Source organism: Delphinus delphis, chromosome 15 (genome assembly GCF_949987515.2).
Source record: "Delphinus delphis chromosome 15, mDelDel1.2, whole genome shotgun sequence".
In the NCBI taxonomy this organism is placed as follows: domain Eukaryota; kingdom Metazoa; phylum Chordata; class Mammalia; order Artiodactyla; family Delphinidae; genus Delphinus; species Delphinus delphis.
The window spans coordinates 16,339,923-16,409,966 of record NC_082697.1 but is presented as its reverse complement, the minus strand read 5'-3'; the positions used below and the strand labels follow the sequence as shown (position 1 = coordinate 16,409,966).

The window sequence follows — 70,044 nt, the reverse complement described above, 5'->3', positions numbered from 1 at the left end:
GGAAGTGAGGATTGCTCTTCCACAAATATTTATTAAGCACCTACTAGTACCAACACTATCTGGGTGCTGGGGATAGTGTAGGAAACAAAGCAAAAATGGCTCTCATGGAGTGTACAATCTGGTGGAGGGGACAGGAAAGCAAATTAAAAATGGGTTAAAATAGGGAATTCCCTAGCAGTCCAGTGGTTAGGACTCCGCATTTTCACTGCCAAGGGCGCAGGTTCAATCGCTGGCTGAGGAACTAAGATCCCACACGCTGCGCAGCGCGTCCAGAAAAAAAAAATGATTAAAATAATTTAAATAGATGTTGTGAAAGAAGCAAGTGAAGGGCTGTGAAAAATAAATTTAGGGGGACTTTCTTTAGATATGGTGGTCCAGGAGGAGTTCCCCAAAGACGTGAGATATGAGCTAAGACCTGGAGGATGAGAAGCCAGCCACGGAAAGAGAGGGGAGAAGGAGGAAGAACAGGAGAGACTAGCAGGGCAGGTGATGGGGGTCTGAGGAGGAAAAGTGGTGGATACATTCTAGTCATCAAAAGGAGGTCACTGGGCTTCCCTGGTGGCACAGTGGTTGAGAGTTCGCCTGTTGATGCAGGGGACACGGGTTCATGCCCCGGTCCGGGAAGATCCCACATGCCGCGGAGCAGCTGGGCCCGTGAGCCATGGCCGCTGAGCCTGCGCGTCCGGAGCCTGTGCTCCGCAGCGGGAGAGGCCACAGCAGTGAGAGGCCCACGTACAGCAAAAAAAAAAAAAAAGGAGGTCACTGTGACTGGAGCACAGAGGAGAGAGGGGAGGAGAAATTCAGGACCTAAGAGGTCGGCAGGGGCCATTCCACTCTGGGCTTTGTAGGATTCTGTCCCATCCACCCTTGTGTGCACAACAGCTAGAATAGGTGTGACACAAATTAAGCCCCAGGCTAGGAGGGCTGGACTAGTGAGTAGACCTGGGAGTGGGGGGGACCTGTAGGTACCTAGATGGACGTCTGGCCCCTCTTCTGCTCCCTCCACCCATGTCCCTTAACCCAACACTTCTGCTGAACCAAGATTCCTAGATGCCAAGACCCAGGACCCTAAACTGATGAGTGAGTGTGTGTGTGTGTGTGTGTACAATAATGACAATGGTCAAATAATCAAATGACATTGGGGGAATCTTCAGCTCCAAGGTCATTCACACCTGGGGAACCAACACACCTCTTACCTGACAAAGTTGCATTAATAACTAGTCATTTGGGGGGCTTCCCTGGTGGCGCAATGGTTAAGAATCTGCCTGCCAATGAAGGGGACATGGGTTCGAGCCCTGGTCTGGGAAGATCCCACATGCCACAGAGCAACTAAGCCCGTGTGCCACAACTACTGAGACTGCACTCTAGAGCCCGCGAGCCACAACTACTGAGCCCGCACGCCTAGAGCCCGTGTTCCGCAACGAGAAGCCACTGCAATGAGAAGCCCGCGCACCGCCATGAAGAGTAGCCCCCGCTCGCCTCAACTAGAGAAAGCCCACGTGCAGCAACGAAGACCCAATGCAGCCAAAAATAAAATAAATGAAATAAATTAATTAAAATAATAATAACTAGTCATTTGGGGAGCTGCAGCCCACTGATGCCTAATCACCCCACTACTGAACAGCAATGGATGGGCTAGTGCTTGAGAGCTGGATAAGCTTTGCTGAGCAGGTTAACAGATCCAGTACCAAGCTCTGTGTACAGAAGCCCAGAGTTCTGGTACAGGGAGGCTCAGCTCAGAGGGCAGGGGATGGCAGGAAGTTGAGGAGACAGGGAGGTAGAGGAGGAAAGGAAACAGATACCAAGAGTACACTCAGTCTGTGCCAGCTGCTATGTAAAGCTTCACTCTACATACATTATCTTGTTTGGTCCTTCCAACAACCCGTATGGTGGGGGAGGGTACCATTTTCCACTCAAGGACTTTAGACCCAGACAGGGCCAGGACTGGAATCCAGGTCTCTCTTTTCCTTACGGAAATGCCCACCCAAAGTGTGGATTATACCACCAACGGTTCAAGAAGCCACTTTGTCCACTCAGGACATAAATAAGTGAGCAAGGAAGCCATCCATGTGCCCAAGACAAATATGGCTCTGATGTGGGGAAGTAATGCTAAACAGGAGAACTTGCTGGAACTCTCCTGAAACAGTGAACGCCCAGAGAGGGGCAAAGATGCTGGGAATTGGGGACTCATTTCACTGCGTAAAGGGGACAATGTTTTTGAAACTATCAAGTGGATCCGTCTATTTTGCATCCCCATAATCATGATGTTATGTGTCCCTTCACCCCACCCCACCCCCGCCCCATTCAATCAAAGGCATGTATTACCTTAAAAGGAGTGCAGACACCACCTGAAATAAAGAGGTCATAGTTTGGCTTTGAGTCTGTCTAGAGACGGTAGTCTTAAAATCTGGCCATGGGAGGAAAAAAAAAATAGAGTTTCTTAATTCCAGAATCTTCCTTCTACATAACAAGGGCAAAGCCTAAATCTGGAGGTTATTATGAGCAATCAGGAGATGGGATTCAGGAAAAGAGGTCAGGAAAGTGCCCACCCCACGAGAAGAAGGTGATCTCTTCTAGAGCTTGAGGTGGACCCAAGGAAGGAGGGAGACTTGGAAGCAACGCGAATAGGAGAAAGACACTGACTGGGCCTCAGGGACCTAGTGCCCCCACCTCTCTCACCCCAAAATGTGAAGGTAAGAAACTAGCAACCCCAGTAGGTAAGGGGATAAGGACAGATCAGAGGGAGTTTTGCTTTGTTGAGGCTCTAAGAGGAGACTGTGCCTCAGGATACCCCCATGCCCACCTGGAGCAGCTAAGATGGTGGAGAAAGGTGGGGTAGCCATCAGGATTTAGTCACAGAAATTAGAGCCTCTGCAAGTGCTATGGGAATAAGATGTTTCATATTGTAAGGACTTGCACAGGTGTGGGAGGACTTGGGGAAGGGAAGGAAATGAGAGGGGCAGAGAAAGAGGCGCTATTGTGTCTGCTGGCAACACTGACATGAGTGTTGCAGTGCACAGCAGAGCCTACAGGGTAATCCAAGAAGCTGTTCCTGTCTGCCAAAGGGAGCCCACAAAGGGGGGCCTCATTGTGGAGAAGTGGTGGCAAAGGAGATGGAGAAAGGAGGATAGACTTGAGAGATGCTTGGAGGTAGGATTGAAAGATGAGTAATGGAAAGGAGAGGGGCCACAGAGGAGCCCAGATTTCTGGCTTGAGCCCCTGAGTGGACTGAGCGCAACCTACCAAGATGGGGATGACAAAGAGGCTGCAACGGGACCAAGACAAAGGTGAGACGAATGAGGTACTGCCTCGGGCACCAGATACAAGGGCATGCCAAAAACTCAGTAATCAAGACAAATAATGTTCTAGTGCAATATTTTTTTAATCAAAATGAATGCCAAAAAAAATCCATGATGAACAAGATCAGTACTACTGATTTTTCCTTTGCCTCAGGCTTCAATATGGCTTGGCACTGTTACTGATCCTGTCTAGATTTTAAATTCTGATATCTTTTTCATTGTGGATTTTTTTTGCATTTATTCCTTTTTTTTTTTAAATTGGGGCATAGTTGTTTTACAATGTTAGTTTCTACTGTATGGTGAAGTGAGGTAGAGTTCCCTGTGCTATACAGTAGGCTCTTATTAGCTATCTATTTTATACATATTACTGTATAGATGTCAACCTCAATCTCCCAATTCATCCCACCCCCCCCTTCATTCCTTCTTTTTTAAATATTGCGTTAAAATATTATTTGATGGCCATGTTTTTTGGTGCCCCCTTAAATGTTGAGCCTGGCACGAAGGCCTCACTCTCACCCTAGTCCCAGTCCTAAGGAGTAGGACTGAGAAGAGGAGGTAAACTAAGATTCAGTCTCAGATATATGCAGAGGTTAAATGAGATGGCAGATGTTAAGTGCCTGGACCACAGGAGGTCTCTATGGGTGCCTGGCTTGAATTCACCAGGCCTTACCATTTCAAGGCATGCCAGCTGCCAACACCTGCATTTCCTGCCTGAGGACTGTCTTGGCCACCAAGTGAAATAGGCCAGAAGCACTGGGTAACTAACACCCCTGCAGCAGCCCTCAACCAATGATCCACAAGAGTGTAAATACCCCCACTCCTTCACCCTCCAATGGGGTAATTTTGAAGTGTTTATGCTACACCATTTCCAGAGTCCCCAGGTGAGATTAAGCTCCATTGTCCACCATGTAACTGGCTTGATAATACACCTCTAAGCTCTGTCCCTTCCCCACCTCGCTTCCCTTCCCTCCTGGTGTTTCCCAGGATCGCCTCCCAAGTAAACTCCATGGACTCAAACCCTCGTCTCAGAGCCTGCTTCAAGATCCGCGTGTGTCCTTTCTTCCCTTACCCTCTTCTCTGTGGAATCATGGAATGTTCTGCATATACTTGGAAGTCTGAGTCTGCCCCCAAAGAGAGACCCCTGACTTCCACACTCCCGGGAGGGAAGTCAGTAGGGGGGTAATTGCCAGCCAGCGCTGGGAGGCCTGGATCTGAAATGGGCTCCACTGTGTTTCTGTAATCTCTGCACCTTGAGTGGAAAAATAATTGGCAGACACCTTTCCTGGCCATTAATTTTTCATAGCCAACACTGAGCCCTTGGGGCAAAAACTGATTGTCTGCTGTTACTGCCAGCCTGGCCCTGAATTCATAATAAGAAGCATGACTCTCCCCCTCACCCTCTTTACAGACAACCTCTCTTCTCCCATGGTTCCATCTCCCACCCACCCACAGATCCCAAGAGCGGCCAGAGAGGGCTATTGGTGAAGACTAAAGACAAGAAATGACCCGCAATCCAGGGGGCCTAAGGGGTTGAGTCAAAAGTCATCGAAGGTGGAGACTTTATGCTTCCTTTTTAGGAAAAAGTTTTTCAGCATCCACGCTTTTTCCCATGATCTCCATTCACACTTGCAACAACCTTATGCAGTAGGTAGGATTATCACGCCCATTTTACAGATGAAGAGGCTCAGAGAAGGGAAGTATGTTAGCTTAGGTGACAAAGAATCTCTCCTTGACCAAACTTTAACCTCTGAACTCTCTTCCCAGCTAGGGTCTGATTTCGAAGCTTCTGTGTTCATCTCTGCTAATATGTACAATTTTTGCAAGAATCCTGCTAAGGTGGTTTCACCAGAGTTCCCCACCCTTGATATCTGAACACAGTCAATATTTAATCAGGTTCCTCATCTTCTACCATCCCCCAGGTGATGACAAATCCCCCTGGCCCGCCTTCAGCAAGAATCCTTTTCGGTTGGTTTAACCAGAATCGCCCCTTACTCCTGATGTTTCCTCTTGATAATTTTCCATCTGTCAACCTGACACACCATGCTCTTTGGCTATAAATTACTTGTTTTCCTTATTGTATTCGGAGTTGAGCTAAATCTCTCTCCCTACCACAAAACCCCAATGCAGTAGCCCCTACGCTTATCTCAATTTTCCCCCCTGCATTGAGTCTGCTTTCCCGTTTTTTAACAAGGGTGGTGAATAATTTTTTTCCTTAACACATTTCTTTAATTTTTTTCCTTTCTTTCTTAGTCACAGGATTTGGACCCAGGTCTGTTTGACTCCGAAGGCCATTCTCTTCCCAGTGCCATATGCCGTTTTTCCAGAGCACCTACTATGCACCAGGCCCTATGCTGAGCCCAAAGGAGGACAAAGGTGAGTAGGGAACATTGCTTCCCTCTAAGAGAGAGAAATTAAAACCTCCCCATTCTGCCCATTCCCTACCCCAGGGGTCAGCCTGGGGGCTTGAGCCTTAGAAGGGCAGATCGGAGTAGGTGCAACAGAGATTTAACCCACAAAGCCAAAGTATGCACTGCCCCACCCTTTACAGAAAACATTTGCTGACATCTGGTCTACCGGGCTGTGCACTGCAGATGCACCATCTTAACTACTGCTCAACTCAACTCTACAACTTCATCCTATAGTTATGTCCATTCTACAGATGAGGAATAAGGCTCAGAGGCACAAGATGACTTGGCACACTGCCAGAAAGGTGAAATTTGGATAATTCCAAAGCCCTCCACCCTTTCCTTTTAGGCACTCCTCCAAGTCACATCCAAAACATTGGCGGCCAAAGTTTTGAAACACTGACATTCACTCTTGAAATAGCCCACAACCCCTACCAGCACTGCGCCACTGGGCCAGTCCCCTGACCTCCACCCTCCCCACCTCCAGACATCTGCCAGGCTGCTCCTACAGCTGAAGCCCATCTGGTCTCCAGCCTTGTATCATGTTTTTCTCCAGCTAGTACCCAAAATCTGAGGCCCCGAGTAATTATTCCTACTGGTTTTATTATTGAACTTTTTATGAGAAGGGCAGAGCAACAATCACTGGGGTTGGCATGTCAAGGTGGAGCTAGCGAAGGCAGGGAAGGGGTGGGGGGACTGGAGTGTGCTGCATGACAAAAGCGCCCAGATCAGTTCACAAGAAACCGTACATCAATCCATTCTTATCAGGGAAAGATACCTTGAAAACGGAATTGCAAGGGGAGGAAGTCGACATGCCCGTGGCAGATGCCGAGCTAGCTGCTTCGTCTTCTCAACACTCACCCCCACAGCCAAGGTTGCAGTGCTGGCGACACCTGCGCCTCTCTGCCCCAGGGCTTGATTTCTGGCTGTAGGAGACAGCTGGCCACTTGGGCAAGCTGGAAGTGGCAGGGCGTGAACGCTCCTGGAAGCAGCCCTCCTCCAACACGGCTGGCCAGCCGATGTACCGCTGTGAAACCTCTCAGTTGCGCAAAGGCCATTCTCTTCGCCAGTCTGAGGTGTGTGTTCTGCACCGGCTCCCAGAGTCCTCAGGGGACTCCGCAGCATTTGGTATCTTCCCGGACCAGGGCTCGAACTCCGAGTTCTCAACCACTGCGCCACCAGGAAAGTCCCCTAGTGGACTATTACAGTGAGACACTGCAGGGCACAGCGCTCCCTTCAGGCCTGGAGGGCCAGTACTCATTTTTGGCAGGGTGAGTAGGAAGCTCAGGTAGGGGGGGTGGGGTGCAGGGCAACGGGGAGAGGCTTAACCTAGGCTGTCTGGAAACAGTACAGTTGGTAGGAAGCACTTGATGGTCTTGGTCTTGTTACATGTCTTTTTTTTTTAATCATTTTTATTGATATATAATCTACGTACAAATACACCCATTTTAAGCATCCATTTCAATGAGTTTTGGTAAATGCATACGTTTGTGTACACACCACCACAGTCATGACATGGAACATTTCCCTCACTCCAGAAAGTTCCTTCCTGCCCCTCTGCAGTCAATCCTCCCCTCCAAACATCAGGCCCCACAACCTGTCCCTTTAGTTCTGCCTTTTCCAGAATATCATATAAGTGAATTCACACAGCATGTAGATTTTTGAGTCCAGCTCCTTCCACATAGTATAATGCATTAATCCACATTGTTCCTTTTTATTGCTGAGTAGTATTCTATTTTGTGAATCTGTTTATCCATTCACCTGGGCTGTTTGTAGTTTGGAGCTATTACGGGCAGAGCTGCTGTGAACATTCACGGACAAGATTTTCCCAGTTTTGGCAAAGATTTTCATTCATTTAGTTACCAAGTAATGCATGAATACACTCTTCCTCTTATCAAAATAATACACAAGTAGGGCCAAAAGAACGACTCCCTTGCACCTTGCACTGACAATGCTTCTCAAACTGGAATGTGCACACGAATGCCCCGGGAATTTTGTTAAAATGCCTATTATGATTCAGTAGGTCTGGGATGGGGTCTGAGATCCTGCCTGTCTAACACGCTCTCAGGGAATGCTGATGGGAGGGAGGTCCACAGACCACGCTTTGAGTCGTAAGACCCCAGACCAGTATTTCCCAAGCATGGTCACTTGACCATCTGCTTTACAATCAGGCAGGAGGATGTTAAACATGCAGATTCCCAGGTTCTGCCCCATACCCACTGATCCCGGCTCTGAGGGATGGAGCCTGCATAGCTTTGAGTTGAAATCATGCTGGCCAGTGTCCACGGACCACTGCTTTGGGACTCGTTTTTGGAGGGCCTGACTGGGTCTGTTTTCACGGCGGTTACGTCCCCTGAGCCTCGCAGAGTGCCGAGACCATGCAAGATGCCTTTAAAAAGACTTACTTCCCCTCCCTCTGCTAGGAGGTGGATTTCGTGCGCTGGGCACACCCCTGGATGCTCTCCAGCACGTTCCACTCAAATTCTCTGCCCTACAACGTTAGAGGGCCACCATGCGATGTAGCTTTTGCTGCCAGGGTAAGAGCTGTAGTGATAAGCATGAGCACTGACGAGGCAATCAGCTTCAGCTTAAATTTTTCCAAATAACAGCATGTGGAACTAATGATGGGTAAAATGTCTGCAAGCCAAGCTCAGTGCCAGGTGGAAGAACAGAAACCTACACGCAGTGGCCTCGGGGAACATCTGTGAGGGGACCCAGCACTGCCTCTCATGGGACTCTGACAGGCTTGGAGCCCACAGCACTGGCTGAAGTCTGCTGTGGGTTCTGTAGTCATTCTTTTCAGATTTCCTCCACGGTCTCGTGCTCTTCACCTGACACATGGCCATCTCGGACCTTTCTCATCGGCACTTCTGCCTCCCGGCTGCCCCAGAAATTGGAGCAATGATTCTGAGTCCACCTGCCTATGAGCACTGGATTTCCATCCTGCTGCCTAGCCTGCTTCCATTCACAAGACAAACATTTTTTGCCACAGCGGGGTATTCCAGGAGCTTCTCAATCCCCATTTGGTTCTGCACAGCAAGAGAGGCAGGGCTGAGTGAGGAATAAGACAGCAGCCGCCACCTATGCCAACAGTGGCCGAAGCTCTTAACTGGCCCAGAGAACAGTGCGGCGGCAGCAGCAACGGGCACGTCCAGACAAGCCCAAGGGGGTGAGCTTGGCTCTTAGGGCCGCACCTGAAGAGGACCACAGATGAGTCTCCACACACGAGCAGCCGGCAGCCAAGGTGACAAATGGACTTGAAAGCAGGCCCCAGGAAAGATTTGGCGGAAACTGTAGACATTTAGCCAAAAGAGGGGGCATGAACAGGGAGAGGGTCTGTGTGCTGCCCCCAAACATCTGAAAGACCTATGTGTGGGAAACAGATGTGGTTACTGAACAGCCTCGGAGGCACAATCAGAACCAGCCGGTAGACAGTTCAAGGCAGCAACTTTTTTACTTTCTACAAAGAATTTAATCACAGTGCAAGCTGTCCAAGAATGGACTTGGCTGCCCAGTTAGGCAGTGAACTCTCCATCAGGGGAGGTGTTCAAGTAAGGGCCAGAAAACCTCTGGGTAAGGGCTTGACAATTAGAAGATTTGGATTCAGGGACCTTCAAAGACCTTGTCACTGAGCTTCAAGAGGCGTGGACGAGGCAGCAGGTGGAATTTATCTACCACTGTAATAACAAATAGCCACCAGGTGGCGACAGAGCCACATCTTCCTAGCCAAGGAGCAATTAGCTTACAGAAAACCATTTGGAAGCAAACACAGCAACTAATGGATTCAAATCAACATTCATGGGCAAAAATTATGAATCAAGTCCTCAGTAGACCTTTAGTCCCCAGCAGGATCCAGAGGGCTCCAGGTCAAGTAAGTTACAATTTTCTTTGCGAGAGATTTATTACCTTTTTTTAAAAATTTTTCCATTGAAGTACCACACACATACAGCAAGGTGCACAAGTCATACGCGTACGGCTTAATGAATTGTCCCAAACACAGCACACTGTGTAACTAGCACCCAGCTCAAGAAACAAACTATGACCAGAACGCCAGAAGCCGCCTCTCTAGTCACTCCCCAGACTCCCGGTCCTAACTTCTAACACCATAGCCTAGTTTTGGTTGTTTTTTTCAGTTTCATATACATGGAATCATAGAGTACGGATTCCCGTGCATCTCGCTCAGAGGGCTACATCGTTGTGAGAGCCACTGATTTTGCTGTGAATGGTTGTAATTCCTTCTCATTGCTGTGTGAATAAACCACAACTAATTTGTCCATTCTCCTGTTGATGGCATCTGAGTGATTTCCAATTTGGGGGCTGCCACACATTATGCTGCTATGAATTTCTAGCACATTCCCTAAGGAGAGCAAATGTACATGGTTCTGTCGGGTGTGGGATTGTTAGGTCATGGGGTAAGCACTAGCAGGTTTCCCCTTTAGTGGACCCTACCAGCCAGTCTTCCAAAGCAACTGTATTAAGTCGCATCCCTACTGACAATGTATGAGAATTCTGGTGTCTCCATAGGCACCCCAGCCTTCTCCCTCTGTCTAGATAAGTTTGGGTGGAGGAAGTGTGGGATCTGGAGTGGACATCTCTGCGCACCTCTCAGCCCTCAGAGTGGGTGAGTGTATGGGCAACACGAGTGGGTGAGCACAAGCCAGAAGGAGGAAGATTCCATCCCACCAGCATGTCCCAGTGAGCCCTTCAGCGCGGGTATCTGCTGGATGGACAGCCTCAGTTCCTGGGCTCTGAACAGTTACCACGCTGAGCACTTACTGTGGGCCCGGCACTTTCCTCCATACTGGGGATACAGCAGTGAAGAGACAGACGACATCCCCGTGCTAATGACTCTTATGCTCTAGTGGGGGTGGGGAGAGAGTAAATAAATACATGTTACGTGGTGAAAGTTTGATAAAGAAAAATACAACAGGGTAAGAAAGTACAGGGAGGGATGCTGGTTTAAAGTGGGTGATCACTGTATCACCTCACACCTGTCAGAATGGCTATGATCAAAAAGTGAGGATGCGGGGAGAAGGTAGGAGTGTAAATTGGTGCAGCCACTACGGAAACAATGTGGAGTTTCTTTAAAAAATTAAAAATAGACTTATTATGTGATCCAGCAATTCCACTTCTGGGTATACAGCATATCCAAAAGAAATGAAAGTGCTGTCTCAAAGAGATAACTGTACTCTCATGTTCACTGCAGCATTATTCACAGTAGCCAACACATAGAAACAACTTAAGTGTTCATGAACAAAAGAATGGATAAAGAAAACGTACGGGGGCTTCCCTGGTAGGACAGTGGTTGAGAATCTGCCTGCCAACGCAGGGGACACGGGTTCGAGCCCTGGTCTGGGAAGATCCCACATGCCACGGAGCAAGTAGGCCCTTGAGCCACAACTACTGAGCCTGCGCGTCTGGAGCCTGTGCTCCGCAACAAGAGAGGCCGCGATAGTGAGAGGCCTGCGCACCGCGATGTAGAGTGGCCCCCGCTTGGCGCAACTAGAGAAAGCCCTCGCAGAGAAACGAAGACCCAACACAGCCAAAAATAAATAAAATTAATTAATTAAAAAAAAAAAAAAGAAAAGAAAACGTGGGGAGGGACCTCCCTGGCAGTCCAGTGGTTAAGACTCTGCACTTCCACTGCAGGGGCGCAGGTTCAATCCCTGGTCGGGGAACTAAGATCCTACGTGCCTCACTGCGTGGCCAAAAAGAAAAAAAATGTGAGGAATGTGATATATACACACACACAATGGAATGTTATTCAGCCATTAAAAAAGAAGGAAACCCTGCCTTTTGCTACAACATAGGTGGACCTTGAGGGCATTACACTAAGCCAAGTAAGTCAGACAGAAAAAGACAAATACTGCGTGTTCGCACTTATACACAGAGACCAAAAAAGTCGAACTTATAGAAACAGAGTAGAATACTGGTTGCCAGGGGCTGGGGAGTGGGAGAAATTGGGAGATGTAGGTCAAACGGTACAAACTCCCAGCTCTAAAATGAATAAGTTCTGGGGAACCTCATATACAGCATGGTGACTATAATTAATAATTAACAATACTGTATTAACAACCTAAAAGTTGTTAAGAGAGTAGACTTTAAAAATTATCACCACACACATTCCCCAAAAATTGTCACTATGTGAGGAGATGGAGGTGTTAACCAACCTCATTTTTTTGTTTGTTTTTAATTTACTTCATTTGTCCCCAGTTTTCTTGAGATATAATTGACATACATCACTGTAGAAGTTTAAGATGTACAGCATAATGCTTTGGCTTACATATATTGCGAAATGATTACTATAATAAGTTTATTTAGTATCCATCACCTAATAAAGGTACAAGAAAAAGAAAAAGAAAAGGAAAAAAATGTTTTGTCCTTGTGATAAGAACTCTCAGGATCTACTGTCTTAACTACTTTCCTACATATCACACAGCAGTGTTCGTTCTATTCATTATGTTGTGTATTACATCCCTAGTGCTTATCTTATAACTAGAAGTTTGTACCTTTTTTTTAACACCTTTATTGGCGTATAATTGCTTTACAATGGTGTGTTAGTTTCTGCTTTGTAACAGTGAATCAGTTATACATATACATATGTTCCCATATCTCTTCCCTCTTGCGTCTCCCTCCCTCCCACCCTCCCTATCCCACCCCTCTAGGCGGTCACAAAGCATGGAGCTGATCTCCCTGTGCTATGCGGCTGCTTCCCACTAGCTATCTATTTTACATTTGGTAGTGTATATATGTCCATGCCACTGTCTCACTTTGTCCCAGCTTACCCTTCCTCCTCCCCGTGTCCTCAAGTCCATTCTCTAGTAGGTCTGTGTCTTTATTCCCGTCTTACCCCTAGGTTCTTTATGACATTTTTTTCCCTTAGATTCCATATATATGTGTTAGCATACGGTATTTGTCTTTCTCTTTCTGACTTATTTCACTCTGTATGACAGACTCTAGGTCCATCCACCTCACTACAAATAACTCAATTTCTTTTCCTTTTATGGCTGAGTAATATTGCATTGTATATATGTGCCACATCTTCTTCATCTATTCATCCAATGATGGACACTTAGGTTGCTTCCATCTCCTGGCTATTGTAAATAGAGCTACAATGAACATTCTGGTACATGACTTTTTTTGAATTATGTTTTTTTCAGGGTATATGCCCAATAGTGGGATTGCTGGGTCATACAGTAGTTCTATTTTTAGTTTTTTAAGGAACCTCCATACTGTTCTCCATAGTGGCTGTACCAATTCACATTCCCACCAACAGTGCAAGAGTGTTCCCTTTTCTCCACACCCTCTCCAGCATTTATTGTTTCTAGATTTTTTGATGATGGCCATTCTGACTGGTGTGAGATGATATCTCATTGTAGTTTTGATTTGCATTTCTCTAATGATTAATGATGTTGCGCATTCTTTCATGTGTTTCTTGGCAGTCTGTATGTCTCCTTTGGAGAAATGTCTATTTAGGTCTTCTGCCCATTTTTGGATTGGGTTGTTTGTTTTTTTGTTATTGAGCTGCATGAGCTGCTTGTGAATTTTAGAGATTAATCCTTTGTCAGTTGCTTCGTTTGCAAATATTTTCTCCCATTCTGAGGGTTGTCTTTTGGTCTTGTTTATGATTTCCTTTGCTGTGCAGAAGCTTTTAAGTTTCATTAGGTTCCATTTGTTTATTTTTGTTTTTATTTCCATTTCTCTAGGAGGTGGGTCAAAAAGGATCTTGCTGTGATTTATGTCATAGAGTGTTCTGCCTATGTTTTCTTCTAAGAGTTTGATAGTTTCTGGCCTTACATTTAGGTCTTAACTAACCTTATTGTGGTAATCGTTTTGCAACATATACATGTATCAAATCATCACATTTTACATCTTAAACTTACATGTGTTATATGTCAATAGTATCTCAATAAAACTGGGAAAAAATAAAATAAAGTGAGTGGTTAGAGGAGTGATAAGGTGATTTTGAGCAGAAACCAGAAATGAGGGAACAAACCATTGGAAAAGAGAGCTCCAGATACTGGGAGACAGTCAGGGCAAAGGCCCTGTGGTGGGTGGGTGCTTGGCACATTCAAGGCACAGTAAGAAGCAAGTGGGAGGAGGAGTAAGGAATGCTAGGAGAGGATTAGCGGGGACATGATTGGGTAGGACTCACCCCCACGGATGCTCAAAGACAACCACAAACCCAACCCTTACACACATATACGTTCATATATAGGGTTGAGGCTTGGGGTGATTGTCGTTGTTTATAAGAATAGGGTCAGGGCTTCCCTGGTGGTGTAGTGGTTGAGAGTCCGCCTGCCGATGCAGGGGACACGGGTTCGTGCCCCGGTCGAGGAAGATCCCACGTGCCGCGGAGCGGCTGGGCCCGTGTGAGAGGCCCACATACAGAAAAAAAAAAAAAAAGAAGAATAGAGTCATGCATATATTAAAACTAGCCTTTCTCACTTAACAACATACCACAGGCATCTTTAAAGTCCCTAACATGGACCAGGGGTAGGCAAACATTTTCTGTGAAGAACCAATTAGTGTATATCTTGGGCTTTGCGGGCAGTCTCTGCTACTCAATATCGCTGTTGTGGCTTAAGAGCAGACACTAGGTAAGTAAGAGGGTGTGGCGGTGCTCTAACAGAATTTTATTTACAAAACCCGAAAGCAGTCCTGATTTGGTCTGGGGCCATAGCTTGCCACAGTCATTGCACTCCACCCTCTTGAGTTGCCATGTTTTCCCAAAATCCATTCAAATTGACAGCCTCTGGAATGATAAATTTTTCAAACATAAGACAGCCTATCAGAATCCAGCTTACATCACTTCAAAGCTTGGGAAATATTTTTGGTTTCCAAAAGTAAGAATACCCACTGGATTGAAAATCACAACTATGCCCTGCTCCAGACTATACTTTACAATCTGGGTAATTATGGATTTGAAGTTATTAACTCTCTTCTGTATCAGATTGAGGCTTCTCTCCCTCTCTTTCTGACAGACTCCTGTCAGCACTCCACAACTTTCAAATGAGCAGTGACCTTTATCTGCCACCATGTTTATAGACACTTCAGACACCGCCACATGCTGTACATCCATCATTTCTCCTTTGAGTTGTTCTTCCAAAATATCAACAGAGGTGAGTTAGATTATCAGCAAGACTCCACAGAAAGCTGATGACCCAACACTCCCTTCAATGATGCTACTTGAGACTGTTTCCTCTTAGGCAATTCAAATTTTTTGTTAAGAGTAGTCAGTGGGTGGTACTTCCCTGGCAGTCTAGTGCTTCCACTGCAGGGGACATGATTGCAATTCCTGGTCGGGAAACTAAGATCCTGCATGCTGCTGCGCGACCAAAAAAAAAAAAAAAGGAGTAGTCACTGGGCTCTGGAGAAAGAGGGGTGAGAGAGTGTGGAGGACATCAGCTACATCTTTCTCTTTGGGCAAATGAACTGAAAGGAGAGAGGAGGTGACACCCCACTCCCCATATGCTTCTAAGTACCACCCCATTACCTTCCCAAAAGGAATGTTCAGAGTGGCATTTCCTGGTTCACCTCTTGCCAACAATGAATTTTTGCGCGGCTTGTGGGATCTTAGTTCCCCAACCAGAGATCAAACCTGTGCGCTAAGGCAGTGAAAGCATGGAGTTCTAACCACTGGACAGCCAGGGAATTCCCCTCCAACAATGAATTTGAACAAACTTTAAAATATTGACAATTCAATGAGTGAAAAAAAGGTTATCCCGTTAATTCTTCTTTCCCTAATTACTGTATGCCACACACAACTTTTTTAAGATCCACCTATATATTTTACTTACCTAACTTTAAGTACAGACAGTGTAGCCTCTACCATCAGATGCCAGTTATTAACACTCCCCCTCCCCTAGTCATGATAGCCAACAGACCCCCAGACTTTGCCAAATGTCCCTGGTGGCGGCAAAATCGCCCCCTTTCAACAGAACCTGTAGAATATCAAGGTTGCCCCACTCACGAAGAGCTGGAATATACGGAGATACCTAAACAGCCAGTATTATCCCCGTGATGCCATTTCCCCTCAGCTTGTGTGACACCACGCCCTCCAGCTCTCCTTCCCACCTCTCTGGTCACTTCTTCCCAGCACCTTTTCCTGAACTGAAGTTTCAGAGGACTCCAGGGTCTTCTGCTCTCCACTTAAACTTATCCCTCTGTGGTTTTCATCTAGTTCTCCAGCTTTAAATGGCATCTCTAGTGATAAACTCCAAAATGTGCGTTTCTGCCACATAGATAAGATGCCTTCCAAACCAATGGGGGAAGGGATCGCGTTGGGACAACGGACTCTCCACAGTGGGGAGAACATGAGCGTACCTCTGGGGCAGGACTGCCAGGTCTTGCTCAACTTTCTTGGGCCAGAGGCCTTGGCCCTGCTCCTTTCGTCGGCAATTACAGCGAGCGTGAGACTGCCATATACACCTCAATCTATAGGTGGCTCCAGGTGCCAGTGCTCCAAGAAAGACCCATGGAAGGAGAGGTGGACGTACAGGGAGGCGGTGAAGTGAGACCACGATGACGGCTGTGAGACCACGATGACGGCTCTGAGACCAAGAGGGATAGAAGCCAGCAGGGCTGTGCGCGCCCGGCCGGGTCCCCACGACCTCGGAGCGCAAACCTCGTACGCTGTGGAAAAGGGTACCTAATCGACTGTGTCCGAAAGCACCTTCCCCACCAGCCGAGCGTGAGCCGGACGACCCGCGGAGAAAATTCGAGCCTCGTTTCCCAGGACCAATCAGAGACCGCGGAGGCCTATTATGACAACCCCGAGAACCAATGAAAAAAGGGATTCTCCTAGCGCCCGTCCTGGAGAGATCACACAGAGGAACGGTTCGGTTTTTTATTTTAAGTACAAATTAGAAAACAGGTCCGCGGCTGGAGACGGAATACGACGTTCACAAGGATGTGTGGAGAAAATTCGGTGAGCTGGTAGCACCTCACTTCCCCGAAACTTGGCGGGCGAAGAACTCGCAAGTCACCCTCGCGCCCAGCGCTCCGGCTTAAAGCGCGGGAGGGTAGGTGCAGCGCGCTGACGCCACACGCCGGGCCCCACCCACAGCCGCCCGCCCTTATAGCGTAGCCCAGGCGCGCGCGCACCATTGTGTGGCTGGACTCGGCCGCCGCTGCGGAGGGAGGTGTGTGTCCGGGCTCTCGCCGTCCCCGCACCCGCGCCGCGGCTTCTGCCTTGCGGTCCGCCGTTCGACAGCCAGCCCTCGGGCCCCTCGCCCGCCACGGACATGCCGCGCGTCTACATAGGACGCCTAAGTTACAACGTCCGGGAGAAGGACATCCAGCGCTTTTTCAGTGGCTATGGCCGCCTTCTCGAAATAGACCTTAAAAATGGGTGAGTCTGGCCTGGGTGCCCACGTCCGTCCGCAGCGCCCCGGGCCTGCGGCGGCAGGGCAACATCGGAAGGACGAGACGGCCAAGGCCGCGGCGCCGCGTGGCAGGGCCGCCAAGATGGCGGCGGCGCGGGGCTGCGGGAGCGCGCGGGGGGAGCGGGGGCGCGTGCGTGCGCGCCCCCGGCCTAACGACTCCCGCCGGTCTGCCGCCCTCGCACCGCCCCTCAGGTACGGCTTCGTGGAGTTCGAGGACTCCCGCGACGCCGACGACGCCGTTTACGAGCTGAACGGCAAAGAGCTCTGCGGCGAGCGCGTGATCGTGGAGCACGCCCGGGGCCCGCGCCGCGATCGTGACGGCTACAGCTACGGAAGCCGCAGTGAGTCCCACCCCCGCGCGCTCCGCGTCCTTGGGACCCCGGGGGGCGGGCGCAGGCTTAGGGGGGCCGGGGTGGGGCCTCCCAGCCGGGCAGGCGCGGTGGCCGGGGTCGTTTGACTCGGGTGTCCCCGGGGCCCGCTGCCTTCACGCCTGCCCGGTGAAGACACGGGACGCCGGAGCGCGGGGATTGGGTGGTGGGTTCTGCCTAGCCAGGGTTTGGGTGTTTGGGGGCGGGGTTGCTAAGCTGGGAGGGGGTGACGTGCTGGGCCCCTGTCAGCACTGTCGTGGGCTCTGCCTACGGAGGAAGTGAGGGATGGCTGTATTTGTTGCATGCCCCTTACTTACCTGTCAGTGCATTAGCTGGGAATGTGAATGATTTAGCCTAGAAGTTTGGGGACAGGCTGGGGTGGAGGTGGGGTCGGGGCGGGAAAGGGGGTGGGGTTTTAAGAGTAGATTTTAGTGTTATTCGAATTGGCGGGGGCCAAAGGAAATATTCTTTAGAAGTAATGTGGTAGTCTACCACAAAGTAGATTTAAATGAGCTTTATGCTGTATTTGAACTAGTTGGGGCATGTTATTGGGAGGAGGTGGGGGGATTTTTGGTTATGTTAAATGTTTGATGTTGAAATTGTTGCATGTTGAATTCAAACTTTTTAACAAGTCCTTGATGTTTCAATTTGAAAGTGACCAATGGGGCTGAGGCTGTGTCCACTGAGGCTAAGATGACTGCCTTTCCTGATTGGCCTTGGCTTTTCCATACATTGTGTGACCCTTGCCCTATGACCCTTTGGCTGACCTTACCGGAAGCCATGACGACAGCAGCCTTTTGCCATTAGACGCAGGGTGATGGTGAGGATTCCAAGGGTTAGACAAAACTGGTTAATCTGAACTAGGTGACTGTTACCTTGCGTGTTTTGTGGCCAAACCACCACCAAAAACCTCACACTGTGATGTAAGTACTTAGTGTAACTAGTAAACATTTTTGTAAAATGTAGAAATGCATGTAATCAGTTAAGTTTTATATTTTACAATGTTCTGTAAAATAAAACTTAGCGAGGTAAATTGAATAAAGGAGCAGTCACTTTCTAACAGAATGTAGGAGAGTTTAGTTGGATTTAGTCTATTTGACTTGCCCTTAATTTAATTTATGGCAAATCACAACTGTATCAAAGGTTTAGCAATATAGTAGCAAAGTCCTACTCCAGTAAATAAAAGTTGATATGTTTGTACTAACTTTCAAAAACTTGTATCCCTATCACTACAAAGCATCTAATTGTTCTCTTCATGTGATAAAGGTGGTGGAGGTGGATACAGCAGTCGGAGAACCTCTGGCAGAGACAAATATGGACCACCTGTACGCACAGAATTCAGGCTTATTGTAGAAAATCTTTCTAGTCGTTGCAGTTGGCAAGATTTAAAGGTGAGTGCTATGATGTGAGGTAATATGACTAATGGTTAAAAGGTAGGGTTTTGTATTGCTCTTTCATTTCTGAGGATTGGATTTAACGCATAGTTGTTTTCTCTTTAGATTTTTGGGTCTGACCAGTCTTGTTGCTCTTTTTAGGATTTCATGAGACAAGCAGGTGAAGTAACCTATGCGGATGCTCACAAAGAACGCACAAATGAAGGCGTCATTGAGTTTCGCTCCTACTCTGACATGAAGCGTGCTTTGGATAAGCTGGATGGTACGGAAATCAATGGGAGAAATATTAGACTAATTGAAGATAAACCACGAACAAGCCACAGGCGGTCTTATTCTGGAAGCAGATCAAGGTAACTTATTGAAGGATATGGAGAAGGGAGGAAACAGTATTTGCCACAAAGAAAAATTCAGTCAGCAGTACTTCAATTGCTGCTTAATTGAAATTAGGTCAGTTCTTAGTTTCTTTTGTTGCATCATTGGAGCAATTGTTGGTTAGTCTATTTTTCATAAATTGTACAAACATTCACATCAAGATGTCTTGAGATAAAGATTTATTGTCACGTTTCTTGTTACAGGTCACGGTCTAGAAGAAGGTCACGAAGTAGGAGTCGTAGGAGCAGCCGCAGTAGATCTCGAAGTGTCTCAAAAAGTCGCTCCCGGTAAATGTGTCCTTGAGTGTTTTTCTGAATTACATACTTTATGTTTATAGAGTGCTTATGTGTTTGGCAAGGTACTGAAAAAAAAATCTGGCTTTTATTGTCTAGATCCAGGTCTCGGAGCAAAGGTCGATCACGTTCTCGTTCAAAAGGCAGGAAATCTAGATCAAAAAGCAAATCTAAACCTAAGTCTGATCGAGGCTCCCGTTCGCGCTCTCGGAGCAGATCGAAGGATGAATATGAGAAATCTCGAAGCAGGTCTCGTTCTCGATCTCGTTCCCCCAAAGAAAATGGGAAAGGTGATATAAAGTCAAAGTCCAGATCAAGGAGCCAGTCTCGTTCCAATTCACCCCTACCTGCTCCACCCTCAAAGGCCCGTTCTGTGTCCCCTCCACCAAAAAGAGCTTCAAGATCCCATTCTAGATCTCATTCAAAGTCAAGGTCACGATCCAGATCGAGTTCCAGAGATTAACCCAGAACTCTACATTCTTTGCACACTATTACGGAACACTTTCCTACTTGCTTAGGCAGTTACTCTTCCACGTTTGTACTTGGCCTCTTCTGCAAGAAGAGTCTCCCGAAAACAGGGGCATACAAAAATTGGATTTGTAGCCAAATTTGATGAAAAAGATGAGATTCTAAAGAAATGGCATGAAATCAAAGATCTTCTCCCTTTGTAGAATTAAGATAACTTTGATTTTATAGCTTTTGAGCTAAAATAACTTTTGTAAAGATTAAGCTCATTTAGATTTTTTTTTTAAGTATTTCAGCAGCATCTGCTGCAGGGGTTTCTGTCATTGTTATATTTGTTTGCTTAATTTTAAATTAACCGTTTCAAGCTTTGAACACTTAAGGCTTTAGAGGGAGAACCCAATTTGCAATTATGTTGGCTTTTTATAAAGCTTGAGTTATGTAAGATTTCAATAAAAGTTTGCTACCAAGATGATTGCCTTATTGAATAGGTCACTCTTAAATTCCTTCAAATACTGATTATCTGCTATCTGTGGAAGTAATGTAAATTCTACTTAAGTGTAAAACAAGGCAAGTCTCAGACCAGCAATAAATTATTCAATTTGGATAACATTATTTTGTCCTGTTATTCAAATTTGCCAAAGTCATATTGGCCCCCTAAACAGGTTAAGTTAAAAATAAAAGATTTTATAGTCGATCTGTTATACAATTTTGCCTAAATTAATAGATTTTTTAAATAATGAAACCTTTTTCAAACTTAAATTGATTGAATTCTTCAAAAAATAGTTTCTGTTACTTGGGATCTTATCTAGCCTGGAATCCCACTTTCTGGAAGTGGTCATTGTAATTAGTGTTTTGTTAGAATAAGGTTCCGTGGTCTTTAATGTTTGTTATGTAAAAATGGAAGTAACCTTTCTTTGATCAGAAATTTGGTGTGTTATTCAAAATGGAAAAGCAAATATTTCATTTTCTACTGAAAGATCCTTAACAGGCACTTAAAACAGATCGCTTGATAAATCAGTTTTACTGATTAAAGTAAAATTCCACCTAACAGTCAGTCCCCTTTAGTTAGTGGGGTTCTGTGATAATTGGTTAGATCATCCTTGTAGAACTTTATGTGGTTGGCTTGGAAAAAATTTAAATGGGTTAACCCTAAACTTTTGTACTTCGTCATGAAGGGTAGTGAATACTGTGGAAACCAAATTTTATAATACTGCGAATTTGTAGGAGTTACTGGGTTACCAATTAGTCCATACATCCGTTAAGCCTAGTTAGTTGAGATTGCAGTTTGAGAAATGAATTACCATATATATATATATATATATATATATATATATATATATGTATCTCTTTCTCCAGATTGTTTAAATAAGGTAATTTCATTAAAAGCACTCATTAATCTTAGTCTGAAATCAAGATGTAGGTTATATGGCTCAGCTTTAACATCTTCCTGGGAGCTGTCACTCTATATAAGGTGTAAAGGGCTGGGTAGTGTTAGGGTGTGGTGGGTACCACTCATTGTGCTGCAGGGGGGACTAGAAAGCATCATAATCTAGAGTTGGTTTGTAGGTTCAGATAATCCAGAAGGCAAGCCTAATCAAATTGAGACTGTGTGGAAAAGGTTGAGTCAAAGATGTAGTTGCCAAAGTGACACTGTAACTGCTAGTGTTTGCTCATGTAAAAAGACTTGTTCTAATAATTACTGGGCTTCCTGTTATGAAATCTTAGAGCCTAATCTTAGGAACATAGTGCCCCAGAATGTTGATGCTTCTTCCAAGACCTTATTTTCTTTAATGCTTTTGATATATTTTTTTTAGATGTTCATAAGAAATATGGTTTGTTTGGGGTTTTTTTTCAATATAAGCTTCAGATTTTGAGAGAAGAAACTGGTATCTGTAATTATAGTTCATTGTTTTGCCTGTTTGAAAGAACAAAAGTTAGGACTCTTACATGAGGAAGCAAGCCTCCACTGCCTTTCAAATTACATTTAAGGACAAGTTACTTTTAAGAATTGGCTTTGACCAAAATTCTCTTGTTTTCAGCGAAAGAACAAAAGCTTTTAAAACCACAGCCTGTTAAAATGAAAGAGGGGAGTACTACAATGTGAAATTAGGCTTTCTAAAAGTATGCAGCATCCTTCAACTGGGCTTTCTTGTGTCGATATTCCATCGCATGGTAGTCAGGTTTGTTTGCATTGTTAGCTCCCCCCCCCCACCCCGTGGGTAATTGTGTAGGTAAATGTCTGCATCCATAAGAATTCAGCAGCAAAGGCCAACTTATTAAAATTCTGGTTCCTCTCCCACACCTGTGGACCTACATCATTGGACGTGCTAAACCACTGTATGTATAACGCTGGCCCACTTGACCAGTGAAATGTTTAGTTCCTTGCTAACTTTGAAGTAGAATCTGAGTCTCTACAACTTGCCACATGTTCATCTGTGGCTAGATGGAGTATTAACCTGGTGGAGAGCAAACTAGAAGTGAATGATAACTGGATCCCCCTTTCTTTTATGTGGTAGCGTGTGGACATGCCATAGTGCCTTTATGGCCAGTTCCAGTCCTTCCTGCTCCTGTGACTTAATGTTCCACTCCTGTGTTGTTACCATCTTTTCTCTTGGTATCTTCTTTCTCCCACTTTGTTAACCTGCTTTGTGCTTTATTACTTCAATAAAATGTTCACTGAGGGAAAGGCTTGTTTTGAGTTTATTGCGTATTCCCACTTAGCGCCAAATATTTGGCAGATGGTTTTTTGAATTTGAGTTGCCGTTGGCAAGTTTCATTCCTGATTTGAGTATGCGAAAAGGTCTTGTTTTCAGCTCCTCAGAAACATGAGGTTAGGATCAACATAGTAGATGGTTTAACTGGCTTCAGTGTCATCCGCAAAGTGGTAGGGATAACCCCTCATGGGTGGTGAAGATGAAAAGTTAATACGTGAGAAGTACTTAGAACAGTACCATAGTAAGTAACTATGCTGTTACGAAGGCCTAAACATGCTAAGTCTCTGCTATTGCCCTGCTTCAGTTTTCACACAGAATTTACCCATTGTTACCTTGTAGCAGTTTGAACATTTTCTGTGACAATTGCTCAGATAAACTAGGGAGCTCAGTCATCTTTTCCCACCTAATTTCACTTTTATTTATGTTGCTTTCAGAAAGCATTGTTTTCTACCTTCATCCAGGTTTTGTGGTTGTACACAAATCTTGTGGAATGTTTTAAGTTCCTGATTTAATTTTTAATTACAAAAGTAATGTGTCCTTGGAATATGAAGTATCGCTCTTTTAAAAAGAGTCCACTTACTAAGGTAGCTGCTTCTAACACAGTGTATTTGCCCAGACTTCTCCAGTCGCAATTCCTATGTGCTTCAGTAAGGTATTCGAACCATGAGTGTGTTCTGCGACTTGCTTTTTTGTTTTTGGCCAAGCTGTGCGGCTTGTGGGATCTCAGTTTCCCAACCAGGGATCGAACCCACAGCCTCGGCAGTGAAAGCGAGGTGTCCTAACCACTGGACCGCCGGGGAAGTCCCAAAATATTGAGCTTTTTGAGGCAGCAACCACATCTTGAACAAGATACATCTTTGTGTCCCTAACACCATGTATGCTTCCATTCACTAAAAGGATGTGTATTTGCATTTGTGTAATTGGTCTTCTAGATCCTAAATAGCTTGTTTAGATTTGCTTGGCTGGCTTATAACAACTTCACAGATGGGCCCCCAGCATAGTACTTAATAAAGTGATAAAGTGAATAGAAAGGAATCATGGTTCAAAAATCAGAAGGTAAATACAAAAAGTTAATAAACAGTAAATTCCATCCTTGACCCCTTGGAGGAAGCCAGGATTACTAGTTTCTTATGCATCTTTCTGGAGATGCAAACCCGGTAAAATTAATGTTTCCCAGGTAGTTTGATCATAGCTCATCTGAATTTTACAAAGTCAAGTGATATTTAAGTATTATACCTTCTACTAAGAAACTCTCACGTGTAATTTATATTATTTATTGTTAACATCCAGAAACTTGCACCCATTTTTGAGATCATTACTGAGAAAGGTATGTTATTTGTATGTTTGTTAACAGAGGCAGGATTTAAATCCTGGTTCAGTTCTTAACAGCCCTAAAGTATCAACATCTATTTCAGATACTCATTTCCTCTTAGTGAAAAGCATTGAAGAGGCATGAATGAGCAGTCTTCTTTTATAGTTATTTTGATAAAATTTCAAAATTAGGAAAAACTTGCAATATAGTACAAAAAATTACCCTTTGCCATTCACCAATAATATTTTGTTTCATTTACGCTGTTTTTTCCTAAACCCTCTGGAAGGTAAGTTACATCTTTCTGTTCTATCCCTAAAATTTTGTGTATTTCCAGGGACATTCTCATATAACTATAGTGTCTGCCTATCAATACCAGGAAAATAGCTTTGATATAATCTTATCTCATCCACAGTATTTATATTTTGTCAGTTGTCTAATAACATCCTTTATGCTTTTTTTTCAATTGGCCCAGGATCATTTGCTGCATTTAGTTGTCATGATTTTATTTAGTCTCTTTTAAACTGGAACAGGTCCTTGGCCTTTCTTGACCTTGCCATTTTTGAAGAGTAAAGGGTGGTTATTTTGTAGAAGTTTTCTCAATTTTGGTTTGTCTGATGTCTCCTCATGATTGCATTTTTGGCAGAAATATCACAAGAATGAGACTGTCCTCAGTGCATCATACCTAGTGGCGCATTGTGATAATAACCTGAATCAATTATGAAGTCGCTTTTTCCCTTTATAGTCAATTTGTGGGAGATAACCAGAGCCTATTCAATACCCAGTTCCTATCAAACGGTCACCCACTATTAACATTCGTTGATTTTTTAAGTTTTGTTCATTGGCATTCTGTCGGGGTGCTTTCTGTGGGGGGTAGACTGTTTTAAAGGTCAGATCTAAAGAAGGGGTGTTTGGGTTTTAGGAGGGGAAGGAATCCTTTTGGAGACTGACAAAGTTACTGAACGGAGAGCTTTGATGGCATCAATTTGTACTCCGTTATTGTGGAAACCAGGACAGTGGTTCCCCTGGCCAAGGGCCGAAAGGGAGCTGGAGGTAACTTTTACGTAGATGAGAGGAATATGCAATAGAAAACTGTCCTCAGCTATGAAACAGTGTCTTCCCACATTGTAGGCAGTGGGTGCGATCATCAGAGCAGCTGGCACAGCCACTTGTGAAATAGTAGCTGCCTGTGTTGTAAACCATTCCAGGGGACTCCCTGGCGGTACAGTGGTTAAGGACTCCGTGCTTTCACTGCCAAGGGCTCGGGTTCGATCCCCGGTCGGGGAACTAAGATCCCGCACACCGAGCGGTGCAGCCAAAGATAAAATAAAAATTTCCATGATTAGAATAGTCAAACCTTAATGTTCTAGCCAGGTGAGAAAAAGGTAAAGCAGAGTTGCTGAATATGGTGCCCAAGTATTAGAAATGTCAGTACCCCTTTCCAGTCATTCATGAACAGTCTTGCATGTACTATTTAAATATATTGCTGCTACTTTTATACAAAAGTTCAAACACTGGCTAGAGAATAGTGTGATGGACCTCCTGTGCACTCATCCAGCTTTAACTATCTATATGCCTATCCACTTTCTCTATAGATACTTTTGAAGGAAATCCTAGACATTTCAGCTGAAGATGGTTCAATATATACCTCTAAAAAGACATCTTAAGTCCCATTTATCTATAGGGTCCTCCAGTTTTTTTTTCCTTGCACTGTATTTGGAGTTTTTTTGTTTTTTGTTTTTGCAATGTATTTCTTGAAGGTCACTGTTGAGTAGTTTCTTGGTCTTGATTTCACTGATTGCATTCTCGTGGCATCCTTTAGCGTGTTCTGTCCCCTGCATTCCCTGTGAATTAATAAACCTAGAGCAGTGGTTCTGGAAGTGTGGTTCCTGAATCAGTAACATCGGCATCACCTGGGAACTTGTTAGAAATGCACTTTCTCAAGCCCCACCCCAGACTCACTGAATCAAACTGTAGGTGGAGCCCAGCCATAGGTGTTTTAACAAGCCTTCCAGGTGAATCTGGGGCACGCTCAAATTTGAGACCCATTATTCTGGAGGCTTTTTATAAGATTCTGATTCATCTCTTGTTCATATTGGCAGCCACTGATCTTTGTCAGGATCTTTGTCAAGATCCATTAATCCATGAACCCTTGATTTTAAAACTTTTTTTCAACCCACTGCAGTTCTTTTTGATGTTGCTTTATTCTATCTTTGATCAGTGGGAGTCAATTTAAGTTGCTTCCTGAGTTCTTTTGAAACAACCCTAATAATCTTAGCAGTTTTTTTGCTTTCTGGTATAAGATTTCCAGGCTCATCTATCTAGTCCCAAACCTGCAATCAGGCATTTCTCCCAGGAGCCCTGGTTGCTGCTTTAGTCTCAGAAGCCTGAGTCAGACCCACTTGCTGACCTTGGAGAGCTTCCCAGAGAGGCAGGAGGCAAATGAGACTCCCCCCGGGGGCATACAGAACTGGGTGGCAGCCATTTTGGGGAGCTCATTCTACCATGAGGTCACGGGTGCTGGCAAGCGCCATTTTGGAGTCCTCCCTGTGGCCCATTAGTGCCAGGTGCTAACCCACCAACCAGCAGGCCAGCGTCAGTCCCAGAACACCCCAGCCCCACAGCCAGCTGTGGCCCAGGGTTCAGCCTCACCTACCACTGCACCCGCAGTAATCAGTTCTGCCACAACAGGAGGGCCACAGAGCCCACATGGGGGCACCCCTAGAGCATATAGCACTGGTGACCAGAGGGGAGTGTGCTGCTGGGCCCCATAGGACATCTAATAAGGCCACTTTTCCAAGAAAGGGAAATGTAACTGATCTACCTAATACAAAGAAATAAAAATAGAGATTTAGGCAAAGTAAGGAGACACAGGAATATGTTCCAAAGTAACAAGACAAAACTCCAAAAGAAGAGCTAAGCAAAGTGGAGATAAGTAATCTACCCAATAAAGAATTCAAGGTAACGATCATAGAGATGCGCAACCAACTCAGCAGAAGAATGGATGAGCCCTGGGAGGAGTTTAACAAAGAGTTAGAAAATACAAAGAAAAACCAAACAGCTGAGGAATGCAAGAATAAAAATACACTAGAAAGAATCAGCAGTAGATTAGATGATATGGAGGAACAGATCAGTGAATTGAAAGAGTAGTGGAAATCACCCAAGCTGAACAGAAAAAAAGAATTTTTAAAAGTGACGATAGTTCAAGAGACCTCTGGGTCAACATCAGATGTACTAAGTCTGAGAAGAAGAGAAAGGGGCAGAGAATGTGTTTGAAGAAATAATAGTTGAAAACTACCCTAACCTGGGAAAGGACACAGACATCAAGGTCTAGGAAGCAAAGATAATCCCAAACAAGATCAATCCAAGAGGTTCACACCAAAACACATTGTAATTAAAATGGCAAAGAGAGAATCTTAAAAGTAGCAAGGGAAGTAGAATGGAACACCCTTAAGGCTATCAGCTGGCTCTTCAGCAGAAACTGCAGGTCAGGAGGAAGTGGTATAATATATTTAAAGTGATGAAAAGAAAAAAACCTACAACCAAGAATACCCAGCAAGTCTATCATTTAAATTTGAAGGAGAGAGAAAGAGTTCTAGGGACAAGCAAAAGATAAAAGAGTTCAGCACCACCATTTTGGATTTCTGACCTCCAGAGCTACAAGATAATTTGTATTGTTATAAGCCACTAACTTTGTGGTCATTTGTTCAGCACCAATTAAAAACTAGTAAGGACTTCCCTGGTGGTGCAGTGGTTAAGAATCCGCCTGCCAATGCACGGGACATGGGTTCGAGCCCTGGTCTGGAAAGATCCCACGTGCCGCGGAGCAACTAAGCCCGTGTGCCACAACTACTGAGCCTGTGCTCTAGAGCCTGTGAGCCACAACTGCTGAACCAGTGTGCCGCAACTACTGAAGCCTGTGTGCTCTAGGCCCACGTGCCACAACTACTGAGTCTGTGCTGCAACTACTGAAGCCCACGCACCTAGATCCTGTGCTCCGCAACAAGAGAAGCCACCATAATGAGAAGCCAGCTCACCACAACAAAAGCATAGCCCCTGCTCACCGCAACTAGAGAAAGCCCATACGTAGCAATGAAGACCCAACGCAACCAAAAAGTTAAAAAAAAAATAAGCTTAATCCAGTGATTTTTTTCCCATTGTTTTTTTTAAAATGTTTTTTAAAATTTATTTTATTTTTTTGGCTGCGTTGGGTCTTCGTTGCTGCACGCGGGCTTTCTCTAGTTGCAGCAAGCAGGGACTACTCTTCGTTGTGGTGCGCGGACTTCTCATCGCAGTGGCTTCTCTTGTTGTGGAGCATGGGCTCTAGGTTCACAGGCTTCAGTAGTTGTGGTGTGCAGGCTCAGTAGTGTGGCTCGTGGGCTCTAGAGCACAGGCTCAGTAGTTGTGATGCACGGGCTTAGTTGCTCCATGGCATGTGAGATCTTCCCGGACCAGGGCTCGAACCCATGTCCCCTGCATTGGCAGGCGGATTCTTAACCACTGCGCCACCAGGGAAGCCCACCCATTGGGTTTTTCAGTAGCATCATGAGACATGAATTCTATCAGTATGTTGAGAAGATTCAGATATTTAGCAGGGTTGGGGTAACAGAAATAGCCGAGGCTCTGGCCCTTACTGAGACAAATTTACCTAGTGGTTGCAAATATAAGCTTCAATTCCCAAAGCCAAATACAAATTTTGTCAGTTTCTGATGCTTTGGAAAACATACACCCATACACCTATGTCCAGGGGGAAAGCAGGACCTGAAGCTAATCATATTCGGAAACTTGCACCTCCCCTGCCTTTTCCACCGTGGGACCCCCAGGTCAGGGGTATCCAGTCTTTATACAGGGGATTCAGTTTCAACTCCCAGTACCACATGGACCCAAGATCCCATCTCCCATCATTATGTGTGTGATGAAATCCAAATCCCTATCCAACCACCTCCAGGACAAGAGAGACATCAGGCCACCCCCTGGTTGCTCTGTTTCCATCTTTGTTTCTGACTCCTGCTGACTTGCCTTTCTTTCAAGTTCAGCCATGAATTTACTCTCTTCCTTCCTGGCTTGCCTGCTTCCTTCCTCCCTTCCTTGTAGTATTTTATCCAGGATTTTGGGGTGTCTGTGCTACAAAATGCTCCCTGTTAGCAAAATGTGCCATACCGCTGAAAGCAGAAGTGTTTTCCCACTTACAAAAAGGGCACATCCGGATGATTTCATAAAATACATGGACCGCCCCAATGGTGAATTTTAAATCTGTAGGAACAGAAAGGTGTGGGCTGCTCACAACAGTTTTCTCTGTGCTTCTATTCATCAACATTTCAAAAAGCTTTGGGTCCACTCTTGGGTAGGGGGTTAACTTGGAGAAGACACTGGGGGCTATTAACTTGTAGAAGAGGGGGCTGTCTCCTGAGGGAAGAATTGGACTTGATCACTTTCTCCTGAGGGCAGATTGGACCAGCGGAGCAAACTCTGGCTCTATTAGAGGGAGAACCTTCCCCAAACACATCCACTTGGGAGGAGCTCTCCATCCCTGAAGGTGTGGAGGCAAGCAGGCCCACCAAAGGTATCAAGACCACCAAAATACTGTTAACGAGCAGAAAAAAATAATATATCGGCAACTCACACCCGCATTCATTGTTTATTCCTGCGTCCCACTAGCTCAGATTCCACTAGTCTAAAAGACTCATTCCTTATTGAAATTTATGTGATTGTGTAGTTCTGTCACTTTCCTTTAATCTTCTGAATACCTAAAATAAACCTTTTGGAATCTAGAACAAGCACAGTCTGGGTAGAAATGAGAGAAAAGTGAGTGGATGGTGTGTATATTGGTGTGAATAAAGAGACTTCCATTGTTATGGCAACCAGCATCCTCAACTGCTGTAATCCTGTTCCCAATAATACGAGTTGTGATTAAAAACTGACACGGCAGCGAGGAAGGACACATGTAATGCGTTGGTGTGGCAACCAGAATAAAGTCTGCATAAATTTAAATCTGATGATCACAACAGTTAGGGGAATTTGCCTACAATTAATTAGGAACTCTTTTCTCATCTGCACTGGAAATCAGGAGCCTGGAGGTCTGACCTGTGGCCATGACCTTAGGCCAGATGGGCCTCAATATCCTTTTCTGTAAAATAAGAGGTTAGATTAAATCACTAATGTGGGTGTGGGGCACAACTCGACTGTACCAAGAGTTGCCCTGTTTTCATCTGCATGCAGTACATCATTAGTCAACAAACGTTTATTGAGCCCCCACTCAAGTGTCCAGCCCTGTGCTAGGTGCTGGGGATACACAAACCAGTGTGTTTCCTTCCCTCTCGGAGCTTGCAGTCTCTTAACCTCTCCAATAACACAAATCTATGTGAAGTTACAGCTGCCGTACGTTTAGAGGCATTTTGTGCTACAAGAACCAGTAACAGGGAGATTTGACTAGTTAGATCAACCAAGGAAATCGAAGCACAGACAGACAATGATTTGCGCAAGGCAACACCACCACGGGAACCCATTATTCAAAACAAAACAAAACACACAAACAAAAAACCCCAAAACAAAAACCCTACGCCATGAAGTAGCTTATAGTCTTTACAAATGGAGAAATGGAGGACCCGGAGGATAAGTGATATGCCCCAGGTCACAGCAACAGCCAATGGCAATGTGGTCATCCAGACGCAGGCGCGGCTGATGCTGCCCTTTAGGCCATCAGGGCCAGGATCGGAACCCGCATCTCGCGGGGGACTCCTTTCTTCTGGTCGCATGGCCCTTCGTGCGCCCTGAGACGGTTTTCTGACGTTCCTCGGCTCTCCTTCCTCAGGTGAGAAGCAGGCGCCGTGGGAAGGCGTTGGATAGCGCAGCGACCCGGCCGGGGTGCGTACGGGAGTGCAGCCTGGTCTTGTCACTGACCACTGAGCTCAGGGGCCCACCAGGCTCTCTCTTCCGGCGCCGTGGTCCCCGCGCCCCGCTGCGCGCTGCTAGCTGTGAGGCAGGGGGTGGAGGACAGGGAGAATCTCGACCCGCCCTGCCCGCGCAGCAATCCGACCCCGGGGCTAGGGGACATTAGGCCCACGCAGTCGGTGCCTGGCAGGAGGGCCCCCGGCCGGCGTCCCCCAAACGGGCTCCGCGCGCGGTCTGCGCTCCGCGTCCTGCGGGGAGGCGGGCCCGCCCCTCTGTGCGCGCAGGCGCGCGCCGCGCGGGGCTCGGACCGCAGCTTGGCGCTGGGTGGCCGCACGCGGGCCTTGCAGGTAGGACCCCGGGTGCGGGGCGCCGCGCCGCCCGGCCCCGCCTGGCAAAGCGAGTTCTCGCGTCTGCGGCCGCGGGGCGTTGCTCCTCCAGAGCGCCTCCGGCGGGGTGCACGGACCCAGGAGTAGGTTCGGGGAGCCTGAGTGCAAGGGGGTCTGGGCGGGTGCGGGGCTTGAGGGCAAGGCGTCCGCCAGCAGCTGGCGGCGATCGGGAGGGTGGGGAGGGAGGCGGCTTGGTTTTTAGAGAAATGCAGTCAATTAAGAGTTGTTCATTAATAGAAGAGAGGGTGTAGAGGGCGGGGCTTTGGTTTTCTTGAAATGGGTCATTTGGCAAACTTTCTCTTTCCTACCGTTAATTTCCAATTTTTATAACGGAAAATTGAATTATTATTATTATTTTGCCATAAAGGGAAAGAATAAAAAGAATTCCGCCATTTTGGCGTTTTAAAAAGTAACCGTTCCGCGGGGCTGACTGGTCAGTGACTGCCCCGCCCGCCGCCGTCTACACTAGTCCCTGGAGGCGGGTACCCTGGAGCCCGCATCCATCCCTCCGGCGTTCTGGCCGCAGCTGCAGCGGGGGGCGGGGCGGAGGCCCCAAGTTTGCGACGCTCAGGCTCGCTGAGGCTCAGAGTGTGTGTTGGGGGTATCTGTCTGGGGCGGTAGCTCGCCACCCCCGACACCTAGAGCAAGGGCGTTTATTGAGGGTCTGTTTTATGTGAGGCCTTGACGGGCAAGGGCTGGGGGAAGCCTTGGCAGACAGTCCAAGAGAAAATAAACACGGACACATTCACTCAATAAATATTTATTGAGCATCTGCTATGTGCTAGACACTAATCTGGGTTGGGAATCCAACGGTTGTTTTAGGTCGGGTTCCCTGGAAACAGACTCTGAGAGGGAGGTTTGAGTGTAGGTTTATCGGGGTGGCCTTGGGAATATCACCTGTAGGGGAGTGAAGACAGCAGGTTGGTTGGGCGGAGGAAGAAGGTGAACTGCTGATGTAGTCTTAACAGAGGCCTCCGCCTGTCCCAAGGGAAGTTCTGGAGGGAAGAAGGCCCTGCAGAGATGTCCCAAATTGAGGCAAGGGGGCGGGGCCTTCCTACCCCGTATCAACTAGTGAGCAGATGGCTGCTTCCCGGAGAGGGCACTTGCTTCCCCTGGCTGAGGGCAGTTCAGAGAGGAGCTGACAGCTGAGGGCTGCCAGTGACAACCTTCGCAGTAGCCCGGGCCTCCCACTCTATCCCCTCCTCTTCCAGGCTCTGAGAGACACAGGAGGAGGAAATAGTATTCTAGCCCCTAAGGCAAGAATGGCTAAGCCATTTACGGATTTCAGGAATATGTGTTTCTTCTTATGTTATTGATCACTCTTTACTCCCATCTCTCTTTCATTCATTCACTGACTATTTGTGGGTGCAGGCTCTGGATCAGGCTCTTTGGTGCTTTGTTCTGTCCCAGGGGAAGACACAAGTTAATGTACAGTTAGATTGTGGTGTAGTGGAGAACAGTAGAGGGAGCGATGAACTTTGTTTTGGGGGGTGGATTCTGGGCCTTTCACAGAAGAGGTATCAAGCTGGATCTTGAAGGATGATCAGGAATTTTCCAGACATATGGGATCTGGTAAGGTACCAAGCAGAAGGATCAGCGTGTGCACATAGAAGGCCACAGAAGTGGGGTTCTGAAGCTGTGACCAAGCTGCAGTGGGGAGTGGATGGATTCCTGGCATCTGGCTCAGGCCTGGGAGCCATGTCAGACTGGTTGTGTTGCTGTGTGGACCTAGAGGGACAAAGCTTATGAAAATTCTGTGTGAGCTGCAAATTTGGGGGCTGGTAGTGGTAGAGGAGAAGTACACAGAGAAGGTAGTTCCACAGAGAAGGTAGTTCCAGGCCTCGGAGAAGTTAATGGTCCAGCTGGGGAAAAAAACACACACAGTTGGTGCTGCTAGCCAGGAGCCCACAGCCACATGCGATGGGTCCCAAACATCACAGGTGCCCTGGATCCTCTCCCCTCCTGCACTGTCAAGGAATTGTCTTCTAGAATTATTCTTTTTCCCCTGCTCTGTCAGTTTCTTCCTTTATAGGCTCATTTTCATCAACTACAAACATGCTGTAGCATCTTCTATTTAAAAAACAAAAAAACAAAACAAACTCCCCCTTCCCTGAGAACTCATCACTCTCCAAATACCATCCCCCACATCCATGTTCTCCTTCCCGTCACAACTCCTTGAAAGAGTTGTTAGTCTTGTTGTTTCTACTACCTTTTCTCCCATCCCCCTACGAGGACCAATTCTTACTGTCAGTTTCCCCTAGAATGTAGACTCCATAATGGAGGTTTTTGTCTGTTTTGTTCATTACAAGTCTGCATTGCCTAGAACAGTGCCTGGCACATAGTAGATGCTCAATAAATATTGAACTAATCAATGATTTCTCTCTAGAACCCACTCTGATCAAGTTTTTGTGTCCACAGCTCCTCTGAAATGGCACTTGTCAAGATTTCTGGTGATTTCTTTATTGCTAAAATGGTCAACGCTCAGCTCTCATCTGACTTAATCTGTCAGTGGCATTGAACACCACTGAGCAGTCCCACTTTCTAGAAAACTTTCTTCCAGAAATCCCTCCAGGAGCCCAGATGCTTCTGGTTGCCCTTTGATCTCATTGCAAGCTCCTTCTCAGTCTCTTTGGCTAGATCTTCTTCCTCTTCCCAACCTATAAATTTTGGTGAGCTCCAAGCCTCCCACCTTTTTCTTTATACTCGGTACTATAATTTTTCCCTCCCGTCCGTACAGGATGGTTTTTAAATTATAACTCCAGCCTTAACTTTATCCCTTATTTCTAGAATGTAGGCTTCATGAGAGCACTTTCTCTTGTTTGAGACTATTCGCAGGGCACAGAAGGATGCTGATACCTAGTTGGCCCTCCAGTGTCTGCTGAAAAAAGGGCAGAAACCTGAACAGAAGGGCAGCTCTCTCAACCACCCTCCCTTCATAGACCTGAAATATATGATGGGCTTTCAGACGAAATGGAATTCTTTCAGGAGTAACCATATTCACTCCTAATGACTGCCAATGTTTTGAATAAAAAGGTTAACTCTATTTAAAAGAACTTAAAATGGTACAACTGTGTCAGCTGTGCAAAGCAAAATAATTGGAATTGAAATTCAGGGAATGCTATTATATTTTAACATTTTTTTGAAGGGGGGGAAGGGGGGAGAACAAACCTTGGTTTGACTGTTGCCTTAATTCATCAGGTTATATGTTCAAGCCTTTGCCTACCTGAATATACACTCTCTATATACTATATAGGAGGTACTCTGTATTTTAGGGAGGAAACGCTGGAAGATAAATCAGTGCTCAAGAACAGCAGGAGGGAGGAATGAAGGGTGGGAAATATAGCAACCATTGCAAGCTGATTTTGCCAGCAAGCAGCTTATTTGTTACTAGAGCTACCAAGCTCCTCAAAATTTCTGTTAAAAGGGAGTGAATTGGTATTTATTGAAGGCCTACCGGTATCAAGACTTTCCATATTTTTTCCATTTAATCTTCATCAGAGCCCTTCAAGATAGATACCATTACCCCCTTCATTTTACACATGAGGAAACTGAGGCTCAGGGAAGGTAAGCTACTTACTCAGAATCACAGGTATTAAGGGGGAGCTGAGATTCAAACTGACTTGTCTATCTTAAGCCTACATCTATGTTCTTTCCTTTAAGCTGTATGCCAAAAGCCATTGTCAAGCCCTGCTAACACCTTAAAGCAACCAAGTATCACTTACTCATACACTCCTTTTTTCTTTTTTTTTGGCTGCACCGCCAGCTTGTGGGACCTTTGTTCCCCGATCAGGGACTGAACACGGCCCCCAGCAGTGGAATCATGGATCCTAACCACTGGACCGCCAGGGAATTCCCTATACTGCTTTTTTTCTTTAATAAATTTATTTATTTATTTATTTTTGGGTGCGTTGGGTTTTCGTTGCTGCACGCGGGCTTTCCCTAGTCGTGATGCGCAGGCCTTTCATTGCAGTGGCTTCTCTTGCTGTGGAGCACGGGCTCTACACGTGCGGGCTTCAGTAGTCGTGACACGCGGGCTCTAGAGCACAGGCTCAGTAGTTGTGGCGCATGGGCTTAGTTGCTCTGCGGCATGTGGGATCTTCCCGGACCAGGGTCTTGAACCCGTGTCCCCTGCATTGGCAGGCAGACTCTTAACCACTGCGCCACCAGGGAAGCCCCCCTATACTGCTTTTTATTAACAAGTTCAAATTACTGAAATCCAACACGGTACATACTGTGTGCCAGGGACTATTCTAAGTGCTAGGGATATAGCAATGGACAAGACAGATAAAGTCTCTGCCCTTGTGGAACGTATATTTCTATGGGGACGACTGATCAAACACAAATAAATAAATGAAGATCATTATTGATTATAATGATGGACATAAAGGAAATCAACACAGTTATGAGATAAGAGATAGGGTGATGGGCGTGGTGCTTTAAACTGAGTGATCAGGAAAGACCTCTTCTGGGGACGTGACCGCTGAGCCGAGGCCTGCTGAAGGGGAAGGAGGCGGCCAAACACAGAGCTTGGGGAAGAGCATTCCAGGTGGAAGGAACAGCAAGGGCAAAGGCTCTGAGGTGCGAACGTTTGTCACGCAATAGAAGAAAACCAGAATCTATCAAGGGTAGAGAACAAGGTGAAGGGTGGTGGAGGATGAGGTCAGAGAGGAAGGCAGAGGTTGGATTCTATACCGTAAAGCACTTCGATTTTATTCTAAGGGCAGCCAAGAGCCCTTGGGGAATTGTGGATAGGGAAATTATGTGATTTGGTTTACATTGTTAAAGATTGCTCTTAGGGCTTCCCTGGTGGCGCAGTGGTTGAGAGTCCGCCTGCCGATGCAGGGGACACGGGTTCGTGCCCCGGTCTGGGAAGATCCCACATGCCACGGAGCGGCTGGGCCCGTGAGCCATGCCCGCTGGGCCTGCGCGTCCAGAGCCTGTGCTCTGCAACGGGAGAGGCCACAACAGTGAGAGGCCCGCGTACTGCAAAAAAAAAAAAAAAGAAAAGAAAAATTTTTAAGTTTGCTCTTAGTGGAGAATAGACTGTAGCAGGGGCTGGAGAGGAAGCAGGGAGATGAATTAGGAGGCAATTTCAGAAGTCCAAGGAGAGCTGATGGTGGTTGGGACTAGCATGGTGGTGATGGAGATGGGGGGAAGTGGTCAGACTCTGAGATGTGTTTTGGAGGTGGAGGTGACAGGCTAATTAGAATATGTAGGGACTTCCCTGGTGGTCCAGCGGTTAAGACTTCTGGCTTCCACTGCAGGGGGTGCGGGTTCGAACCCTGGTTGGGGAACTAAGATCCCACGTGCTGCGCAGCCAAAAAAAAAAGAAAACGTATAAAGTTGTTCTGTGCTAAACAATAGCTATGGCCAGCCCCGGTAGCTACTTAAATTTAAGTACAGTTAAACGGAATTTAAAATTCAGTTCCTCAGACATATGAGCCACATTTCACGTGCTGAGTAGACTCATGTGGCTAGTGGCTACTGTGTTGGACAGTATAGGTATAGGACATTTCCATCATCACAGAAAATTCTACTGGACAGTGCTGGGAGGGCATCTAGGACAGTGGCCGACACATTTTAGGAGTTAAGTACATGATAGGTATTAAGCACATTTGTTATGTCACTAGGTCTTCTTTCTTATAAACTTACCTGTTCAACTAACTCTTTATTAAATGTCTCTGCTACCCTGGCTTGATTAAAGCCAAATCACGCACTGCCTGCGTTCTCACACCCTACCTCTTTGCTCTTCAGATGCATACATTTCTTCAACAGATGTTTGAGTGCCTGCTCTGTGCTTGGGATTGGAGGGAGTGGTGGACAGGGGGCATAAAAGAACACGATCAGGAAAGATCATCTCCCAGGAGAATGAACGTGTATGAGTGAAGGAGAATCTGGTACTTGAAGGCTCTGAATCCCCAGAGGGAGAAGGGAGTGATTCTATTGGGGATGGAGGTGGGGGTTGAGAAAGAAGGGGAGTTTGGACTTGGCCTGGGCTGTGCCATGAGACAGCTGGCCAGACAGAACCTTGGCCTGAAACACACTGCCCGAGACTCCCTAGAGTGTGCACATCAGTTTACAAAGCACCCTCCCACATGCCCATCTTACAGAGACTGGGGGAGGTGCAGGGCCTGGCCAGAGCCCTCACCTGAGTGACCTGGATAGAGCCAGGAGCCAAACTTGATGCTGGGCTCCTAAAACACCCTACTCCCCTCAGCACTGAGGCTTTTCTCTATGGGTGGGCAGCTCCTCCTCAAGGAGGCCTCTTACCTCCCTGATCACCTTGGGGGCTGTGTTCCTTTTGTAGGCCTGCCAGGATGGAGGGGCATGTGGAAATAGAGATGCTGAGGACACTGAAGGGGCCCTCCACAGGGGAGGTCAGCGTGCACCTGGTGGCCAGAGACAGCCCAGGTTCAGGCTCTCACCTGCCCGCTGCTGCCTTTATCATTCCAGGTGGGCATAGCCAGGGGTCTGGGGAAGAGAAGCACCCACATACCTGCCCAAGCAGGTGTGGGTCCTGGGGAAGAGATGATACTTTTCACCTGCCTGCACACATGCATGGCCAGATTGGGGCAGGGCCACCAGGCTCATCTGTGTCGTGTCTGTCCGTGTATCTGTTCGCAGCCAGCTCGGCCACCCTTGGTCTGCCCAGCAGTGCCCTGGATGTGTCCTGCTTTCCGCGGGAGCAGATCCATGTGGGCACCTCAGAGCGAGTGGCTGGCAGCGTACCTGTCACCGCCACCGTTCTGCCACAGTTAAGCGCTGGGCCGGCGGCCAGCCCCAGCGCCAGCACAGTGCGGCTCCTGGAGTGGACCGAGGCCGCGGCTCCGCCTTCTAGGAGTGGCCTGCGGGTCAGTATCTGTGAGGATTGGGGGGTGTCCAGCGAGCCGCAGCTGTGGGGCGGGGCCTGCGGGCCTGGAGGCGGGGCCTGAGGCGGAAGGTGGGGAAGCTGGCCAAGAGGGAGGATTCTGGGGGTGGGACTTGGAGTGTGGGACTCTGGGGGCGTGGCTTGGAGTGCAGACCTCCCCAAACGAGACATTTGCGGGGCCCTAGGGGCGTGGCTTATGGGGAATGGGTTCCGGGGGCGTGGCTTGCAGTGAGGCGGCTGGAGAAGGACCATGCTGACTAGGGGTGGGTCAAGGGCCAGTACAGGAGCCGTGGTCCTCTGACCCTCCGCACTCCAGTTTCAGATAAGCGAATACTCACCGCCGAACATGGTAGGAGCGGAGCAGCCCCCAAGCCCCGAGCTGCGGCGGGAAGGCGTGGCCGAGTACGAAGATGGCGAGGCCCTGGCGGGCGGTGGCGATGCGGGCCCCCAACAGCCGGGTAGGAGCCCAAGGCCCGAAGCTGGGCCCCTGTGGGAGTAGGGGGAGCCCTGAACTCCCTGAGGAGCCAAGGCCAGGGGCGTGGCCCGAGGGGGCGTGGCCCGGGTGCCAGCAGGTGTGCCCACGCCCACGGGTCGGTCTTGGGGCGGAGAAGGCTGCGGGCCGGTGGGGTGGGGTGGGAGGGGAAGTAGATGGGGCTATCCAGTAGGGGAGCCCAAGGTGGGGGGACCAAAGGGGAGGCCAAGCGTGGGCTCCGAGGTGGGCGGAGCCTGAGTGTGGAAGTGATGGGTGGGAGGCCTGAGACCCTTTTGGCCCCCTGCAGAAGACCTCCCCCAGGACCCTCCAGGAGATAACCCTCAGGACCCGCCAGAGGATGATGGCACCTGCCAATGCCAGGCGTGTGGGCCTCAGCAAGGCGCTGGTCCAGATCCTGGGGCCTCCAATGATGGCTGCCCCCAGCTGTTCCAGGAGCGGTAAGGGGGAGGGAATTCACCTCTTCTTCTCTGCCTGCGGGCCTCAAAGCCCCACGCCTGTTCAGGGCTTAGGAGAGGGTGTGGATGGTGCGGGGTGGGTAGTTCTTTCCCTCAGGCTGCCCCTCCCTCAGGTCAGTCATAGTGGAGAACTCTTCAGGCCAGAACAACTCCTGCACCAGCGCTTCTGAGCTCCTCAAACCCATGAAGAAAAGGAAGCATAGGGAATATCAGAGCCTATCTGAGGAGGATTCGGAGCCGGAGGCCATGGTAGGAAGAGGGCATGGGGAGGGGAGGGGGAGGCTAGAGGCTATACCTCAATTCCACTATCCCCTCCATTAATCCAGATCGTGGGGCTGGGCTAGAGAAGACACATAGTGACTCACTCATCATATTTTGGGGTCCCATCCTGAGTCAGATCCTGTACTTGGTTGGAGGGAAATAAATAAACCTGTTTTTCTAGAGCTCCCATCTCAGTCTAGTGGCAGGGCTAAGTCACATTGACATGAATCAATAACCAAGTAGATGTGCAGGCGGATGGAAAGCTTCATCACTGGAGCCCCATCTCTGAGCCAGAGGCCAGGGAGCACAGGGCTCTAGTTGCAGAGAAGCTGGAAAAGACAGAGCATGAAAGTTCCACTGGGCAGGCAAAATTGGCACAGGGCAAGTATTTGTGTCCTCAGTTTCCCCACCTGGGAATGAGGAGAATTGTAGTCAGGCTGTGTAACTAGGGGGGGTGTGCTAATGTGAGTCTCTGCCCATGTGGTAAGGGACTGTCTGCCAGAGCTGTGTTCCTGCTGGTAGCCTAGAAGAATATCCATCTGTTTGGGGAAGAGCACCATGTGACCAGAGAGCTAGGCAGGGGCCAGGAATAGAGGCTGAGGCTTCACGCCAATCCACGAGGACAGGAAGCTGGGATCTGGCTTGCCTTCCACAGGAGAAGCAAGAAGAAGGAAAGGATTCAGAGGGACAGCCCACGACTAGCACCCCAGAAAGTGAGGAGTGGAACAGCAGCCAGCCTGGTATGATGGCCCTTGTGTATATTACATTCCTGTGTGGATACACCTTCGGAAGTGTGAGGCTGGGAGTGCGGGTTACCATTGTGATGGTGTGTTGTACATATACAGATAACCATAAGTTAGCACGTGTGTGACAGAGAGAATGAGAGAGACGGTGTTTTTGGTTTGTGCATCAGTATATGTGTGTTCTTGGGGGTTATATCATGTGTTTGTTTATCCTCTTTCATCCAGTTGTGAGCAGGCCTCACAATATCCAAAGACTTGAGCAGCCTTTAATGGCAGCATGTGGTGGCGTGAGCAAGTCCGTACCGGTCATTGGTCTGACCTTGCTATTTGGGCCCCCATTCTGACCCTTCAGTTCTAAGAAAAATGGAACGAAGTTCATTCATAGTTAGCTCTGGCCCTCAGGTCTTCTCCATTACCATCTCCACATTGCCATGTGACAACAGCCAACTGGAGCCAAGTAACATTTATCACACTTATAATCACCTAGATACTGGGTAGCAATGTCTGTCTTCCTCCCTCAAAACCGAATCTCTTCTCCTAAGCATTTGTATCCCTGGTCCTTAGTCCAGAGGCTGGTGTGGAGTACACTCTCAATACATGTGTTTGTTCAGTGGATGAATGGAGGAGTTGTATGTTGGTGCTTCCTCTTGGACCATGGCTCAGTTGCATGAGTCACTGTCTTTCCTGTCCCAGGGAGAACCAGAGAGCGAGGTCAGTTCTAGGGCATCATTCTGCCTTGATGGCTCCAGTGCCATACAGAAGAGTGCAATCTGTGTCCAGGGCTCTGAACTCTGTCGTGCCTATTCCATATTTTGCCCATCTTAGCCAAACCAGATTTTCACCGCTCTCTCTTTCACCCGAGGCTGTCACATCAGAAGCCAAAGTCTTAGCTCTCATTGGTTTATGGCATCTTAAGTCTTAAATAGAGGAAGGAGTTAGTGTCTAACTGCGGTTGGCTCAACTGCTCTATCTTTCTTAAGGAAATACATTCTTTTTTTGTTTTTTGGGGCCGCACTGTGTGGCTTGTGGGATCTTAGTTCCCTGACCAGGGATCGAAGCTGGGCCATCGGCAGTGAGAGCACGGAGTCCTAACCACTGGACCTCCAGGGAATTTCCTCCCCAGGAATACATTCTTAAACCAGCATTTTTTTAGCTGGCTCCTGTTGACCAGTCTAAAGTTATCTTTTGGTTCATACATTTCACCATCTCAACCGTGAACATCAGTGTGGCATTTGTTTCCGGATATTTTCTCCCCTCCGCCTTTTTTCGAGGGAAGAAACTTTGTCAGTACACAGAAGTTTGCACTTATGGCTAAAATCTTTTTCCACTCATCTTTGGGATCTTTTGGGAGAAGAATCTGGGGGTAGAGGTGGAGGTGGCAGGGCTGCTTGCATGTCCTGTGTGTGTGGATAATCTGTATTTTATCTACATTCTATTTGGTAGTTTGATGGCTACCCTATTGGATTCATGTTCTACAGACCTGACGTATCTAGTCCTGATGGAATGTTCCAATAGTTTAAGAGTTAGAACCATGTAACTCATGTACACACACTCAGCCTTCTCTCCCATATATCTCCTTCACCTTTTCAATTGTTTTGTGTGAAGCATCATTTTCTTTTTTTAAATTTATTTTTTGGCTGCTTTGGGTCTTTGTTGCTGCCTGCGGGCTTTCTCTAGTTGCGGCGAGCAGGGGCTACTCTTTGTTGCGGTGCGTGGGCTTCTCATTGCTGTGTCTTCTCTTGTTGTGGAGCACGGGCTCTAGGTGCGCAGGCTTCAGTAGTTGTGGCATGCAGGCTCAGTAGTTGTGGCTCGCGGGCTTAGTCGTTCCATGGCATGTGGGATCTTCCCGGACCAGGGCTCAAACCCATGTCCCCTACATTGGCAGGCAGATTCTTAACCACTGCACCACCAGGGAAGTCCAATGAAGCATCATTTTCTAACAGACCATTGCAAAAGTCTTAATAATTTATATAGTCGTTAATAGCTATTCTGATAATTTTAACAGTTACTGATATTCTCATTTCATCTCTCATCCTGCCCACATCAAGGTCAAGTATCTGCAGTGGCACTCTTTGGGGTCAACTTGTTATAGCCTTTTCAGATTCAGAGCAATGCTACAAGCATCCTGTTCTATTTCCTTGTAGTTACTTTAGACATATATTTTTACCCATTTTGAATTGAGTTATTGTCTTCACTATTTGAATTAATTGTTATTAATTCTTTATATATTCTGGATACAAGTCCTTTGTCAGATGTATATATTACAAATATTTTCTCCCAGTTTTTGGCTAGCTTTTTTGTTTTCTTCTGAATGATGTCTTTTGAGGAACAGAAAGTTTTCATTTTGATGATGTCTAACATATCCATTTTTTTACAGTTAGTGCTTTATACATATTTTTACAAGAAACAGCTTTTTTTTTTGCCACCATGCACGCCTTGTGGGATCTCAGTTCCCCAACCAGGGATCGAACTGGGCCATGGCAGTGAAAGCTAGGAATCCTAACCACTAGGCCACCAGGAAACTCCCAAGAAACAGCTTTTTAATAGGTTTATAGAGATATAATTCACATACCATATAGTCCACTCATTTGACGTGTACAATTCAGTGGTTTTTAGTTGATTCACAGAGTTGTATAGCCATTATCACAATCAATTTTAAAACATTTTCATAACTCCAAAGAGAAACCCTGTACCCATTAATTGACATTCCCCCCAAACCACCAATTCCCATCCAGCCCTAGGCAACCACCAATCTATTTTCTGTATATGTGGATTTGCCTATTCTGGGCATTTCATATAAATGGGATCATATAACATGTGGTCCTTTGTGACTGGCTTCTTTCACTTAGCACAGTGTTTTCATGGTTTATCCATGTGTAGCATGTATCAGTACTTCACCCCTTTTTTTTCCATCTCTTTTTTATTGCTGAACAATATTGTATGGATATATCACACTTTATTTATCAATTGATGAATATATGTGGGTTGTTTCCACTTTGGGGCTATTATGAATAATGCTGATATGAACATCTGTGTGCAAGTTTTGTCTGGACGTAAGTGTTCATTTCTCTTGGGTATATACCTAGGAGTGGAATTGCTGGGTCATATGTTTAGCCTTTTAAGGAACTGCTAGACTGTGTTCCAAATAGCCATCATAGTGGGTATGGAGTGGTATCTCTTTCTGTGTTCTTTTTTTAAATAAATTTATTTATTTATTTGTTTGTTTTTGGCTGTGTTGGGTCTTCGTTGTTGCACGCAGGCTTTCTCTGGTTGCGGTGAGTGGGGGCTACTCTTCCTTGCGTTGCGTGGGCTTCTCATTGCGGTGGCTTCTCTTTGTTGCGGAACACAGGCTCTAGGTGCGTGGGCTTCAGTAGTTGTGGCACGTGGGCTCAGTAGTTGTGGCTCACAGGCTCTAGAGCACAGGCTCAGTAGTTGCAGTGCACGGGTTTACTTGCTCTGTGGTATGTGGGATCTTCCCGGACCAGGGCTTGAACCATGTCCCCTGCTTTGGCAGGCAGATTCTTAACCACTGCACCACCGGGGAAGTTCTTCTTCTTGTGGTTTTGATTTGCATTTCCCTGATGGCTAATGATGTTGAACATCTTTTCTTATGCTTGTTGGCCATTTATATATTCTCTTTGGAGAAATATTTATTCAGATCCTTGCCGTTTTCAAATTGGGTATAAGAAACACGTTTCCTATCAAAATACAAGGAGTGCCATGCAGAGTTGGGGAACAAGTTGAGAATATAAGTGTGTGATTCAGTACAAGACATTGATCAGTATGCCGCTTGCAGCAGTGCCCTCTTAAATATACATGCAAAATTCTGTGAATTGCTCATTTTCCTGGGGAGGTGGCCCATGGCTTTCATTAGATTTTGAAAAGAGTCCATTTATACTCCATAGAAACTGAGGGCTGGATAAACAGTAGAGCACAGCATTATGGAGCCCAACCTCTTGAGTCTGGTATTCCCAGGCATAGATCCCTTATACTTTTGGAACACAAGTAACAGGCTCTTCATTAAGCATTCTGTCTTAAAATGAACTGATTATGAATTGGCTAACCATGCTCTATAAGAAGTAGATAAATACAGAGATGTATCTGTAGCAATTTAAAATGAAAAGAACCAGCCAATGGTGGCATCCTGATGACTGCTTGTCATCGTTTGTTCTTGAACCATGGTGCTCTGTTCTTCTCTTTACATTTTTTTGTCTTTCCTGTTGACCTTCCAGTGGAAGGTCTGGCTAGAACCATTCATTTGGGAATTATCTCTACTGAAAAAGCTGAAGCCATGCTGAAGAAGCTTCCAGAGAGAAGATGGGAGGGAAGTACTATATTGATTTCTAGGGATCCACCATTAATGAGCAGGGTTAGGGTGGGAGAAAGAAAAACCGGTAATGGAAGTAGAAGAGGCGGAAGATACAGCCAAGAAAGTACAGCAAGAAGGAAATGCTGAGATGGAACAGGTGGTTGGTAGCACATGGAGATCAAGAGAGTTGAGTAATAAGACAAGATCATTGGATTGTGGCCCTGGTGACTCAAGAGAGCAATTTCATTAGTGTGTAGAAGTAGGCTTAAGACTGGGTGATTAAGAAGGGAATTCGTCAAAAGAATGTTAAAGTTCTTCACAATATCCCTTTATCTTTTTGAAGTCTGCAGGATATGTAGTGATATCCCTTTTAAAATTTCTCCTATTATTACGTGTGCCTTCTCTCTGTTCCTTTTTTTCCCCAGCTTTGAGAGGCCCGCGTACCGGAAAAAAAAAAAAAAAAAAAAAAAAAAACCCTATGCTAGGTGCCAGAGATATGGCTGGGTCTTGAAGGATGAGAAAAAGATAGGAGGATGGGACAGGGTGGTGACAGAATCTCTGAGACAGAGGGATCAGCATGTGCAAAGGCACAGAGGCATGGAAATGCAGGATGAGGCTAGTTCGCTAGGGGGTTTGTATGTGTGGAAAGGTATTTGGATTTTTGGTTTTTGATTGGAAATCCAAAGCTATTGAGGACCTCAAAGCAAAAAAATAACAAACTAATTTTTATTTTAGAGATATTCTGGCAACAGACTGAGTTTTAGGCACAGTAAATTAAGAGGCTCTAGGACTAGGTTCAAAACAAGAAGGACAGAGAACATGGAGAAGTGGAGATATAGTCAAGAGATAGCTAGGAGTTGGAATCAGTAGGACTCAGGCACTAAAGAATCCTGGGGAGTAAAAACAGAAATGTAAAGGATCCCTTCCAAGCTTCCAGCTTGCATGACTGGATGAATGGTGTGGTGCTGTTGACTAGGATAGAGAATACTGAGAGGGGCAGAAGCTTTGGCAGAGAAGTTGCGAGTTTGGTTTTGGACAGCCTGACCTTGCTAAGAAAGTGCTAGCCAGGGGCATCTAGTCTAAGGGAGCAGAAATAAGCAAAGGAACGTTTCTGGAAATCAAGAGGGGATTGGTGCTACAGCCAGCCTATATGGTGCCTTTGTGCAAATTATAAACAGGTGCCCCTTTGGAACAGGCCAATTAGAAAAAGCCAACCTGTCTTCATAGCAGACTAAGCCACATGGCCTGGCAAGGAGCCAGGCTAGATTTCAGCCCCCATTCACCCTCTTGGCTGGGCACCTATGTATGGTACACAAACTATACAAACATGCACGGGAGCTTTGGGACCTACTTGAGCTTGGGGATTTGCCTAAAGTTTCAGCCAGTTGTTCACCATGGAAAAAGGATGCAGGAAACTGGAGGAGGCTGGGGGCTTGGTCAGGGAGGGAGTCTAGTCATTACTAAAAGGTTTAGTGGTCAGGCCTCTCTCTAGTGGATTACATTTAATCTCTTTTCCCATCTGTGAAAAGGATTACTACCAGCCCTGCCTATCATGTCCAGACAATGTTAGGATTAAAGGGGACCATGTATATGAAGTCTCTGAACCATCCCTGTACCCCCAGTTTCTGGCACCAGACACGGTACATGGGAGGTACCCCTACATGATAAAAGGAATGGTTGAGGTAGAAGGAAGTGGCGGGCGATGGTAAACTGTAAATATGCGTTATGACTACGAGAGAATCCAGGTAATAAAGGCCCAGGGAGGGAAGTGGCGGGGAGGATGGGAGGGTAAGGATGGGAGTGTGAGGGATGGCAGGTGAAGATGTCAGAGGTCTCTACTATGGCATGAGGGGCTTAGAGCTTGGCCATGTTGGAGTATGGCTAAAGAGAAATGAACTTGGAATGAAAGAGCCAAGGCGGGGCCAAGGTGCCTGAGATGAGGAATCTGACAGCTAATCAGCTCCTTGGCTTGTGTTATAGTTTGGGAAGAGTGAGACAAAAAGCTAGATGTCATCCACAGAGAACTGGGTGCTGTAAAGGGATTGGTAAATAGTACTGGTGATTTGAAAAAACAGGTATTATGCAGGATGATGTGGAATGCCAGTGGCCAGAAACAGCAAGGTGATGCTAAGCCTGGCATCCTGAAGCCTCCTCCCTGCCCCTCCCCCTACACCGTAAGTCCAGATGAGGACCGAGTGGGAACAGTGAGAGTTTCTTGAGGGACTGTAGTGGGTGATGTGTTCTAAGGTAGGGGTCCCCGACCCCTGGTCCGGTCTTCGGCCTGCTAGGAACTGGGCTGCAGAGCAGGAGGTGAATGGCAGGCAAGCGAGCGAAGCTTCCCTTGCTTCCCGCTCCCCTTACCCCCGCATCGCTCACATTACCACCTGAACCATCCCCCCTACCCCCCTCCATGGAAAAACTCTTCCACGAAACCCGGTCCCTGGTGCTGAAAAGGTTGGGGACCGCTATTCTAAGGGGCGACCCAGGTTTCACTCTGGACAAAGGGGAGTTGGAAGAGCAAAGGGGAGTTGGAAGTGCTCTAGGTTGCTGTGTCGGTGTAGGTCTCAGAGTTTCCTGGCTTAGTTCATCTGTTGGTGAAGAAAATACCTGCTTTGGCCCATCTGGGTTAGATGGTTGGGATCTCAAGATTCAGTGGAGTGACTGGTGAACTTAGGCAGCTCCTAGGAGCCACGTACGTTCCAATTAAGGAAAAAGCTTCTTCCTGAGTGACAAACCACTCCACACCAGAATGACCCAGAACAATCGCCAAGCGAGCCAGAGCTAGGCAGAGCGAGAGTCCAGACCAGACGGCCTTCGTGGAGACCTAGGAAGGATCCAGTATCTCATAAGGATCTTTTACTCACAGCCTCTCACTTGCTCTTCCTGATGACCCTCTCTGGTAGACAAAGTGATCTGCATTTGACAGATGACAAAATTGAGGCACGGAAGTTTCTAGAAGAAGCTGGAGCTCTTCACCCAAGCGATATGAATTGATTGTGGCAAATTTTTTCAGGCTGACGTTGGGAGCTTACCTTACATGTTGCCAGCTTTTCCCATCTTTAAAGGATGTTTCGCCTCTGTGTTGGAGGCCAGGACTCCATCTCAGGCTAAATTGAAGGTCCCACAGGGAGATTCAGCTCCCCCTCCCCAGGACCTGGAGACTCCGAGGGCTGTAGGCTCTGACCAAAGTACGTGTGTGTGAGTGTGTGTTTGTGTGCACTCTGGGGGGGTGTGTGTGTAATCAGTCTCTACTCTGTGGGCACGCCAAGCACACATACATACATTTTGTCTCTGTGTGAGCCTGTCAGTCAGTGCTCAGAGGAAGAAGAATCGGGAAAAGGGGGTTTCTTCTTTCTGTGTGGTCTCTTCTGTTTCTTCGTCATTGCATGTTTTCCTCCCATCTCTCTTTTTCCTCTTCTTTCCCGGTGAGCTTAGGTGTTGCTGTGATTAAGTCCTCCGGCTCAGGATTTGCCACGCAGCTTCGTCCCTCTGTGGTTGAGACTCTAACCTCTGTTAGTCGCTCCCGAATCCGAAGTGCTTTTGCTGACAGTGGGCTGGGGTGGGACGGGGCGGACAGAATTTGGTACAGCCCGCTGTGTGCGGCACCTCATGGCTGAGTGGGACTAGAGGGCAGCTCGTAATCACAGACGAAAGTTTGTTTTGGAGGTTAAGGTAGAGTTGGGTTGGAAGATGGTATTTGAGGAGCAGCCCAGGGGTCAGCCTGTCTGTCTCCTGCCCACAGCCTCTGGGGAGAAGAAGGAAGGCTGGTCGTGGGAATCCTACCTTGAGGAGCAGAAGGCCATCACTGCCCCCGTCAGCCTCTTCCAGGACGTGAGTCACATACTTTCCTCCTAGGAGGAGCTTGTCTTCCCAGTCCAGGGACTCACCACCAAACTCAGGCCTTCTGGTGTTTTCTGTGTCTGACATCCCTCAAAGGACTTGCACAATGGAAGGTGGAAAGACTCGTTAGGGGCCCAGAGTAGAAAAGGGCTCACTGTAAGGGGCTTCCTCGGTGGGAAGAAATAGGGGAGTGGGGCCCAGGCTCACCCGTCCCTGGGCCTGCAGACTTTTGAATTCTGGTGCTTTCTAATCAATTCTGATCTTTCCATGACTTGGGTAAGAGAGAGCCCTGAAATCCATTGTTCGAGGGACCTAGGAGCTAGTCTGTCCTGCTTTGGATCCCTGCACTAAAGACCCCCAAATAAGTCACCCCTTTGGTAGTGCTGGGCGGGTGGAGCCCAAAGGCAGTTCCTTTGCCCCGCGCGCACTAAGCAAGGGTGAGGCTGGAGGGAAGCTGAGCCCTTTTCCATCTGTGCATTGACAGTACCAGGTGGTCACTCATAACAAGAATGGCTTCAAACCGGGCATGAAGTTGGAAGGCATCGACCCTCAGCACCCAAGCATGTACTTCATCCTCACCGTGGCTGAGGTGAGCTGAGGCTGGCACCCCCATCCTGGTGACGCCTCTCAGGATGGCTTGAAGGAGCCAGCCAGGGGCACAGAGGGCCCGGACTCAGATGAGGGGGCACTGCACTGCCCTCAGAAAGGGGAGGGGAAGGCGCAGAAAGCTAAACATCGGACAGAAATCAGGCGAAGGGTCGGGGTGGTGATGTTACTGAGGAGGAGCGCTCCTGAGAGCGGGGATGGTGGCTCGAGTCCAACAAGGTCCTTGTCCTCTTAGGAGCTCACCGTTGTGTGGGAATCAGCCAGATAAACGGCCACAGCCCACAGGGGAGATGACAGATGTGAGCAGGGGGGCACTGAGGGGACAGGAGCGGCTTCAGAGAGGAAGGGCCTCCATTGCTGAGTCTCGAGAGATGAGTTGTGAATGAATAGGATGTTCCAGGCACAAGAGGCAAAGCGAGCGGAAGCACTGAGGCATGGAATGCCACATTCAAGGGCGCCGTGCTCAAGGAGCCGCCATCAGCTTGCTGAGGTCTGAGCAGTGAGAGAAGGTAGCAGAAGGAAAGGTCCCTGGGGGCCCTGAGCAGGCCTGAGCCTTGGTCACTGCCCTTGGGATTCTATCCAGGGTTCAGAGGGGCCAGAGAGTGCTTAGAATCTACCTGTCTTGTGCCCAGAGCTCAGGGCTCATGAGTATGTGAACCATCCTCATTGCAGGATGGGAGGGTGTGGGGCAAAGTGCAGGATGCAGGGAAACCTGGGGGTGAGGAGAGGTGGAGTGGGGAACCTGCTAGCGCCAGAGCCCCTGAGACACCAGGCTGGGCCAGGAGAGGTGAGGGAAGGGGAGTGCAGCGACTGCTTCCCTCCCTCCCCCTCGTGGGGCCAGGTATGTGGCTACCGCCTACGTCTGCACTTCGATGGGTATTCCGAGTGCCACGACTTCTGGATCAATGCCAGTTCCCCTGACATTCATCCCGCTGGCTGGTTCGAGAAGACGGGGCACAAGCTGCAGCCCCCCAAAGGTAAGGCCTAGCTGGGTTGGTCCCAGTGAGGCAGTGAGCCTCCCAGACCTGCCCCCACCCCTTCCTGGTGGTAGCTCCTTCCCTGTTCCCATTGCACAGCCAGCCTCTCTGCATCTCATCCTGCTATGCCTCGGCCCCAGGGCTTCTGCTTTGCCCTTGCCCCTTGAGCGGACGTCCACCCAGGTTGTGTTCTGCTTCGGCAGGGGTTCCCTGGGCAGGTTCTCGAGGCTTGTGGGGTCCTCAGGCCTGCCTGATTCTGCTGCTTCAGTGTGGGGTGCACCCGCCATGGCCCAGCCTCTGTCTGCACGGTGCTCTGTTCTTCCCCCCTGAGGGGCCCAGGTTACAAGGAGGAGGAGTTCAGCTGGAGCCATTACCTGCGCAGCACAAGAACCCAGGCTGCCCCCAAGCACCTGTTTGTGAGCCAGAGCCACGTGAGTGCCCCTGAGTGAGCGGACATTTGCCTCCCAGGATAGAGTCACTGCAGCCGGCCAGGCTCTCTGACTCAGCAGACAAGCACTCATCTCCTGGTGCCCCCAGCTGGGCTCTGGTCCTCACCAGATGGGAGGGGCCCACTGGGCAGGCCCAGGGCCAGAGGAGGAAGCCGATTACGGGGTTCCCCCAGTTCCCTCCCTCCTCCCTACCGCTGAAATCCTTTCCTTCGCACATCCCCCTCTGAGCCTGGGCACTGAGGTGTCATTCTTCTTTTTGGCTTGGGTTTCTCTGCAGTTCTTGGTGTCAGGTCCAAGCCTGTATTGTGGGAGTGGCTTTTTCCTTCCTTTTGACCAACATTGAGGCTTTCCCATTTGGTTCCAACACTCACCCCTTGTCTTTCTCTCTGTTCAACGCAGCCGGCAACTTTATCCCGCAGCTAAAATATCTCCTCATCCCAAGCAAAAGGTTTGAGAGATATATAGGGAACTCCCAGTACAACTGTTACCATATGGAAAGCCCAGGGTCCCCGTGGGCCAGGGGCTGTACCATGCTGTCCAGGAACGTGCAGGTACCCCCAGCCCCAGTCCAGCCCCAGAGTTCATACTTAGAGGTTCCCGTGTGACCGGTGGGCTTCTACCAGCTATTGTGACGGGGGATGCAGATTTTTAAATCAAACTGTTTAAGTCCTGTCCCCACCATTGGCCAGCTTTGTGGTCCTGGGCAAGTCACTTAATTTATAAAATGGGGGTGATAATACCCATCTCCCTACGGCTGTGGTAAAAATTGAGGGAGGTGATGGTTTTTGGAGTTCATGCCCGACACGTGGCAGGTGCCTCCCTGCCCCCGCCGCTCCCTGCCTCACATGTCAACTCCTCTTTCTCTGCCACCCCTCTGCGGACCCACCTGCCTCAGCCCAAGCTGGGCCAGGCTCGTCTGGGGAGGGGAGGCTTGTGCTCAGCCTGGCAGACTCTTTGGGTGAGTGTGTAGCCTCGTGTTAGTCAGTCATCTTCTGCCACAGTGAGGCTTCCTCTGAGAGTCTCTTGGAGGCCAGAAATTCCTGAGTGGCTCAGGGCTGAGGTTGGTGATTCTGCCCTGGAGGGACCCTCTTTCTCAGCCTCTTTGTCCCGCCCTCCTCCCTGCCCACCCTCCAGGCATGACCCCCAGGGAACCTACTCCTCTTCCTTTGCCGGTGGGTCCTGGGCCAGCACAAGCCAGCCTGAGCCTGGCCGTGGCAGCCCCTCTTCTTGCCCCCAGAGTCCCCCACCCCTGGGCTTCCAGGTGGGCATGAAGCTGGAGGCCGTGGACCGCATGAACCCATCCCTCATCTGTGTGGCCAGTGTGACCGACGTGGTGGACAGCCGCTTCCTGGTGCACTTTGACAACTGGGATGACACTTATGACTACTGGTAGTGGGAGGACCCAGACTTGGCCCTGGGGCTGGGGACGGGGATGGGGAGGGGATGGCGGGGGCGGGAGGCTTCACATAGACCCAGCCTAGCCCTGACATATTGCTCGGGGGACAATTGACTGCCCTGTGGATTTGATCTACATCACTTATTAATTATGACGGCAATTAAATATTTCATCTAAAAGTACCAAGGTTAAGATGAGCAAACCCCTGTGACCCATGATTGTCCCTGAGATATTAAGGTGCTGTTAGAGTTTTTAGTTACTCTTGGAATTTTCTGACTTTCTCACCTCATCTGTCTCACTCTCACTCAGAAGTAACATGAGGGTGTGCCCTGTCGCCATGATCTCATAGGATAGCAGATTTAGGACCTTGAAGTTTCATTCTGGGACAGTGAATAATTCTTTTTTTTAATTTTTATTTTATTTTTTTATACAGCAGGTTCTTATTAGTCATCCATTTTATACATGTCAATCCCAATCTCCCAATTCATCCCACCACCACCACCCCCGCCACTTTCCCCCCTTGGTGTCCATACATTTGTTCTCTACATCTGTCTCTCTATTTCTGCCCTGCAGACCGGTTCATCTGTACCATTTTTCTAGGTTCCACATATATGCGTGGATACACGATATTTGTTTTTCTCTTTCTGACTTACTTCACTCTGTATGACAGTCTCTAGATCCATCCACGTCTCTACAGATGACCCAATTTTGTTCCTTTTTATGGCTGAGTAATATTCCATTGTATATATGTGCCACATCATCTTTATCCCTTCGTCTGTTGATGGACATTTAGGTTGCTTCCATGACCTGGCTATTGTAAATAGTGCTGCAGTGAACATTGGGGTGCATGTGTCTTTTTGAATTATGGTTTTCTCTGGATATATGCCCAGTAGTGGGATTGCTGGGTCATATGGTAATTCTGTTTTTAGTTTTTTAAGGACCCTCCATACTGTTCTCCATAGTGGCTGTATCAATTTACATTCCCACCAACAGTGCAAGAGGGTTCCCTTTTCTCCACACCCTCTCCAGCATTTGTTGTAGTAGATTTTCTGTTGATGCCCATTCTAACTGGTGTGAGGTGATACCTCATTGTAGTTTTGCTTTGCATTTCTCTGATAATTATGATGCTGAGCAGCTTTTCATATGCTTTTTGGCCATCTGTATGTCTTCTTTGGAGAAATGTCTGTTTAGGTCTTCTGCCCGTTTTTGGATTGGGTTGTTTGTTTTTTTAATATTGAGCTGCATGAGCTGTTTATATATTTTGAGATTAATCCTTTGTCCATTGATTCGTTTGCAAATATTTTCTCCCATTCTGAGGGGTTTTTTTTTTGTCTTGTTTGTAGTTTCCTTTGCTTTGCAAAAGTTTTTAAGTTTCATTAGGTCCCATTTGTTTATTTTTGTTTTTATTTCCATTACTCTAGGAGGTGGATCAAAAAAGATCTTGCTGTGATTTACTTCAAAGAGTGTTCTTCCTATGTTTTCCTCTAGGAGTTTTATAGTGTCTGGTCTTACATTTAGGTCTCTAATCCATTTTGAGTTTATTTTTGTGTATTGTGTTAGGGAGTGTTCTGATTTCATTCTTTTACATGTAGCTGTCCAGTTTTCCCAGCACCACTTATTGAAGAGACTGTCTTTTCTCCATTGTATATCCTTGCCTCCTTTGTCATAGATTAGTTGACCATAGGTGCGTGGGTTTATCTCTGGGCTTTCTATCCTGTTCCATCGATCTATATTTCTGTTTTTGTGCCAGTACCATATTGTCTCGATTACTGTAGCTTTGTAGTATAGTCTGAAGTCAGGGAGTCTGATTCCTCCCGCTCCGTTTTTTTTCCCTCAAGACTGCTTTGGCTATTCGGGGTCTTTTGTGTCTCCATACAAATTTTAAGATTTTTTGTTCTAGTTCTGTAAAAAATGCCACTGGTAATTTGATAGGGATTGCACTGAATCTGTAGATTGCTTTGGGTAATAGAGTCATTTTCACAAGATTGATTCTTGGGACAGTGCATAATTCTTGCCTTTCAGGTGTGATCCCAGCAGCCCCTACATCCACCCAGTGGGTTGGTGCCAGAAGCAAGGAAAGCCCCTCACCCCTCCACAAGGTGACCCTGCAGCCTGAGCCAAGCCCCCGTCTCCCTGGTCCCCTACCAGTATCTCATTAGCTGGGTCTTTAGGGGGCAGGGGGAGGGGACAGATGTGGCCTGGAGCCTTAGCTTCTTTGCCTGGGAGTTGAGAACCCTCTGATCTTAGCAGAGGCCTGTTAAACCCTGACTCTGTTAAGGTTGAAGGGAAGAAAGTTAGTTGACCCCCCTCTCAGCAAGGGAGCAGGAGTCAAGAGCAACGAAAGTGTATCCTTCCCTGTCGGGGTGTTACGCTGGCCCACACGCAGTAGGGGTTCAGATGGGACCGGGGCTGGAGCAGCAGAGCCAAGGAGGGGGCTAGGGGCCAGGGTTCCCAGAAAGTCCTGTGAGCTGTGAGGTGGTGTGCTTGCTTCTGCCTGGCACCCCCCTGCCTCAGGAGCCCCCTGTCCACGGGCCTTTGTCCTTTCCATGCCCCTGGTCCTGCTTGGAGGGGAGAGCTCCCCCAGTACACCTGGGTGCCTAGACATTGCACTCATCCTCTCCTCCAGACTACCCAGACCCTGACAGCTTCTGTTGGGAGAAATATCTGGAAGAAACTGGGGCCTCTGCTGTGCCCGCCTGGGCCTTCAAGGTGGTGAGTCATCTCTCCCCGCCCCGAGCTGAGCTCGGGAAGGGGAGGAGCCCTCGGCCAGCCAGGACGGGGCCCTGGCCTCCCCCTTTGGCTGTGGTTTCCCCAGGCACAGCACCTGGGCTCCCCTCTTGGGGATTCAGCTCTGCTGAGCTGGGCCTCGGCCTGAAGGCTGCTGTCCCCCCGCAGCGACCCCCGCACAGCTTCCTGGTCAACATGAAACTGGAGGCCGTGGACCGCAGGAACCCAGCCCTAATTCGTGTGGCCAGCGTGGAGGATGTTGAGGACCATCGGATAAAGGTGGCTCTGGGCTCCTTGGGCTGGGGGAGTGGACAGGCCAGTTGGGCAGGGCTCCTGTAGGCTGGGTTGAGGTCAAGGGCATGGCATGAGCCAGACTTGAGGGAGGCTGTGCATTGCAGGGAAGGGAGCTCTAAACCTGAGGCCGAAGATCTTGGGTCTCAGTCTGGCCTCATCTGTGACTTACTTTTGTGAGTCTGGACAAGTCACGTCCCCTCTCTGAGCCTATAAAATGGGCCTAATGATCCTTGTCCTATCCAAGGATTGATGGGAGATGCCACTAACTTAAAGGGTGAAACCCTTGGGGAGTGTGGTGGCCAAGACAGACTACTGTGGGGTGGGCCCCTTGGTTCTTCCAATCCAGGATCTTGCTTCTGACGGGCCCCAGGGATGGGGAGAGCCTCCTGGAGCCTGGAGGACCTCCCGGCTGAGCTGGGCTCCACGAGGAGCACCTGACCTCCAAGGGTCTTTCCTCCCCAGCTCCACTTTGATGGCTGGAGTCACGCCTATGACTTCTGGATCGATGCCGACCACCCTGACATCCACCCCGCGGGCTGGTGCTCCAAGACGGGGCACCCCCTGCAGCCTCCTCTCCGTGTGTACCCCTGGGGCCCTCTGACCCTCTCCTCCTGATGCCCGGCCCTGCCCCGAGCTCTGGCACCCCTCCCCCTTCTATAGCATGCCCACAGTGAGCTCTGGGGCCCCTCATCCTCCCCACCTCAGGGGTCTTTGCTACACATAGCAGTGCCTGTGGCCTCCCCAGTTTGCTGGGTGTGGAGCCTGGAGGTGTGAAGGGCCAAGCTCACTTGGGAGCATATGCTTAGGAGGTAGTTGTACCCCTGGGGAGTTCTCTCAGCGAGTAGCAGAGCCACGCCGAGCATGCGCTGTGTTTGCTAAGGCAGTGTGGCTCCCTCAATCAGATCCTGGTCCCCTCAGCAGGCAGGGGTTAGAGGTCACCCACATCTGTTTCAATGTGGTGTTGATTCTTCTTGATTGTTCTCTGCACATGGGCAGAGCCTAACAAAGGTCACCGAAGTCTTGGGGGTAAAACTGAGAAACAAGAATAACATGCAAATCTGCCTGATGTGGCTTTCCGGGGCAGCTGTGCCCACACCGGCCCTGAGGTGCTCTCCCCAAGGGTTCTCCTCCTTTCAGAGAGTATGGCCTGCAGGTTTCCACAGAGAATATGAGAGCCAAGCCCTCATTCCCCCAAGAGGGGCTGACATCCATATCCACCCAGGAAGTGGTGTCCCAGCCTGGTTCAGGGCCCCCTGCACCCGGGGAACTGGTTCCTAGTCAGGGAGCTGACCTTCCCTGCCCTGCATGACTCCTCTCCCAGCCCCGCCCCCACCGCCAGGGCCCTGTGCTGACCCTTTCCTTCCTGCCCCTCCAGGACCCAGAGAGCCCAGCTCTGCCTCCCCTGGGGGCTGTCCCCCTCTCAGCTGTCGAAGCCTGCCACAGACCAGGACCTCCAAGTACAGCTTTCACCACCGGTGAGTGAAGGGCTCCTGCTAAGAGACCCTCGGGCATTGTTGCTCAGAGAGGGTCTGTTTTATACCCACTGTGGGTGGCCGACCAGGGCCCACCCAGCCGCTCTCCTAATGGGGCCAGGGTTGGGAAGAGCTAAGTGGGAACTATCAGATTGAGCCCATCCTTCTTCTCCAGAAAGTGCCCCACTCCTGGTTGTGATGGCTCTGGCCACGTCACAGGCAAGTTCACAGCCCACCACTGCCTCTCGGGCTGCCCGCTGGCCGAGAGGAACCAGAGCCGGCTGAAGGCAGAGCTGTCCGACACGGAGGCCTTGGCCCGTAAGAGGAACTTCTCGGGCTTCTCCCTAAGGAAGAAGCCTCGCCATCACAGCCGGTGCGGAGGGCAAGGGTGCAGGGCCTCGAGTCCTCCTGGGCCAGCCCAGGCCCTGATTCCCTGCCATGGACCTGGTCCCTCTCTCTCCAGGATCGGACGCCCTCCAAAGTATCAGAAGATCCCACAGGAAGATTTCCCGAGTGAGTCCTGGGCCATTTATTCCTGTGTCCTCCGCCGCGTTCACAATGAGTGCTTAGTAATTGGTGGGAGGAGTCACCAGGGGTGCCCAGGGCCGGAGAAGCTGGCAGGCAGGCCACGTCTGCATTCGAGATACTTGGGGATACAGAGCAGTGGCAAGACCACTGGGTAGGGCCTTGAGCGACCTCGGATTCCAGCCCCTTTTCATCCCTGGTTTTGCTGTGATTTTCCAGGAAAGGCGCAGAGCCTCTCTGTACTTCTGGTTCACTGTAAGGTGGGATGATGCCTCCAGCTCTGCTTTTCTCAATCTAGGCTTCCAGGGAGGGAGGCCATGGCTGTCACTTTCTAGCTGTGTGGCCTTGAGCAACTTAGTTAACATCTCTGAGCTTCAGTTTCCTCATTTGAAAACATGAATAATATCTGCCTTTCCGGTGTCAATTACCTGAAATAATAGTGGCTACTTTGCTGTTTATTGAGCACCTACTATGGGCCCAGCACCATTTCAGATGCTTTTCCTATACCGTTGCTGACTCTCACAAGTGTTCTGTAACACAGATGTCATTCTCTCCTGAGAGAAGAGGAGTGAGAGGTTGGTAGAGTGAGGTCATTTGCCCAAGGTCATTCGCCTCATAAGGGGCTGAGCTGGGCTTCAAACTCAGGTCTGACTTCTCCTGCTATCGCTGCTGGTACAACAGACGTAAATTATCTGACCCACACGTCAGTTCACTTTTCCACCTCCTTTGTCTTAACTTGGCAGCAACAGCCAAGTACCACAGACTGGGTGGCTTCAACGGAAGTGTACTTTCTCACACTTCTGGAGGCTGGAGGCCCAAGCGCAAAGGATCAACAGGTTTGGTTTCTTCTGAGGCCTCTCTCCTTGGCATACAGACAGCCACCTTCCTGCTTGTGTCCCACATGGTCTTCGCTCTATGCCTGTGTGCCCCCAGGGTCTCTCCATGTCTCCAAAATTCCTTTTCTTATAAGGATACCAGACAGATTGGATTAGGGTCCACCTTATCAGCCTCATTTTAACTTAATCACCTCTTTAAAGGCCCTTTCTCCAAATACAGTCGCATTCTGAGGTACTGGAGATTAGAGCTTTCACATATCAATTTGAAGGGGCATGGGACACAGCTCAAGCCCATGGCTCCAAGGGGAGGGACAAGGTGACCGAGCCCTCCACTGCGTGATGACTTCATCTGTATCTTCAGCCACCGGCATAGGTCCTGATACACAGCAGGGATGCTGGGGACCTTGTTTCAGTTGAGTTGAATGCACATCATTTTTTTTGTTAGATAGATAATTTTTTTGGCCACGCCTGGGGGCACACCGGATCTTAGTTCCCCGACGACGAGGGATCGAACCTGGGCCCCTTGCAGTGGAAGCACAGAGTCCTAACCACTGGACCGCCAGGGACTTCCCTGAATGCACATCACTTTAAGGCAAGAAGAGACCTTGAGAAATCACCTGGATCAATGCAGTTTCTGGGCAGGACCCAGGCTATTCCAGTTCTTCAGGAACAGTCTCTGTAACCCGGGCAGAATTAGCACAGAGATTTAAAGCACAGCCTCAAGGCAGACTGCCTTTTACATGCTGTGACAGCTTGAGCAGAAGCCACCTCTCCGAGCCTCAGCTTCCTCATCTGTAAAATGCTAATAATAATAGTGCCCATCTTAAAAGGTGGTGAGAGGCTTAAATGAGGTGGTCCATGTGAAGTGCTCGATAACCTGCGGGAATCATTAGTCCTGATGTCTTGCCTGACTCCCTCTTGCTGCTGTTCCATACTGTTTCCTCTTGGTAGAAACAGAAGGCAATTCCCGCAGCCTCAGGCCTGAGTGAGGCGGGTCTTGGCCTGCCTCCCGGCCCTCAGAGTGGGGACTTTCAGAGATGGGACTGCCGTGGGCACCTCTCCTATCCCATCCTGGTACACCTTGTTGGCTTCCATGTTCTGACTGCCAGAGGGCTCTTGCCTACTGTGTTCATTCCAGAATTATCCTGAGAACTCTTCCCACAGACTGAGGCTGTGGCCCAGAATGGACCGGGAAGGACTCACCCAAGGCCTGAAGCACTTCAGGGACAGGGTGGGGGACAGAGCCCAGGCCTCTGACCTCTGGGCAGAGCTCCCCATTCCACCAGCTGGCTCTCCCAGAGGGCACACTTGTCACTCTGGATTTCGTTCCGGAGGAGTCTTCTCACACATCCGTGGGTAGACCTCCTCCCTGTGGGTTTGCTGGGAAACAGCTCCCTGGGGGAGACCGCCTGGAGAGGACAGGCCTCAGCTGTGCTCACTCTGTTCGCAGGGCCATTCACGCCCCATGAGTGTCAGCTGTTGGAAGGAATGAGGAAACAGCAGTGATTTCCTTACCCAACCAGTTTATTTACAGATGGAGAAACTGAGGCCCATGTTAAATGACCTGCCCAGGACTAAAGAGCAAGTTAGTAAGGAACTAACCCCATTTCCTGATTCTGAGTCCAGTTTGTGTTTTCTATTATACTGCATTAACCCCACTGCCCCCCGCACCGTGGTTCCCCTGCCTTTCCGCAGTGCCTATTCAGCACACCGTTATTAACCTCCAATAATAATAGTGCTATAGACTGAACGTTTGTATCCCCCCCCGCAAATTCATATGTTGAAACCTAATCCCCAGTGTCACGGTATTTGGGGTGGAGCCTTTGGGAGGTGATTAGGTCATGAGGATGGAGCCCTTGAGAATGGGATTAGTGCCCTTATAAGAGACCCCTTGCCCCTTCTGCCATGTGAAGACACAGTGAGAAGATGGCAGCCTGTGGGTCAGGAAGCAGACCTTCACCAGATATCGAATCTGTTGGTGCCTTGATCTGGGACTTCCAGCCTGTAGTACTGTGAGGAATACATTTCTGTTGCTTTTAAGCCAAAAAAAAAAAAAGAACAAGAGGAGCTGTTTCTGACCTGCAGCTAGATGTTTTGCAGTTAGATGAGATATCACGGGTGTCTGCAAAAGCTCCTGTCCTGTGCTCTGGGGAAGAAAGATACGGAGCAGCACAGCTCCCAGATTCCTCGCCAGCGTACACGGAGCACCAGACACAGGGCTTCAGAGAGGGGCACCTGGTGGACAGGAGGCCAGACCTGAGGGCAGGTAAATGAAGCGCTGGTGGCAGTGGCTGTCACAGGAGATCCGGGGTGCACCCCAGATGGGTTTGGGCTGATGAGCAGAGAGGCCGCAGGCAGGCTGAGTTACAGAAGAACAGTCAGTGGGGCTGGAAACGGGATCCCAGAGACTCTGAGGGTGATTGTGAGGTGCAAGGAGTCAGGGTGAAAGGCTGACGCGGAGAGGAGGGATGCAAGGACAATGTGATGAGCAGGGTGGGCCTGCAAGAGGAGGGCAGTGGGGGGCCGCGTTCACGAGAGTCTAGAGTTACCACCTGAACAGGATAGAGCCAGCTGTCTTGGATTCTGGGCAGAGGCAGGGCAAGCCCCATGGGACAGTGGCCATGTGGCCCATCCAAGGCAGGTAAGGTGGGTAGGGACCAGGTTTGCCAGAGTGGCCAGAAGTAGATGAAGTCCAAGCAGACAGCCACCAAGCCTGGCCAAAGAGGAAGCCAGGTAGAACAGGGTCACTCACCAAATCGAAGAGCCGCTTGGAGGCTGGAGTCGGGAGCCAGGGGTTCCAGGAACAGATCAGGAAGCAGAGGGACAGGCAACATGCCGAGTGGGTCAGGGGTCACCCCAGATGTGCCTGAGTAGACCGGGGTCTGGTGCGCAGAGAATAAACTAGACCCGGCTGGGGACGTAGTGGGGAGGAGTGGAGCTTGAGACAGAGGCAGCAGGTAGCAGGTGCGTGTCAGGCTGGGCAGGCTGATCCTGACTCTCAAACAGGATCCCCCTGAGGCTGCAAGAATGGGGCCCAAAAGGACTTAGGAAAAGGAGGACAAGCAGAATGGACTTTTTTTTTTTTTTTTTTTTTGCGGTACGCGGGCCTCTCACTGTTGCGGCCTCTCCCGTTGCGGAGCACAGGCTCCGGACGCGCAGGCTCAGCGGCCATGGCTCATGGGCCCAGCCGCTCCGTGGCATGTGGGATCTTCCCGGACCGGGGCATGAACCCGTGTCCCCTGCATCGGCAGGCGGACTCTCAACCACTGCGCCACCAGGGAAGCCCCAGAATGGACTTTTGATGTCCGGGCTGAGGTTGCTTGGATGTTGGGGGCCGTTTTGATGCAAGGTATCTAGTGGTGTTTCTGGGATGCTGCAGCAGATCCAGGAGAGAAGAGCATCCTCGAAGGGCCAAGGGTGATGCAGCCTCAGAAGGATGGGGGTGGGGTCATCCTACACAGTCTGTAACGCGAGGAACCCACTTTACCCCAAGGGGCGAGCCCTGGATGAGGAGTCAGGAGATCTGGATCACCCTCTTGGCTCTGCAGGGCTATCTGAAAGGGGCCATGGTCCTGCCCACTCTGCCAGCCAGTCTCTCAGGTGGCCTGGGGATGAGCGGGCTTCAGAGACCAGGTTAGCCTTCGGCCTTGGCCGCCAGCCTCTGCTTCTGCCTCTGCCTTCCAGCACTGACCACTGACGTCATGCACCAGTCCCTCTTCATGTCGGCCCTGTCGGCCCACCCCGACCGGTCACTGTCAGCGTGCTGGGAGCAGCACCGCAAGCTCCTACCAGGAGTGGCGGGCATCTCGGCCTCGACAGTCGCCAAGTGGACCATCAATGAGGTGAGGACCCCTCCCTCTTCCTCCTCCTCTGCTTTGCCCTCACTGCACCCTGGCAGGAGGGCTCAGGAAAGGCCCCTGTCGGGCAGAGGCCCACACTGCTCCTGACTCAACCTCCTGCGGTCCACAATCCCTCCCAGCTGCTCAGTGGGGGCCTTGGGGGGGACTGAGGGACTGTCTGATAGGCCCATCCTAGTGCACGGGGAGGAGGGCGTGCTGCTAGTCTAGCAGGAGAGACAGGCTCAGGCCTGGGCCTCGGGAGCAAGGGGCCCCACCTCGCTCACTCAGCAGCACAGAGATGCAAGATCCTCTTAGGCTGATAAGAAAAAGCAACACTGCCATAGCCCAGGAGGAACCAAGGCCGGGTAGGCCGGCCTCCTCCCTCCTCTCCCAAGCCCCGTCGCCTTGGCAACACGTCTTCTTTGGTTTCCAAGGTCTTCGGCTTTGTTCAGACCCTGACAGGTTGCGAGGACCAAGCACGGCTCTTCAAAGATGAGGTAAGGTGCAAAGCGCAGGGTGGGGACAGAGGAGGGTCACCATCGTTGAGATAGCAGGATGCAGGAGCCCTCCCCAGCGCTGCCCCCAGCTAGAGAGGGCCCTCTGTCGTCCCACCTAGGGGGACCAGTCATAGTGACCCACGTCTCTGGGAAAAATCTGGTACACACCATGGCCCAGCTTGGGAACCAAACCCTCTGTTCAGACCGTCCTCAGGAAGGGAAACCATCCTGGAAACAGGATTCCATTCACAACAGAAATTGTGCTCTCTGCTCGAACTTTTGTTTTCCAAACTTAGCTTCCTCAATGGCAGTCAATTAAAGTGTATTTTGACTGGCACAGCTATTGCCATTTACTGCAAGGATCCTAACACACACTTAATTAAGACCCAAAAGCTTACCAAAGTTGAGAAGCAGTGAACTGTAGGTGAAAGACCACTAGTTTTGTGGACAGGTGGATTTGAATCCTAGTTCTGCTGGTTGGAGCTCTTTTGAGTCTGCATCTTCTCATCCGTGAGGTAGAGGTGGGGAGCTCCCTGGTGGTCTAGTGGTTAGGATTTGGTGCTTGCACTGTCATGGCCCAGGATCAATCCCTGATTGGAGAACTGAGATCCCATAAGCCATGCAGCATGGCCAAAAAAATAGAGATAAAATGGGTATAATGATGACTGCCTCGCAGGGCCATGTGAGCACTGGAAATGATGAGTGGATCACTATACCAGAATGTCTAGTGTGACTATATCATCAGCATCTATATTATTATCCACCAATGCTGTAGAGTAATATACAGATCACATCACTATAGCCACATGCCTGATACAGGGAGAGCTCAATCCATGGTGTTTCTGGCTTTCATTGTGTAGTTGTCCTCAGATAAAGAGCTTTATCGTGACTCGCCTAATTCATAGAGTTTGAAATTGGAAGGGACCTTTCAGTTCGTTTAGGTCTTCCTTCCAAAGAATACACATACCCCCCTTAACCCAAGAGAGCGTGGTTTCAGCTCCCCATAGATGCCACCTCCAAGTCAGGTGCCCAGGAGAAAGAAGTATATTCCTCTTTCCCTGGAAGAATCTCTTTATCCGGGCCCAACACAGCCAGTTTCTTCATTGACCCTTGGGTGGTGGCGCTCCCAAACTCCTCCCCACTCTGGGTGCTTGCCTTCTGGTTGATGATCTTATCAGAATGTGTCTATGCCCCAAGTTTCAGATGCCATCTGACCAACACAGAACACACTGGGCTGCTGCTCCCCTGTATGTCTGATGCTTTTGTTTTTAAAAAGACTTTATTTTTTTTTAGAGCAGTTTTAGGTTCAAGGAAAATTGAGAGGAAGGTACAGAGAGTTCCCACGTACCCCCTGCCCCCTACACATGCACAACCTCCCCCATTATCAGCATCCCCACCAGAGTGGGACGTTTGTTACAACCTATGAACTGACACCTAGATGTTTTGTTTTCTTAATGGAGGTAAAATATGCATGGAGTGAAATGCACACATCTTAAAAGCACAGTTCTGGACTGTATACACCCTGAACCCAACATGTCAATCAAGATATAAAACATTCCCATCATACCAGAAAGTTCTTTCCTGGCCCCTTTCGTCAGCTCTCATAGGCAACCACTGTCCTCATTTCTAGCACCATAAATTGGTTTTACCTGTTCTTGAACTTCACATAAGTGGAATCATACAGCACGTACTCTTTTGCGTTTGTCTCTCTTCAGTGTAACGTTTTGCAGGTTCGTGCATGTTATAGTGTACACCAGCAATTAGCTCCTTTTTATTTCTGAGCAGTGCTCTGTTTTATGAAAATCCCACAGTTCTGTTAGTGGGCATTTGCATTGTTTTCTCCTTCTCCAAATTTGAACCCTATGTTTTTGTTGGCAAAACTTAAGTTTGCACTAGCTTTATTACAGCCACGTCACACCAGTTTGGAGTTCATCAAAGTCCCCCAAGTGCCTTTTCTGTCAATTATCTATTATAGTCTAACCAAATTTTCCAGTGTGTTCCTTGTACCACTGGGGGTTTTTTTGTTTGTTTTTTTTTTTTTTAGCCTAATGTAAAACTTTACATTTATCCCTATTAAATGTTGTCTCATTGGTTTCATAGTCTCATTGTTTTAAATCTTGATTCTGTCATCTTTGATATTCATAGGGCTTTCCAGCCTCACACAACTTGTACATTTGAAAACTAAGCTTTCTGTGTCTTCCACCAAGTCTTCACCGCATGTGTTTAATGAGACAGAGCAGAAGCACGTGACACCCATTAGAGATCTTCCTGTAGGTGACAGCAGGTCACAAATCAGCGCTCTTTGAGTGCAGTGGTTTAGCCAGCTGTGGAATCACCCCAGAGTTTGATCCTTGGGCATCCTCCCCTTTTTAGGAAAAGGTCTATCTCTCCCAGGAACATCTACTGTGTATCTCAGTTCAGCATGATCTGTGAAACAAAAAAAGCAATGGCAAAAGCGGGGAAGGTGTGCTGGTGGCCCACGGGCATCAAATAGAGTCTCAGGGTGGAGGAGGACCTTTGCAGGGTCTGAGGATTACCTTCTCCGGGATCTGGTCCATGTCATCCATTTCCCCAGGGAGGACCGTGCTCCAAGGAATGGGCTTTCTCTGGCTGAACTGATGCTTTCAGGGACTTGAGTCAGGATTCTTCCCAGCCAGGACGCAGACCGTTCATTAGAGGGATGCTTCATGAGTGAGAAATTAGAGCATATCGGATAGATGGTCTTAGGGGTAGTCTGTTCAGTCTGGTGGTTGGCACTGATGGGCCTAAGAAAAGTCTGCCCAGTCCTCCCTTTGTCACCTTTATTGTAGCTCTCATGTATTTGTTTAATTTACTTGGCAAATAATTATTGAAGTCTGCTGTGTGCCTGGCCCAGCATCATGTGATGAGGGCAAATTCCTTAGTCTTTCTGCCTCAGTTTCCTCACCTGTAAAATGGGGGTAATTAATACTGGTGCTGCTTCAGAGGGGTGTTGTGAGAATTATTAAATCAGTTAATATACGAAAGGTGTTTAAGAACAGTGTTGGCCATATAAGAAACACCATAGAAGTGTTTTGTTTGCCATGATTCTTAAGGAGGGAGCATAGGAGGGATGATACCTTTTCAAAAAAGGGGTCCCAGTACCCAGAGGAGGGGATTCTTCAGGCCAAATGGTGGGACCAGGAGCCACATTGCGCTCCTGCCCGGAGGCTCCGCAGCCCAGCCAGGCCCACCCGCTGAGAGAAAAGGCCCTTGTGCTCACCATACCCCACCCCTAGCCCCATCTCCCACCCTGGCTGTCTGCATCTCTTTCCCTCCTCCACAATGGGCTTCTCCCCTCCCTTTCCCTACCCATCTCCCTATCCCGGAGAATTAACAATTATTTGCTTCACCTTTTTTTTTTTTTTTTTTGGGGGTACGCGGGCCTCTCACTGTTATGGCCTCTCCCGTTGCGGAGCACAGGCTCCGGACACGCAGGCTCAGCGGCCATGGCTCACGGGCCCAGCCGCTCCGCGGCATGTGGGATCTTCCCGGACCGAGGCATGAACCCGTGTCCCCTGCATCGGCAGGCGGACTCTCAACCACTGCGCCACCAGGGAAGCCCTGCTTCACCTATTTTTAGATGAAGCAACTTTTTTTTGTTTTTTTTTTTAAGAAAGGTTATTTTATTTATTTATTTAGGGCTGCATTGGGTCTTTGGTGCTGCACGCGGGCTTTCTCTAGTTGCGGCGAGCAGGGGCTGCTCTTCGTTGCGGTGCATGGGCTTCTCATTGCGGTGGCTTCTCTTGTTGTGGAGCACGGGCTCCAGGCTCACGGGCTTCAGTAGTTGTGGCTCGTGGGCTTAGTTGCTCCGTGGCACGTGGGATCCTCCCGGACCAGGGCTCAAACCCGTGTCCCCTGCATTGGCAGGCGGATTCTTAACCACTGCGCCACCAGGGAGGTCCCAGATGAAGTAGTTTTAAGTAGATAATGGCCATCATGACATTTCACCCCTGAGTACTTCAGCACGCATCTCTAAAAACTAAAGTCTTTCTCCACATAACCACAACCTTGTTATCCCACTGAACAAGTGGACAGTAGCTCCTTTATATCACCTAATATCCAGCCTGTATTCAAATTTCTCTGCTCGTGCCCAGAGTATCTTTTGCAGTTGGTGTTTTTGAGCCAGGACCCAAGCAAGGTCCACACAGTTGATTTGGGTTGTTATGTCTCTTAAATATCTTCTATTCTAGAATAGTTTCCTCTCCTTTTTTTTTTTTTTTAATTTTTTTTTTTTTGTGTGTGACATTGGAAACAGTCTTGGTGAATGTGAACTTCTAGATCTGTCTCACTGCTTCCTCGTGGTGTCGTTTAACTAGGTCCACTCTCCCCTGTGTTTCTTATAAACTGGACGTCAGGTGCAGAGGTTGGTTAGATTCAGATTTCATCTCTCTTTTTCTCTCTTCCTCTCTTCCTTCCCCGCTGCCCCTTGCTTCTCAGGAATAGCTCATAGGTAACATGGTAGCGCTCAGCCTGCAGCACGTGGGAATGCCCTCGGTGTCTGCTTATTTACTATTCGCAGTGCCAAGATTGACCCTTATGTGGGCACAGCAACAGCAGGTATTTTGAAGCCGCTGTCAGTGAGGACTCAGAGGACATTATGTAAACACATACTGAAATCCAGACCAGCCAGCAGAAAGAGACAGAGCTAGAGCACGTGTGCGTGCATGTGTGTGTGTGTGTCTGTGTGTGGACGTGGGGAAACCAGTGGATATCTTTCTTTCCTTCTCTCTCCCCATTGCTGTCTTCCTTTTTTCCTTCCTCCCTCCCTTGTCCTTTCTCCTCCCTCTCCCCCTCCCTCCTGTTTCCCTTCCCCCCATCTGTCCTTTACTCCTATTTTCTTTCTCCCTCTCCACTCCCCACACACACCCCCTCCTTCCCCGTGACCCTCTCCACCTTCTCCGCTTTCCACCTCCCTCCTGCAACTCCTCAGATGATTGACGGCGAGGCCTTCCTTTTGCTGACACAGGCGGACATTGTGAAGATCATGAGTGTCAAGCTGGGCCCAGCCTTGAAGATCTATAACGCCATTCTCATGTTCAAAAACGCCGACGACACCTTAAAGTGACCGGCTCAGGGCTGGTCTCTTAAATATCTCCCTCTGCAGCTGCTGCTTCCTTCCCGGCTTGAGTTCCTCACATCCCATCCGTGCCCCTGCCACCCTCTGTCCCTTATCAGGGGTGGTCCTTCTCTCCGGGGCTGCCTTGTACAAGGTCCAGGGAAGCAGAGGAGCCCTGAGGAGGATGGAGTCCTAGCCCCTGAGTCCTAGAGCTCATCTGCCACCGGGCACACCGGTGAGGGTGAGACTGGGCGGGGGGAGCGCCACTGATGGAGAAGTTTGAAGGTGCCCCACCCATGGCGGCCCCGCATCTCCAGCGACTTGTTTCATCACCAAAGGGTCTTTCTCTCAGCCGTTAAGAACAGTCTGGTAGAACAGGAGTCCTCCAATCTGAGGCCCTTTTCTCTTTGGCATCTCTCTGTGCTCTTGCTTCCTTGTTCCCTTTCCTCCTATCAGGAAGCGACCCTGCCGAAAATGTATTTATTCAAAAAGACGCCTCCCCTCTTTCTGTCTGCTGGTTTTGCTGCCCACATTCTGCTGCCTGGTTTCCTGGGCACGGCCCAGCCAGACCCCGCTGGCTCTTCCCCCTTAGACGGGTGAGCCCCAGAGGTATGTCTTCATAGGATCCATTGGGAGGCTTTGGCTGCCTTTCTCTCTTTTTTGCCTGGAAGTGGGGGATTCTGAGCCAGGATGCCTTCTTCAACACGCCCAGTTCTGGACCACATGGTATTTTAGTGTCCCATGCCCTGTCCTGTTTCCATAGAGCGGGTGGTTAGAACCTGTTTAACTTCTGTAGCAGAGGCTAAGGGTCCACGATGTCCCCCTTACCCCCTTTCTGTGTCAAGTGTGGAGAAGAGGCACCCTGGCTGGCTAGGTGGCTGAGGCGAGCCCCAGGGTACATCATATAGCCTCGGGCCTTGGGCCAGCAGGGCAGTCCAGCACGCATGGTGGCTTTCAAAGCTGGGTATAGCATCCTTCTCTGCAGCCGTGGGTCTCAGCCAACGTGTTGCCCGGGGGGTGAGGGCCCTGTACCTGCCAGGCCTCCTGCCTTGGGGATGTAGCACGCTACCTGGCACATACACCCCATGGCATCACCTTCAACCTGTCCCTTAAATGTCTTGCTCCTGGGGAGTCTTACAAACACCCCTTGAAGTTGGGAGTCGGGAAGAAGGTGAATTCTATCTTTGATGTCTCCACGTCCCTTAAGCCTCTCTTACCACTCTCCATCTGTCTTGCACTGCCAGCCAGGTGCCTGCCAGGGCTCTGGGACTTTGACCTTTCTGTCCAGGAGGGGGCCTAGCCTCCACTGAGCCACTGCCAAACCCGCCTCCCAGCCTGCAGGGGCGGGTGCAGAGGCCATGGCAAGAGCCAGCCCCACACATGGAGGTGCGGAGCCGCCGCCAAGCTCCTGTGGAGCCAGGGGCCTTCCCCAGACCCCTCCCGTCCATCATGTGATGTGTACGTGTGGGTGCGTGTAGGGCAGTCTTGGAAGTGTTTGACAGGGTGCAGGCGTGAGCCTCGGTGCTGGGAAAATGTCAAGGGCTATTATTGTTAAAATATGAAGCTTTATCTTTGGGAAACCCAAAGCTCTGTTGAGTCCCTGCCCCAGTCCAGGAGGGAACCTTCCCTCACAGAGGCAGCTTGGCCAGGGCAGCCATTCAGCTCCCCCAGCTGAGCTGCCGCAGGGCCGCAGACGGTCCTCAGAGGCTCTGCCTTCCTGGGAGGGCTCGGCCAGGCCCTGCCTCGGGCTGGGGGCTGGGTTTACGAGGCTTGGGGCCCCCTTGGCCAGGAGTAAGGTGGAGCGAGCTGAGCCTCTCTCTCTTGGTTGCTTGGGTGGCAGTAAAACCCACCAGCTCCGTGGCCTCGTCTGCTCCTTGTGAAACTGGGGAGAGATGCTCGTTGACTCTGGTGTGAGGAGAAGACAGCAAGTACACACAGCTGTGCTGTGGGGCCTCTCCGCGTCTAAGGAGTGCAGCTGGGACGGCTGTGCCACGTGGGTCTGTCCACCACCATCCTAATGCTTGTCTACAGGAGAGACAGGAGGGACCAAGGGCCTTGGAGAAAAGGGCCCCCAGGCCTCCGAACTTGGAGGCCTCAGCACTGTCTGCGCCAACATCAAACTCTGGAAAGAAACCAAATCATAAAAAAGGGGGAAAGAAATCTGCCTTCTGTCGACCCCGCTGCCGCTTCGCCCCTATCCCTTCCCCAATGAGATCATTGCACCTTGACCTGGGCGCGTGCGGTGAGGGGTGAGGGGAGGGAGTTGGCACCGCTGCCCTGTGCCCTCCGCCCTGCTCTCCAGCGGCAGGAACCACATACCCTTTGGCCCCGGCAGCCTCTCCCAGCCCTTGCCCAGCCCCGGCCTAGGGCAGTGAGACGCCTTCTGTTTAATTTATGAAGCAGAGAGAATGATCGCAGAGTTCAAAAATGAAGCCTGTTTGCACTTTCATTCACATGCACTTTGGTGGAGTTAATGTTTTTGTACTTGCCTCGTGAGAGAGAGAGAGTGTGTGTGTGTGCGTGTGTGTTCGTGTGTGCACGCACATGTGCGTGTTCTTTAAGAGAATCCTCTGGTTAAAGATAAAGTCACTCTTGACTCTTGAGAGAGAAAAAGTGACAAACAAAATGTGGTGTATTTTGTCAGTGTATTGAAGCAACATAAATAAACCTGAAGAACGGGATGATTTGCTCTGAGTCTGTTTCCCTTTTCATGATCCAACGTCCAGAAAACACAAGATGAATATTGTGCCATCACTGAAGAGAATAAAGCATTCTGTTTGCTATTAGGGGTCCTAAAGAACCTGATTTTTATTCTATTTTAAAGATAAAAAACAAAGGATAAAGATAAATGGGTATACTTGTCAACACTGAGAAATGTAAACAGTGGGAACCCCCTGAAAACAGTGTGAAAATGGCCTGATCCTTGACAGTTTATAAATGGTCAAGGGCAGAAAATTCAATGCAGCCTCTGGTTTTTAAAATAACCTCAGATTTGGAGGTGGGGAAATGTCAAGCTGAACAGTTAGAATTTCTTTTTTTTTTTTTTTAACATCTTTATTGGGGTATAATTGCTTTACAATGGTGTGTTAGTTTCTGC

The 70,044-nt window shown here is 48.8% G+C and overlaps 2 protein-coding genes across 4 annotated transcripts; both read left to right on the top strand.

Annotated features, from left to right (window-relative positions):
- Positions 1-16,793: 16,793 nt before the first annotated feature.
- On the top strand, positions 16,794-20,592 carry SRSF6 (serine and arginine rich splicing factor 6). Of its 2 annotated transcripts, XM_060030770.2 has the most exons (6): positions 16,820-17,057; positions 17,284-17,432; positions 18,726-18,850; positions 18,995-19,203; positions 19,429-19,512; positions 19,618-20,592. In XM_060030770.2, exons 1-6 carry the CDS (start codon positions 16,951-16,953, stop codon positions 19,979-19,981), a joined length of 1,038 nt encoding a protein of 345 aa, XP_059886753.1. In that variant the 5' UTR covers positions 16,820-16,950; the 3' UTR covers positions 19,982-20,592. The 2 variants fall into 2 exon arrangements, 1 of the variants encoding a protein (XP_059886753.1); XR_009522069.1 differs by lacking the exons at positions 18,995-19,203; positions 19,429-19,512; positions 19,618-20,592 and adding an exon at positions 18,115-18,382 and having other exon boundaries at positions 16,794-17,057; positions 18,726-18,851.
- Positions 20,593-37,600: 17,008 nt separating this feature from the next.
- Positions 37,601-69,622, top strand: L3MBTL1 (L3MBTL histone methyl-lysine binding protein 1). 2 transcript variants are annotated; one of them, XM_060030769.1, is made up of 21 exons: positions 37,601-37,736; positions 37,908-38,134; positions 38,468-38,609; positions 38,931-39,081; positions 39,213-39,348; positions 40,016-40,100; positions 48,155-48,243; positions 48,737-48,841; positions 49,700-49,835; positions 50,175-50,266; positions 51,522-51,673; positions 53,703-53,779; positions 54,307-54,392; positions 54,576-54,686; positions 55,164-55,278; positions 56,077-56,176; positions 56,349-56,546; positions 56,637-56,686; positions 61,219-61,376; positions 61,808-61,870; positions 66,822-69,622. In XM_060030769.1, the coding sequence occupies exons 1-21, from the start codon at positions 37,601-37,603 to the stop codon at positions 66,954-66,956; spliced, it is 2,544 nt and encodes an 847-aa protein (XP_059886752.1). In that variant the 3' UTR covers positions 66,957-69,622. The 2 variants fall into 2 exon arrangements, with proteins under 2 accessions (XP_059886752.1, XP_059886751.1); XM_060030768.1 differs by having other exon boundaries at positions 56,349-56,686.
- Positions 69,623-70,044: the final 422 nt, after the last annotated feature.

Excerpts from the sequence above, each read along its gene's own strand:
- SRSF6 (XM_060030770.2), top strand. The coding sequence starts at position 16,951 with ATGCCGCGCGTCTACATAGGACGCCTAAGTTACAACGTCCGGGAGAAG. Across the intron at positions 17,058-17,283 it reads GAAATAGACCTTAAAAATGG|GTACGGCTTCGTGGAGTTCG; the intron begins GTGAGTCTGGCC and ends ACCGCCCCTCAG. Across the intron at positions 19,513-19,617 it reads GTCTCAAAAAGTCGCTCCCG|ATCCAGGTCTCGGAGCAAAG; the intron begins GTAAATGTGTCC and ends TTTATTGTCTAG.
- L3MBTL1 (XM_060030768.1), top strand. The coding sequence starts at position 37,601 with ATGGAGGGGCATGTGGAAATAGAGATGCTGAGGACACTGAAGGGGCCC. Across the intron at positions 51,674-53,702 it reads GATGACACTTATGACTACTG|GTGTGATCCCAGCAGCCCCT; the intron begins GTAGTGGGAGGA and ends CTTGCCTTTCAG. Across the intron at positions 61,377-61,807 it reads CCAAGTGGACCATCAATGAG|GTCTTCGGCTTTGTTCAGAC; the intron begins GTGAGGACCCCT and ends TTGGTTTCCAAG.